Source organism: Gracilinanus agilis, chromosome 1, assembly GCF_016433145.1.
Source record: "Gracilinanus agilis isolate LMUSP501 chromosome 1, AgileGrace, whole genome shotgun sequence".
In the NCBI taxonomy this organism is placed as follows: domain Eukaryota; kingdom Metazoa; phylum Chordata; class Mammalia; order Didelphimorphia; family Didelphidae; genus Gracilinanus; species Gracilinanus agilis.
Genome location: NC_058130.1, coordinates 788,439,958 through 788,512,046, shown reverse-complemented (window position 1 = coordinate 788,512,046; position 72,089 = coordinate 788,439,958). Strand labels below are relative to the sequence as shown.

Sequence of the window (72,089 nt, the reverse complement as noted above, 5' to 3'; positions counted from 1 at the left end):
ATACTCTCCTCATTTCTCTTATCTTATGTTTCCTCTGCTCCCTACTCTTCATAGGCCATCCTACCACTATCACCTGTTTCCTGCAACAAACAGTATTTGGAATTGTATTCACAGTTGTTGTTTCCTCTATTTTGGCCAAAACCATCATAGTGGTTGTGGCTTTCAGAGGTATAAAACCAGGGAGTAAGATCCGTATGTTCATACATCCTAACGTGTCCATCTATGTTGTCCTCATCTGCTCAGGAATTCAGATAATTTTCTGTGGAATCTGGCTGAGCACCTCTCCCCCATTTCCAGAGGCAGATGCACACTCTGAATATGGTCACATAATCATTAGATGTAATGAGGGCTCTACCTTTGCCTTTTACTGTGTCTTGGGCTACATGGGTTTTCTGGCTGGGGGAAGCTTTACTGTAGCTTTTCTGGCCAGAAATCTGCCTGATACCTTCAATGAAGCCAAGTTCATCACTTTCAGCATGCTGGTGTTTTGCAGTGTCTGGGCCACATTTCTGCCCACATACCAGAGCTCCAAAGGGAAGGCCATGGTGACTGTGGAGATCTTCTCCATCTTAGCCTCTAGTGCTGGATTACTAGGCTGCATTTTTATTCCCAAATGTTATGTGATCCTCCTAAAGCCAGACAGAAATACCCAGGAACGAATGAAAAAATAATTCAGGGGGCAGGTGGGTAGCTCAGTGGATTGAGAGCCAGACCTAGAGATGGGAGGTCCTAGGTTCAAATCTGGCCTCAGATACTTCCCAGCTGTGTGACCCTGGGCAAGTCACTTGACCCCCATTGCCTATCCTTACCACTCTTCTGCCTTGGAGCCAATACACAGTATTGACTTCAAGATGGAAGGTAAGAGTTTAAAAAAATAAAAATAAAAATAAAATTTCAGATTCTAGAGGCAAAACTTTTTCTGGAGCACACACACTCTTACACTACCAGTTCTGGGAATAATAAACTTAAGAATAACCTACATTAACCTGGCAGTCATGTTTTTAAGTTCTCAGTGAAATGTGAACCCTAATTAGTGTATGTTTGGCAGTCTTCCTGGCTAGCTTTGTCAAATTCCACACATATAGATGAGTTGGATTCCCAAGGTACAAACGACTACTGCTCTTTTAATGAAGTTACTATTAACTTTGATGGATATTTCTATAGATGTAGTGAGTAAAACCTATGAACTCTGTATTTTCAGAATGTTTGAAGTCTTCATTCCCTCCAAATGGACTTTGGGGAGTGGAAAACCAAGAGTTATGTGGAAATCTCTCATGTTCCATACTCAGTGTCAATTCTCCTTAAAGATTCCTTCACTACTTGATTGAGCTGCTTAATAAACTTAAATGGTTTAAGTCCTAGAACTTTGATATGTTCTCCATAGCTCCAGAGGTTATGACTTATTCTGTTCAACCAATCTTAAATTACCTTCTTTATATATCATTTTCCTTTAATTCAATGAAGTAAAAGAACTGTGGGAATTGAGTCAACCAACTGACTGTACCTTGTGGCTCAGTTCTGGATCAAGCTAAGTTCCATGTCTATTAAATTATGGATCTGATCTCATTTCTATATAAGTCCTTAGTTAAGAATCCCTCAGCAAAAGGGAGAGGTGAACCAGCCTCCCAATCAAGAAGGTCTGGTCCACTTTTTCCTGTTCAGAGACTCTTAACTAAGGATTTATATCATGCTGAACAGAAATCCAAAAACATCCAAAGACTGATGTGAGGAATTTTCTCACAATTATATATCTGAAGTCATCCATATTCTCATCTGAAAACTGGCTTTATACTGGTCAATCAGTTAATGTTTCCATATTCCTTTGATTGAATGCAGACACTTGGGGTTAATAGAAAACCTCTTTTACTGATTTGAAGGAATTGCATATATTAGGTCTCTTGGATACTTGGATATACTCCAACTTGCATGGACTCTAATCTTTCCTCTAATTAGAAATCAGATTATCTAATACTGCATAATTGTTTCCATCCTTTTGTGTTCTTTTAATGCAGAAAAATCTACCTCTCCCTTATATCTGGGGTCCAGAATCAAACTGAAGAGACCTGGTTCTGATTTGTTTTGAATTGACATGTATTACTTAATAAATCAATATGCTCAAAAACTCAAGCTTTTATTTCCTCAATTATTTCTGTTTTAATTCTTGACAATTTTTGGTGTACAAAGCGGAGTCAGAACTTTCACCACCCATGATAACAGTTTCACAGAATAAAAATCCCTTGAGAGCTGTGAACTTTTCTTTATGGGATTTTTTCATAGAAAACTAACCATCTTAATAAGGAAAAAGAGTTGTACAAAAATATTTATAGCCGCGCTCTTTGTGGTAGCAAAAAATAGGAAAATTAAGAGCTTCCCTTTGATTGGGGAATGACTAGACAAATTGTTGTATCTGTTACTGATGAAATACTATTGTACTGAAAGGATTAATGAAATGGAAGAATTCCATGTACACTGGCATGACCTCTGGGAATCGATGCAGAGTGAAAGGAACAGATCCAGGAGAACCTTAAACACAGATACGGATACCCTGTGGTAAAGTTGAATGTAATGGACTTCTTAACTAGTAGCAATGCAATGATCCAGGAAAATATGAGAAAGCACACTATTCACATCAAGAGGAGAACTGTGGAAGTGGAAACACAGAAGAAAAAACAACTGCTTCATCACATGGGTCGATGGGGATACAATTGGGAATGTTGACTCTAAATGATCATTCTAGTGCAAATATGAATAATATGGAAATAGGTCTTCATCAATGACACGTGTAAAACCCAGTGGAATTTCTCACTGGCTACAGGAGAGTGGTGGGAGGAGGGAAGGGGAAGAACATGAATCATGTACCATGGATAAATATTCTACATTAGTTAATTAAATAAAAATTTTCAAATCACAAAAAAGGAACTCCACCTCAAAAAAAAAAAATAACTATTAATGAGTTTGAACTCCTCCTCTCTCCATTTCAAATTCTGCCAAACTCAGGTAAAGTTTATTTCCCTCACATGTTTGTGGGAGTTTATCCTCACACTGAGTTGCTATGTACTTGTAATGGAATACTGTTGGGTTGCGGGAAATGACGTGAAGGATGATTTCAGAAAACCTGGAAATCCTTACATGGACTGATGCAGCTTGAAGTGAGCAGAATTCAAAGAACATCATATACAGTAATAACAATATTTACAATGAACTACTGTGAGTGATATGGCTATTCTCAGCAATACAATTTTCTAAGGCAATCCCAAAGTAAAACTAGCCATCTCCAATTTGGACTCTGCAACTCCATTTCAAATTCTGCCAAACCAAGGGAAAGTTTATTTCCCCCACACTTTTGTGGAAGTTTACCCTCACACTGTGGTGGTATGTGCTTGTAATGGAATAGTGTTGGATTGTGGGAAATGATGTGAAGGATGAATTCAGAAAACCTGAAAAGACTTATATGGTCTCATATAAAGTAAGAAGAACAGGGAGAACATTGTATACAGTAATAGCAATATTTTTTATGAAAAACTGAGAATGACTTGACTTTTCAGAAATGCCATAATACAAGACCATTCCAAAGTACTCATGAGGAAAAATGTCATTTGCCTCTGGAGAAATAACTAATGGACTTAAAAAAATTCTCTTATCTTCCATTTTCAGATCAATCTATATATTGTTTCTAGGCAGTAAAGCACTAAAGGGAAAGGAAGTGGTGCTTAAGGGACTTGCCCAGGGAAGCACAGCTAGGAAATGTTTGAGGTAAGATTAGGATATCCTATCTCTAAATCTTTCTATAAACCATATTTTACTTTCTTCATTTTTTTAATATTAGGGTTTTGTTTGAGTTTTCAACAAAAGAACTATTACTGAAAAATATTTTACGTGATTGCACAAGTAAAATCTATACTAGATTACTTATCACCTCAGGGAGCAGGGAAGGGGGCAGAAGATTTAGGAAACAAGATTTTAAAAAAAATGTTAGGATTTTTTCTTTATTTAATTGGGAAAAAATTAATGAATGCATTTTTAAAATGTAAAAATATCTGAAACTTCATTACCTCAGTTTTTAACCATATCTTGACCATCAAAAGAAAAAAACTTGCTAAAATCAAGAAGCAACTTAGAGTGGGTAAAATTTAGTTAAGGAATGGAAAAGATTGAGATGCCCATCTCAGGTACAGAGTTTAAGCGAAGAAAGAAATCACAAGAAATTTATAAAACTGAAATTCTCTCAAGTTTTAGGTTTGGATAACCAAATACAGGAAATTTAACAAATTATATCGTCTAGTTAGTGGGAGGATATAGCAAAATTTTCTTGGAATCTCTACAAGTGATTTGAAACCCAGAGAAGCTGAGCTCCCTTCAGAACTACCCTGAGAAGAAAGACTATTAAAGAATGTTCAATAAAATACATTTCCAGTGACCAGGGGACTACATGGAATGGATGGGACTCAATAGAAGATGTGTTGATTAAATGGATTTTAGGAGTTGAATACTAGAATAGAGGAAGATTTCGTGTCATTTCGAAAAAGATTATCATTGTAATTGCTTTTCCCTTTTATTGTATTATGTTCGGGTTTGCTGAATTTTCTTGATTACCATGGTAACATAAATTTTCCCTGTCAAAATTAGTCTACTGTGAGCACTCTACTCAGTTTGATTTGTTGCCCTGACTTATTTAATTTTCATCATGGATATATGAAATACCTTATGAATTTTACTTATAATTAAGTAATCCATTGGGTAGTTGATTGTCCCCATTCTCCATAAATCAAAAGGGCAAATTGAGTAAACTATATGAATTGAGTGAAACATGCTGACTCCATCTTGTGACCCAATTCTGGCTTCAGCTCAGTTCATTTCTATTCAATTTTTTGTCTAGTCCAATTTATGTCTTGTCATAAAATTGTATTTTATTAGATTGTTTGAACCTAGTCCTGCATGGCTGAGAGTCTAGTCCTCTTCAACCTGCAGGACAGAGACTTTTAACTAAGGACATTTTCATACTGGCCAAAATCCAGTTAGATATGAAGACTGAGACAATAATTTTTCTCATACTTTTAGAACTCAAATAATCCATATGCCTTATCTGAAAACTAAACCTTGATTAATAAGTCACTAATTGTTTCCATGTTTCTATGATATTTATTGTGGGAGAGAAATATCTCTTTTTTATTCCAGGTAATTGCACTTGTTTGCTCTCACTCTCCTTACTTAGAAAATCTCTAATCATTCTTACAATTAGAAATTAATTGCTGAATCTTAGGCAATGGTTTATATCCCGCTAATTGATTTATGTTAATGTATTAAAATTATTTTCTCCAGTATATGAGGTCCAGTTCCAAGCTCAGGAGTCCTGGTTCTAATTTGTTATTCAATCAGCTTGCATTACTAAATAATATATATGCTCAGAAGCACAAACCTCTGTTTCCTCAGTTATTTTTTATTTTATCCATCACAGAATCAAAGAAGCCACTGATGCTTTAAAATCATTTAAGGAATTATTGATACCAATTTATATTTCAATGATTAAATTGTTCAGTCAAAATGTTAGCTTTATGTAATCAATTGGAGTGTTGGTATAGGCCCCTCATTCTGTCATGGTTATGTGAATTTCAATTATTTCCCCCCTAACTTCTGAAATATAGTTACATATACTCCATCTTCTTAAATGGTCCTCACCTAATATCCTTGACCTTGTTCATTTTATTCTTATCATTTGTTCTTTATTATTGTACCCATTGGAACCACAATTGAAATTTTGCATTCTCAATATTCTAAATGTAAAAATAAACCTTTTTGTCATATAAATGAACAAATGAAAAATCATTAATTATATACTATTTTATAGACACTGTGCTGAGTGTTGGGGGTACACAAGTAGATTAACAAGCTTTAAGCTTCTTCTTGGTCTAAGGGTTTTACATATATATATATACACTCAAGAATATGAAGACTCCTCAGAGCAAAATAGGTGGATGAGAACAATTTGTTCCAAAGTCCATGAAGGAATCTGAAAGAAGCTTTGTGGGATTCTTACCTATTGGTAAGACATCAAAGACATTAAGGGGATCCATTGTATCCTGAGCCACTACCAGTTATCTTTATTTTTCTCATGTCAGTGGACTTTGATGGTTCTGAAAGAGAGAGACTGACAATTTTGCATATTTCTACCTCACTTAAGTCCAATTCATGTACAAGTCAAAATATTACTATTCATGAAGTCTTTGGTCTTCTTTGAAAATGAAGGATGAAAAAAAAAAACAATATGTTCCCTGTCCTTTAAGGACTCACATTTTAATCAATTTACTATAATAAATATATGAGAGGTTAGAAGCTTAGTGAGGGTATTTTCAATTGGGGAGACCCTAGGACAGTGAGCAATAACATTGAACTAATGATGGTCCCCTCCTGTGGAATGGGAATATTAATATTGGTATTGATTATATAGAGCTAGGATGCAGAGGGTCAGTTTGGGGAACCAGGATAATTATTACTAAGGTTTCAGAATGATACCTCTCTAAGCTAATTACAGACAATTCTCAATAATTAGGAGCTAGGCACTCTAGAATGGAAGATAGAAGGATGGCTTCAAAGAAGAGGATGGAGCAAGAAGACAGAACATCCATTTACCACAATCAGTGAGTTGATGCTATATCTGGACTAGATGCCATTCTTTAGTCAATACCTTCATTAAGAACTCATCATGGTGGGGATATGATTGGGCATATAGACTCTAAATCATCACCCTAGTGCAAATATCAATAATATGGAATTAGGTTTGATCAATGACACATGTAAAATGTAGTGAAATTGCATCTTGGCCATGGGAGGGTGGTGGGAGGATGGGATGGAAAGAACATGAGTCATGTTATCATGGGAAAATTTTCTTAATTAATCAATTAAAAAAAGAACTCATCATGGGTGCCCTAAATGGCTTAGTGAATTGAGAGTCAGACCTAGAGATGGGAGGCTCTAGGTTCAAATCTGGCCTCAGACACTTCCTAAATGGGTGACCCGGGGGCAAGTCACTAACCCCCATTGCTTAGGCCTTACTGCTCTTCTGCTTTAGAACCAATACACATATATTGATTCATGATGAGTTTTTTTAAACCCTAAGGGTTTTTTAAAAAGAACTCATCATGTTTGAATTAAATTATGGAAATGCCTCTCTCCTTGACCAACTGGTTCACCTGCAATATATCTTATTAACTCATTTCCTTTCCAAAACATTCTTATCTCTTTCCTCTCCTACTAAGAAATTCAAATGACTTCATATTCCTCTTTCACCTGGATCTCAAATTTTCAATGTTGTTTCTCTATTTGATAACACCTACATTGCATGCTTTAGCTGGCTAGATGTATTCCAGATAAAAATGGATAAAATAGAATTGTAGAAGCTAAACAAAGGAAAATATGTTTCAGAAATAAAAGCCTATGTGGGGAGATAAATTAGAAAAGTCATGTCTGTGCATCATTGATACTTTTCCAAAAGTGAGATTCAGAAGGCAATGAATGTGATAAATACTTAAAAGTACAAATATAAATGAAATGGATGATTATTTGACAAAGAAGCTAAGATTGGTTACTTTTCTGCAGGCAATTTAACTATTTCACCAGATTTACAAATTAAAGAAGTATAAAAAGAAAAATACATAATGGAGATAACTCAATTTTCATTTTGTGTTTTCTTTTGTCTTGTGAGGAGAATAATGCTAGTCTTAAAATAAAGAAAAACTCTAATCATTCTTACGATTAGAAATTAATTGCTGAAACTTGGGGCATGGTTTATATCCTACTAATTGGTTTATTTTAGTGCTCAAGAGTCCTGTTTCTAATTTATTATTCAATAATCTTGCATAGTTAAATAAATATATATGCTCAGAAGGGTAAGCCTTTGCTTCCTAAGATATTTCATATTTTATCCATCACAGACTCAAAGAAGAAGTGATTTTTAAAAATCATTTAAGGAGAGTTGGTAGAGGCCACCCATTCTGTCATGTTTATATGAACTTCATTTAATTATTTCCCCCCTAACTTCTGAAATATGGTTACATATACTCCATTTTCTTAAATGGTCCTCACCTAATATCCTTGAACTTGTTCATTTTTTTCTTATCTTTGCTTCTTTATTATTGTACCCACTGAAACCACAATTGAAATTTTGCATTCTCTTAATATTCTGTCTGTAGGAATAAACCTTTTTGACATATAAATTAATAAATAAATAAAAAATCATTAAATATATATGATTTTCTAGACACCATGCTGAGTGTTGGGGATATACAAGAAGATTGGCAAGCTTTATATTTCTTCTTGATCTAGGGTTCATATATACTTAAGAATATGAAGACTTCTCAGAGCAAGATAGGTGGATGAGAACAATTTGTTCCAAAGTCCATGAAGGAATCTGAAAGAAGCTTTGTGGCATGCTTACAGATCGGCAAGACATCAGAGACAAGGGGATCCACTGTGTCCTGAGACTTGTTATAAACAAAAAGGGTCCAAAGGAGACGTATAGATGCACAATAATGTTGATGTATCTATCTGTACTCTCCTCAGCTGCAGATGATGGAGGAACACCAACTCTGATCACCCTTGACTGCTGCTGTACTTTATCCCTTGCTCTCTAACAGTTGCCCAAGAGGGACCCTCGAGAGGTTAAGTAGATGGGTAACCTTTCCAGGTTCAACCTGGGGTTAGATAGATTAGTATTGGGCTATTGATTTGCCTTGGATGACATTTAGGATCTGACTGCATTTGACTCCCTTCCCAGGGCCCGTGATATAAATACCACTTAGGAAGGTACTTGTTGAACTCTCTTTATCTATTCTCAGGAAAAGGATAACAAGGACAAGGATTGGGGATTGGAGACCCTATTGATCTATTATCTATAAACTAGTTGACAATCAGGAATGGAGGCTATTGATCATGTGGAAGCTGGATATTTGCTCACTCCACTACCTCTGGCCAGACCTGGTCACAGCCAAGCCAGAGAACAGGGAAGCTATTGATGCAGCCGTATTGATGATCTTATTCTCTCAGCTTTATCACTACCAGTGTTGGTGATGCACTAGCTCTCACAGTCTATCAGGAAATAGCTTCAGAGTTATTCTTGCCCTCTTCTTCATAGACCTCCCTATCACCCTTCAACCACCCACTCTGAGATTTCCCAGTCCAGAGACTCCTGACCAGAGACCTCCAGAGAGACTTCCCTCAAAGTGGCTGTCAGGAGTATTTATACCATGGGGCCAACCGATGTTTGCCCCTGGCTCATGGCACCTGGGAACATTTTGAGTCTTCCAACTGCCATCCCTGTCAGTCAAGGTGGCATCTACCACTTCCCAGATTATGACTATAACAGCCTTTACCAGTCATCTTGATTTTTCTCATGTCATTGAACTTTGATGGTTCTGAAAAAGAGAGGCTGATAATTTTGCATATTTTTGTCTCACTTAAGTCCACTTTATGTACAAGTCAAAGTATCACTGTCCATTAATCTGGGAATGACAGAGCAAAATATGGTATATGATGGTGATGGATTACTATTGTGCTATAAGAAATGATGAGCAGGATGATTTCATAAAGAGTTGGAAAGGCCTACATGCACAGATGTAGAGTGAAATAAATAGAACCAGGAGAACATTGTACACAGTAACTGTAGTATTGTGAAATGGTCGACTGCAAAAGATTTAGCAACTCTCAGCAACATAATGATCCAGAACAATTCTGAGCATCTTGGGACAAAGAATGCTCTCTACCTCCAGAGAGAGAACTGTTCGAGTCAGAATGCAGATCAAAGCTACAGTGACAAAACACAATGCCCCATCGATGACACATAAGAAGTTTAGAAACTCAGAAATGCATACTTAAACAAAAATTAAAAATATGATAATGTAAGTATCACATGAAAATTAAAGAAAAATTTCTGACTTCTCTTGTGTTAAGGGAGGACCAAAAATTTCATGTGGATTTTCCAGATCATAGGGGCACTGTGCTTCTAATCCCCACAATGCAGAAGAGTGTATTAGCTTTGAATTTGAAAGATCAAAATTCATCTGCTCCATATTGTGTAAATACAGTCATTTTACTTTCCTGACCATCACTTTCCTCATATGTAAAATGAAGAAATTAAATCAGAATACATCAAGGGTCTTTGGTAGCTCTAAATTGTTTACTCTCATTATCAAAAAAGTACAACCTCACCGAAGTAGGGAATATGAGTCTATACATGTATATAATTCTATCCATTGGAAAGAACATTCAATCATAAATCTAATGGACTAAGCCACTATTGAGGCCCTTTTTAGCTCTCACACTGTGATGCTATATGATCCTGTCCAAGGAGTGAGGGAAAAAGTAGGGGTGGTTCTTTATGAATAGTGTTCACAATATAATGAATCTTCAGAATAGATTCCACTGAGTCCTGAATATGAGACCTGATTTATAAAATCCTCCTTTCAGGGAAGTATAGAGATAACAAGACCATCAGTTTTATAGACTGTCAGCGAAATTGCCATTTCTTAGTGCTATTTTTTTTTAAATTTTGTCACATATCAGGGAATTTTTTGAGGTTTAGTAATCACAAGCCATTTTCTGAAGCTACGATGCATAAAGTTCTTTTCTAGAAAGACACTTTTGTGGGAGGCAGATGGGTAGCTCACTGGATTGAGAACCAGGCATAGATACAGGAGGTTCTAGGTTCAAATCTGGCCTCATACACTTCCCAGCCATGTGACCCTGGGCAAGTCACTTAACCCCCATTGCCTAGTTCTTTCCGCTCTTCTGCCTTGGAACCATCACACACTATTGACCCAAAGATGGAAGGTAGGGGTTTAAAAAAATATTCTGTACTATAGACTCTGCAGGGAACAAGGGCATTAGCATCCAAAATATAATTTTCCTCATGTGTTTTTCCTTTGGATGTAGAGACTCAGCTGCAGATGCCCTAGGCAATCTGGTCTCCAGAGTTCCTAATAGACCCAGCCTTCCCTGTGGAGGAGGGAGACTGGTCCTCATCAATACCTAACAATAAGGGTGCTGTGAGACAGAATTCATTCTAAAAGCTGATGAAACAATAAAATGTCCATTGGTACTACATCAAGTTCCTTGTCTTGGATTTGGGCCCAGTTAATATACCATTGTGTTTCGTCAGGTGTGGCACGCAGAAAAGAACCTGGACATCTATGAAAGGACAAGACATTTCTGATGCTGGACACTTCCTCCTTAGTCCATGACTAAGATAGCTAACTTTAGCCTGAGGGGTTCCTTAGTTTCCTCAGATATGAAACTCAGGATAATATTCAAGGAGATGTTGTCCAATATTTATAAAAGCATTTCTCAACTGCTTTCTGCCTTTCTCATCTCTCTGCTCCTGCAGGCTCTGGGCTCAGGTCTGAGGACAGAGAAGCATCCTTGTTTCCACCAGATTAATCCCATTGTTTCCCAAGATGGACACCTACTGATTGGCATCTTTTTATCCTTATTCTCAGTTGAAGTAAACAGAGCAACAGGAGAAGAACTGTTTGAAAATTCTCCTAACAAAGCTTGTAAGCCTTATCAGTAAGTGCCTCTATCTGTCTGAGGTTATTTTTGCCATGATGATTAAAAAGTCTTCCTTATATATTGATTACAAGGGCAGGCACATGCAACATGGGACAAGGGAGTTCTCATCTTTTCCTGTCTCTAATTTCTTTTACATTCTTGTCAGTTTCCCCTTTGTCAGATTGACTTTCCCCTCTATTTCCTTTTGTAAAAGGCCCATTCTTAGGAAGCTTAGTCCTGATTCAGCTCAGTCTTTTAGAACCCTGCCTTCCCTGTCCTGACTTCATGTTTATTCACAAGCATTGGAACTAATGAAAGACCTTATAAAACAGATCCTTTGGAATTAGATTAATACCCCAAAGCAGCAAAAAGTTCTTAAAGAGTGTAACTCTTTTTCATTCTTGGGCAGAATTATTTCTGCTGCATATACTGATACTGTTCAAGTTGAATATCTGGCACATCCAAAGGAATGAGAGCTCAAATCTTTCCTCTCTACACTTACACATCTGATAACAAGTGAGTGCAACAATTTGTAGAGTCATAGTATCTCTTCCTTTGGTGAAGATAGTATATTCCTCCCAACTCTCACACAGGAGGAAAATAGACCATAAAACATGTTTCTTCTTGTGAATGAGTGAATTTATCATGTTCCTCTATTTTTATTGGTGCTAGTCACATTTTAATGATAGGCAGAGCAGTCCAGGCTAGGGAGTCCCAACAAAGTTGACTAGAACTGCCTGGTACAGATCCTGAAACTTAAACTGAGGGCTCAGTAAATGTCAGTTTATTGGGAAAGAGAAGTATTCCCAGGACATAGTGGTAACAAGTATTGAGTGAGTTGTAGAAATATATTGATGAGATGTCTGTTATTTCTCATTATGTATGAAATAGTCTGACTCTCTACAGGTGATATGTGAGGGTTTATTTTTATTTTTCTAGAACAATTTTATTGGATTGTAGGCATCTAGGAAAAGTGGAATTGTATTCCTTTGGTTGCACTTTGAGAAGGTGTGTTGACATTTGTGCTTGTGTCCAGGTTTTAGTTCTGTGCTTTCGTCTGTATCAATTTCCTTTGAAGAAAACCTGGTTTACATAACAGGAACTCTGGGTGTCACAATGCAAATTCACAGAGTAGCTTCTTTAAGTCTCCAGGTCTGAAATGAGATTCAGACTAAAATATCCCAATTTCTTGGACAATTTCACTTTGTGATAGCTGAGAAGAAGCAGGTGAGCAGTTGAATCTGCCTTCAGGTTGAGGGAGATAGGTTTTGAGATATATTGGATCCTTATTTGACAGATTTGTGTTCTGATCTCTTCTTTAATTTCTTTGTGGCCTAATTCTTCTATATAGCCATTTTACTTTCTGTCTCTCCAGATTCCTTTATTTCCCTTTATATCTTTCTTTCAATTAGAAATAAAAAAGACAAAAACCATTATTTACTTTTTAATGATTTAATATCCATCTTATTCTCATTTTCTTTATTATTCACTAATTAGGCAAAATTTGTAGTTTAGCTTAGAAGCAAGGGAAGTTACCATCTTTCAGTGAAACATTAAATAAAAATCCTGTTCTAAAGTCAAATATCCCTTTAAACCCTATACAATTTTAGAAATTTGTCATTAGAGTTGCACTTTTGGTTGAGGACAGGGATTTACCTCATCTTTTCTCTTATTCTATTTCAATGGAAATTCAACGAAAAGTAAAAGAAGGGACAAAGAAGAGCATATCCTCAGACAACAAAAAGTGACTTCATAAGACAAAGTTGAAGATTCTGTCCATGCAATTATATTAAGTGAGGTAGTCAGGATGTGGTATTGTCTCATGCTCACCTGGCTCTGTTAAAACAAACATTGATTGTCTAAGAGGTGGAGATTGATATAGAAATTTTACTAAGCTGTATATATTTTTAAAAACATTGTCCCAAACAAAAGAAGTATTTGTCCTCAGATATTGATATTCTGGTTAAAAATCTGGCACGAAATCACAATCTTTAAAATGCTTTTTTTTGGGGGAGGGAAGTGAGGAGGCAGGGGAAATTGATTCAGGACTTTGCCTTTCATCAAAGGTATTAATCACTGGAGGCAGGAATGCTATCTTATCCCTACACCTTTTTTTAAACCCTTACCTTCTGTCTTGGAGCCAATACTTTGTATTGGCTCCAAGGCAGAAGAGTGGCAAGGGTAGGCAATGGGGTTCAAGTGACTTGCCCAGGGTCACACAGTTGGGAAGTGTCTGATGCCAGATTTGAATCCCTACACCTTTTGAACTTGTTTGTATCATGTCCTCCCTTCAGAATGACCTCTTCCTCAAATAACCATATATCAAAATCATCCTCACTCTTCAAGGGTCTTGATCCTCTCCAGGAAGCTTTTCCTTATTTCTGCAAGGTGGTGGGTCCTCCACCTGCTCAGCTCTCTGAGATCGCAGTGCCATTCACCTTTAACATATCCTCTGTAACAGTGTTGCAGTCATTGAGGTTTCTTTTCTCTCTCTCACTCTAGCATAGAACTTCTAGGGTCAGGGCACATCCAGACCCACTGGAGGATCTAGTACAAACTGGATGCTCTTTCTCTCTTTGCAGAATGAGTGAGTGGCCCAAGCAAGCATAATCACATAAGAATAGCTTTCCCCTTTCAGGCATCATAGGAAAGAAGGAATATATGAACAAGGAACGTGGGGAATGCAGTTTTAGTGCAAATGAACTGAACTGAACAACTGTCAGAGTGCTTAGTTTTGACTCAGATGACTGGAGAATTCTTTCTTTTGAAAAGTATTCATTTTAAGGATTTCTAAATCCTGTTCTATGGCACTCACCCCCACAGGTGGCTACACAAAAATTACCAACAGGCATTGGCTATAGTGTTTGCTATAGAGGAGATTAACAGGGATCCCCATCTGTTGCCCAACATTTCCCTTGGTTTCCACCTCTACAACACTTACCACAGTGATGAGAGAACCTTGGAGAGCTCCCTGAAGTGGCTGTCTGGGGAGGGTCAGCTCATCCCTAACTACAGCTGCTGGGAGCAGGACAGGTCTGTGGCAGTTATCGGAGGGGTCACATCAATTCTCTCTGTCCAGATGGGGACCCTGCTCGACCTCTACAAGTTTCCACAGGTGAGTGATATTGAACCTGACATATTGGACAGATTTATCAACCATAATAGTAGCAACAAAACAGCAGCAACAGCAATAACTAGAACTTCTGGAGTTTTGAAAGTGCATTAAAGTTTTAAAAATGCTTTATATCTGTATTTCTTTGATCCACACAACAAACACATAAAGCAGACATTATTATTGCTTCCATTTTTCTAGAGGAAAATACCAACACTGATAAAAGTCAAGTTTGTTGTCCACAATTATGCAATTAATAAATTCCTGAGGCAAGATTTTACCTCAGGGCTTTTTGACACAGTTCAACTCTGTGCCACTGTGCCATGCAGCCTTCTCTGTCATTAGGGAAGGTGATTCTCTCCTAGACTATAATTCAAATTGTAGGGAAAGAATAGAATTGGAGTCATTTAGATTCCAATTCATGCAAGGATCTGGCAGGGAATCTCAATATACTTGCCTATTATACAGATGAGGTTCCTAAAAATTAGAAGAGTTTAAATGCTTGCTCCACATTGCTAGATTAGGGGTTGTAACAGACTAAAGAAAAGGCCAAGCAAGACTGCATTTTTTTTATTTTTTTACCCTTATTTTCTGTCTGGTTATTGGTTCTAAGACAAAAGAGCAGTAAGAGCTAAGAAATGGGGGTAAGTGACTTACCCAGAATCATACAGCTAGGAAGTTTCTGAGGCCAAATTTTAACTCAGGACTTCCTATCTCTGGGCCTGACTCTCAATCCTCTAAGCCACCCAGATGTCCCCCAAGACTGCATTTTGATGGAATTCTGAGAACCCAGGAGAGGTGACAGTTGAGCTGAGGCTGAGAATTCTGGGAAGGAAAAACCAACACTTACTGTTATCTGGACTTTTAGGGAGGACAGGGAGGTGGGAGGTAGTGTTTTTGTGGGACCCTGAATATCTCAAAAACCCTAAATCTGAGATTTTACCAGACCTACTGTTACTATGGCCAGCCTCATTGATTCTGCATCTTCAATGAACATCTTGGAAGACAAATATTTCAGTTACCCTTATTGGCCAAAGAGCCAGAGACTCTGGTGGGAGGGAGTTGGCCCTTGGAGGCTAACTAAGCCTAAGCTGAGTTTAGATATGACATTCCCTCTTTAGCCATTTGTAACCTTGTAGGATAGGAGTTTTATTGTGATCCTGAGACAGTTAACGAAGATTGAAAGTTACAGAAGAAATCAAAGTTACTGCTCAGCCCTAGGAAAGACTAAGATTGGACCATATTAATTGCACCTTCACCCTCTTCTCTGAAATCTTTCCACTTTATCCCTGAATACCTTGTTACTGAACAAACCTCTGTTGAATTATTTAAGACAGAGTATTGAATTTGGAGGGAGATGACCTCTTCATGGGTTATGGGGTGAAAGGTGGATTATTCACCATTTTAAACTGCTTATCAGCAAGGGGCAATGGGGAGGCTTGACCTGATTAAACCTGGCTCTGAGCAATTGCAGGGGTGGGTGGGGGTTTGGGGTTCAGCCAATAGAAAATATCTCTCCAAATACCTCATCCCTAATTTATTCATATTGGGGAAACCCCTCTTGTGTAACAACCCCAAGTGTCTCCCTAGCAAGGAGGCGTGGTGTGAATAGCTTTAGCCCACTTCCACTCCAACAAAAGGGGTTACCAGAGCATACCCCATCTATCAGTTACACCCCCTTCTTTCAGAGTGGTGAATCTAACCCAAATTACAGAACCTGAAACATACAGAAAAGGTAATTTAATAGAAAAAAGTTGAGTAGCAGTCAGATGGTAGCCCTCTTGAATTAGCTCCACCCCTGACTACAGAGGTTCCATAGGGACAAAAGACAGAACAAGAACTATACTTACAGACAGAGACACAGTGCAGAAGACATTTGCAAGCATGGAATGGGCAATAGGACGAATACTATTTATTTTGATCAGCAGTTCACTTGATATACTCTTTCTGGTCCATGATATACGGGTTGTGGGTGGAGACAATTCCATTTTACTTGTTGCAGGTGTTGCACTTTATAGACACTTATAGATGGATGGAAATAGAATTGGAGAGAGTGTCTGGTTATATCCCAAGTGATGGCAGCTTTAGCATCCTTCCTACAATTTTACTGGATACTGCAAAAACAATTCAGGCAAATTGTAGGATACAAAACTGAAGACAAATGGACATTAAACACACTGAAACAAGAACTTGACAAAATGATGGATGCAAAGATGGAAAAATATCTGGGTGTGGGAAAAGCATAAGGGGGGAATGTAAGATACAACAAAGGTACAATGACAATACTATAAGGCAGAGCAATGAAAACAATAGCAATACCACAGTTGAAGGAGCATAAGCTTCAATTCCCATACTCCCCTTACAGGATAAGTCCATCCTAAAAGCTGATCAGGGGATAGTATATACAAAGACCCACAGACCATTCACAAGTAGTGGCCTGGAAAGTTTAAACGACAGAATACCCAATTGGAATGAAAATCCACAAAGATGTTTAAAGGAATGTAAAAGGGCCTTAAGACTTTATGATCCATCTTAGAGGGGCATAGAAAATCTGTTAGAGGAATTATTTACATGATCACAAGCACAACAATTCATAAAAGAGACAGGAAACAACAATAGACATATCAAGGCCATAAGATTACAATGATGTGGAATTATCTAATCCTCACAACCATGCATATTTAAAAAGATGTAGGGAGGATTTGACAGAAGCAATGTCCAAGTTTGCAAAAAGGCCAAATAACTGGGGTCAGTTTGAGGCATTAAGGCAAAAGATAGGAGGACATCCCAGTAACTTTCTAGATATGGTACTCGAGGCAGGAGAATAAATTTGGGGGTCCAGGGACCCAGCCAAGGCCAATCTGCAGCACATCTGCAGACAATTTGAAAAGGCAGCAGTTTACACATAAAATTATATTTCCAAATGCACTGTTCTGGGTGGGAGGAGCTACCCTTAGAAGAATTGAGAAAAACCCCTACAAATGTTCATTCTGGGTCACAGGGGATAATAGACAAAGACAAATAAACTGAAAAGACCAGGGATGAAACAATTTTTGAACCCAAAAGGCAATTAAGGGAAGCAAAGTCAACAATCAAACAGAAAGAAATAGAAGAAATTAAAGACTTAGCATCACTGAAGGCTAGGAATAGCATTACTAGGACCCAGTATCAGCCAAGATAAAATACTGATGGAAGGAAATATTTTCTTTATGGAAAACCAGGTCATCTTGTAGGAAATTGTTACTATAAGCAACAAATTAACTTCAAAAACTTTAAAAGGGGTTAACAGAGCACACCCCATCTATCAGTTACCCCCTTCTTACAGGGCAGAATTTACATGCCTGGACTTGGAGTTGAAGGAATAATTAGTCTATAACATCTCGTTCTATGTATTTCAATGTTAATCTTGAGTTTCATGAGAAGAGAGTTATTTACAAAAGGAAGTTTGAGTATGACCACTGCTTTAAAAATTGCAGGTTTGGGGGAGCAATGACAAGAGTACCTGTGATGCTATGTTAAGAGCACCCTATGTACCTTTAACAGTGTGCAGGTGGTGGAGCAAATTTCTGTCACTGACCATAAATAGACCAAGAGCCTTATTAAGGTCATAGAAGACACCTAGACACTTGTGATATGAGCAAATTCCTTTCAGAAAACAACTTATCTGTTAATGATGGGAAAGAGACCTCTCTGAATACTGGTCTTGCAGGGGGGCCTAATCTGCATTTTAACATTAATGCTTACTAACTTTATCATTGCTGGATACTAATATATCTGACTGCTCTGTTAGTGCAGAACTAAGAGCAGGAATAGAGACAACTTTATGGGACAGAGATAAAGGAAAATGCCAGTACTGGAGGCCAGTATTTATTATGGAATTACTCACCTAAAAAGGAAAGACAGATTGACTCTCTCCATTTTTATCTACAATCCTTATATTATGTCAGTCATAGCTTCACTCTTCCCAGTAGCTCCACAGATATAGATTAGAATTGGGAGAGAGTGCTTAGAAGAGAAGGCAAGGGGAGGTTTATTCAGGTCATTAGGACCAGTATTGTAAGGAGTTCTCTTCTTACTCGTAGAGAACAGAGGATAAAGTACCCTAATCTCAAAGAATTGGGAATTAGCTCTGGGTGTGGATTTAGAAACCAAAGTGAGATCTCTAAGTCATGGGATCCATGTATCAGATTTCATCTTATATCTTTCTTTTCGCTAGATGATACATAGCAAATGGTCCTGGACAGGGAAGAAGCAGATTGGTATATCCATTCTGGTGTTCTCTTTCCATGATCCTTAGAAAATACAGCATGGAAGGAGAGGACGAAGGTGTCTGCTTCCCCAAATTAGTGTTATACTTCATAGTGTGATGGGTGGGCACATGTGTGATCATTTAATAATGAAAGGCAGGAGTTGTGATTAGCAAGAGCTGACATCAGTATTACTATGCTGTCAATGAAAGTTTTTATAGATTTGATTAATATTCCATTTCAAAGTTGGGGCAAAGAGCATCAGGGAGCTGGGCAAAACTTCTGTTGTCTCTTTCTGAACAGGTAGCTTAATCAAGTTGTCCTTGACTATAGTTATTGAGGTCTCATCTGTTTAGTGGGCTTATTTTAGATTTAGAATTTATGCAAGTCTAATGTTGTTAAGCCAAGCTTTCAATTTTCATTGTACTACATTCTTCTAAGAGTAGAAAAGGCACTTCAGACTCTTATGTACAGTTTTTAACTATTGTAGGTGCCTTCAAATTTTTTGAAAATTATATTTTTGAATCATTTCCTTAAATATTTCCCATTAAATTTAAATTTTTTATAAGATACATCTTTTCAAATTTTGATCTTTAAAGTCTTTCCCACATTCTCACCCCTCCCCTACTTATTGAGAAAGGAAGCATTATGATATCAATTATACATGTGAAGTCATGCAAAACATATTTCCATATTAGTTGTCACAGAACCCCCACAAAATGCAAGAAAAATAAACTGAAAAGAGTATGCTTCATTCTGTAAATCAGTTTATCTTTTCTTACTCTGGAGGTAGATAGCATATTTCATCATGCATCATTTAATGACAAGGACCCATGCCCTTAGTTTATCTTTGGATCATTGTCTTGACCATTGTCTTGATCATGGTAACTAAGTCTTTCACATTTGATTATCATTACATGTTGTTACTATGTACAATTCTCCCAATACTGCTCACTCCATTTTTCCTCAGTTCATGTCAGTTTTTCCTGTTCTTTCTGAAACCACCCTGCTCATCATTTTTCATAGCACAATAGTATTCCATCACATTCATGTGCCACTAGCTATTTATTCATGATCAAAATTGGTGAGAATTCCCCCAATTTTCCATTTCTTTGCCACCATAAAAAAAGCTCATATGAAATTTTAGCGTATATTGTCCTTTGATATCTTTGGGCTACAGATCTAGGAGAGGTTTTTATTGCTCATAGGACAAGCACATTTATGTAATCCTTTGGTCATATTTGCAAATAGTTCTTCAGAATGCTTGAACCAATTCACAACTCTATCACAACTATATTAGTGTCACCATCTTTCAATATCCTGTCAAGTATTAGTCATTTCCATTTTTTATCATGTTGCCCAATCCAGTAGATGTGAGGTGGTACTTCAAAATTGGCTTCATTTGCATTTTTCTAATCAATCTCAATTTAGGACATTTTCACAAGATAATATACATATACATTTGCATTATTCTTCTGAAAACTCCCAGTTCATATACACTGAAAGACTTATTTTAATAAATTCGTCTCAGTTCCCAAAATATTATAGAAATGAGGCCTTTATCAGTGAAACTTGATGTAAAGATATTCCCCCAATTTCACTGTCTTCCTCAGTCCATCTTTTTATTACATCTTTCTATCCTCTTCCCTCCTACTTTCTGGTTGAGCAAGATATATTTCTCTGGATAACTTAGTGTGTGTGTATGTGTGTATGTGTGTGTGTATTCCTCTATCTTTGAACCAATTCACATAAGAGTGTAATTCAAGCATTGTTGCCTCTCTTCATCATTTAATTTTCCAGTGTAGAAATTATGTTTTGTATATCCCTTTTATATGAAAAAATATTCTATATTCTTCCTCTAATTTCTTTTCCTCAGTGCATCCCTTTCTGGTTCCCATCCATGTTTTTTCTTCATGCCAACATAATTAACTCATTCTCACAACCTCTAGTTCTGTATATTCCTTTTAACTGCTCTAATAATGATAAAGTTCTTAGAAGTTACATTTATCTTTCCATATAGAGAAGTAAATAATTTAAACTTGTTGAGTCTCTTATGTTTTCTTTTTCATGTTTACTTTCTTGAATAGTGTATTAGAAAATCACATTTTCTAATCAGTTATGATCTTTCCTTTAAGAATACTTGAAAATCTTCTATTTCATTAAATACAATGTTTTTCTTTTGAAAGATTATCCTTGTTTTGCCTTATAGTTGATTCTTGTTGTAATCCTAATTCTTTAGAGTTCTGGAATTTCATATTCTAAGTCCTCCATTCCTTAAATATGGTAGTTTTTAATTTTCTATGCCAAGAAAAAGGCCCGAATTCTTGAACTATTGGGTATGAGGGTGAGGAAGAAGGGATATCCCAGGACCCTTCCCCACACCACCACGTGCTGTGTTGAGTCTCCAGTGGCTCCTGGAATCTCTGGGCAGGCAAACACTAGTCCAGAGAGAGGGCCTTGCTGGCACAGCTGAGCTGGGCTCCACAGGGAGGCAGCTAGAGGAGAAACACAGAGAGGGCACTCAAGAAGCAGCAAAAATACTCTATCTTGCCCCCTCCTTCTCTCAAGCTTTTAGCCTCAGGGAACATAAAGCTCTATAGATCAAACCTGCCCTGGCTTAATATCATCAATAGGACAGATAAGAACTCTTCAGAGGGCAGAGAAACTCCAACACCTCTCCTCCATAGATTGTAGAGAAAGTAGCTACAAACTTCTGTTGCCAGCTGAGGAAGATCTTACATCAAAGCTCATTAAAACCATCTGTTTAACCTAATCAACCAGCAGAGCAGAGAAAGTGCCCATTCAGGACAAAAATAGCCCAAATCCAAAGTTTCAGCAAATAATCAGATAACCAAGATCACAGTCAATTACAGGAAGGAAAGAAGAAAAAATATGAGTAAACAACAGAAAAAGAAAAAAGAAATTACAATTGACAGATTTTTCCAGGAAGTGAACAAACAGCAAATGAAACAGAAGATCAAGGAAGTCCAGGTAAAAACACAGAAACTCCAGCAAATTGGAAACAGGCTTTGGAAGAACTCAGAATACAATTCAAAAAAAACAATTAAGAGAAACTGAAGACAATTAGGAAAAGAAAATGCATGAACTAAAACAAGAAAATAGTGTTTTGAAAGCCAAAAGTGACCAGCTTGAAAATGAGGGAAAGAAGCAGAAAGATGGCATACAAAGAAAATCAGACCAGAAAGAGAAGGATGACCAAAAAGCCAGGGATGAAATTCAGTCTTTAAAAATCAGAATTCAACAACTAGAAGCAAATGACTTCGCAAGGCAGCAAGAATCTATAAAACAAAATCAAAAGAATGAAAAATTTGAGGAAAATATGAAACACTTCATTGGCAGAACTTCAGATGTGGAAAACAGCTCATGCAGAGAAAATTTAAGAATTGTTAGTCTACTGGAACATCATGACAAAAGCAAAAGCATGGACATCATTCTACAGGAAGGAGTAACAAACTGGAGGAATTCCATGTGAACTGGAATGATCCTTAGGAATTGATGCAGAGTGAAAGGAGTAGAGCCAGGAGAACATTATACAGAGAGACGAATACATTGTGGTAAAAATCAAATGTAATGGCCTTCTCTACTAGCAGCAATGCAATGATCCATGACAATTCTGAGAGACTTATGAAAAAGAACACAATTCACATTCAAAGGAGGAACAATGGGAGTAGAAATACAGAAGAAAAACAACTGATTGAGCACATGGGCTGATGCGAATATGATTTGGAATGTAGACTCTAAACAACCGTCCCAGTGCAACTATCAATAATATGGAAATAGTTCCTGATCAATGATACATGTAAAACACAGTGGAAATATGCATCAGCTACAGGGGGTGGGGGAGTTTGTGGAGGGAGGGTAGAGAAAGAACATGAATAATGTAACCATAGAAAATTTTTCCAGAAAAAAGTTTTAAATAAAAACTTAAATATAAAAATAATAAAAATTAAAAAATAAATTGTTACTCTTGGATCTATTTTTCCAGGTAGTCATTTCATTAATAAAATATTTCATAATTCCTTTTTCCAATAATTTTTTCAGATTACATGTTTATAAATTTTTAATAATTATTTTCTGAAATTTTGTAATCCGTGTTCTTTCTCTTCCTTCAAGCTCTGTCCCCCTCCCGAAGATAGCATGCAGTATGATATAGGTTGTACATGTGCTGTCATATAATATATATTTTCATTTCATCATGTTGCTAAAAAAAGACACCTATCACTTTCCCTAGAAAAAATAAAAGTAGAGGAAATAAAATGAAAAATGACTTGCTTCAGTAAAATTGTTTCTGGATGACTCATGGAAGAATGAGTTTCCATCTGCCTGTGAAGAGTTTGAATTAAGATTGAGTCCCTCGAAGTTCTCTTGAATATTAACATTAATGATGGTAATTCAGTCATTCACAATTGATCATCATACATTAATTTTTTTACCATGTACAATATTTTCCTAGTTCCATTCACTTCTTGTTCAATTACTTCATAGGAGTCTTTCCAGGTATTTTCTGATTATTTTAATAATGATTTCTCATGATACAATAACATTCCATTATAATAATATACTACAATTCCCATTCATTCATCTAACCATTCCCAGATTGATGAACATCTCTTAATTTTCAAGTTCTTTCCCACCACAAAAGAGTTGCTATAAACATTGTTGTATTAGCATTTCTGTTTCCTGTATCTAGGATCTCTTTGGGATTCAGACCTAGTAGTGGTATATTGCTGGGTGAGAGGAGGGAATTCATATTTTTATGACCTTATTTCCTCAGCAAGTTGTTCTCCAGAATGGTTGTATCAATTCACAGCTCCTCTAGCATTATATGGTATCTAATTTTTACACAACTTATAATCTTTTTTATACGTTTGAATTTGTCTAATTGTTTCTCGATGTGTCATGGAATTATTAGTTTCTACTTGCCAAATGCCAATTTTTTAATGAATTTTTTTCAGTGATCTCTTATACCTGGTTTTCTTTTCTTATAATTCTTTTTCCTAAAGTGCTAATTTCTTTGATATTTTTGTGCCTTTTACCAGAGTGTTAATTGTTTTTCTCTAATTTTCTTCATGTGCTCTCATTTCTTTACCTAGTTTTCTATCACTTTTATTTGATTTCCAAAATATTTTTAGTTCTTGTATGAATTTTTTCGACTTCTGTCTATTTCACTCATTCTTTTTTTTTCTTTGAGGATTTGCTTGTAGTTGTTTTGATTTCATGAGTTTCTGAGTTTCTGCCTTAATCTTCCTTGTCACCAGAGTAGATTTTTATGATCAAGTTCTAACTTTATTCATTCATTTTTTCAGACTCTTTCTTGCCTTTGAACCTTATACTAAAGTTCAACTCAGTTTCTGACATTGGAATTGGGGTGTTATGGCAGTATCCAAAACTTTAGTCTTTTTGCCTTTGCTATTATAAGAGGGAGTTATATATAGTTTTGAAGTTTTTGATACTTTCAAGATGGCATGATCTTGGGAGAGATGTGGCCACTGGACTTCTGATCCATTTTGTAGAAAGTCAAGGCCCATTGTCCTCCTGGATCACTACAATACTGCTCTTCCAAATGACTGTTCCATCATAAAGAAAAGCATTCTTCTTTACACTTGAACTATGACCCATAAATGAATAGAGAATGAAATTGCTAGACAGTGTTTGGTCCTGTGGCCAGTGCTAGTATATAAATCCCCTGTGTTTTCCTTCAGACCATTTCCCTCATCCACTTACTTTTTCTGATTTGAAATTCTCATTACTACTGCTGCTTTTGTCATCACCACATCCTACCACTGGTTGCTCTAGAAAGGCTCCTGTATGATAGACCTCTCTTTCTCTCCAATTAGGCTTTCTTTTGCTGGAAGAATGAATTGCTCTGACTTTTTGTTGTCCCTATCATTCCAACATTTCATGTGAGGTATTATTTTAAAGTTGTTTGTAGGGAATCAGATATCTTCAATTCTCAAAGCATCCAGTTTGTCATTCTCCTTCCCTTACAGATTCAAGGTGTTATGGACAATGAGAATTCTCTTAAAAGATACAGTCTTGAAATTCTCTCTTAACTTTATTTCATAAAATCTGCATTTGTCAAGCCAAGAGACAGAGGGCCTATAATCTTAGATAAATTCCTTTCAGGTATTTGTAGTAATTATAACAGTATCTGCTATTTAAAATGGAAGTCTTCAATTAATTTCAAACATTAGCAACTGATAACAAATCCAAATTTAAAAGAATAATTTGATCTTCTAAAAGGCAGTGGAGATGTTTATAAATGTTCACATTGTATGAAATGAAATGCTTATTTTTGGCTTTTAAATTTGATATAACATCTCAAATGGAATTGTGGGCAAATTTCAAAGCAACTAGTATTCTTCACCTCTATAACTGGCTTATCACATTGGAAAAAATATTATGTTTGATGGCTCACTTTGCTATTGTGTGACTCCTTACCATAAACTATCATTTTCTTATGGTCCTGCTGGATTTTCATTTCTCTTATATGTATCTCCACATGTCCCAAACAGGAGCAGGAATAGGGAAAGGAAGAGAATAAGTATTTACTAAGAATGTAATAAATAACAGACACTGTGCTAGGCACTTCGCAAATAATAACTCCTTTAAGCAGTGAGAGGTATGTATAGCTGGCAGCTCATTTTATGTTGGATACCATTAGGACACCTGATTGTACAGGTGCTTTTATTCTCAGCATATGTCTCCTTGTCCCATTATTCATGCTATGACTCATTTCCATCACCAGTGTTTCCTTATTATTTTTCCCCTTGTTTCTTTTTTCCAACATTTTATTTCATGCTTTTAATTCTAAATTTTGCAAAACCAAATAAAGCAACAATTTCTATGTACAAAGAAAAAGAAGATTGAACATAAATGAAGTGATAAATCTCTGAAATATTTAGTTTACTTTTCCTCATATCTACATAATAAATCCCACAAAAAACTTCCAAAGCTTTCCTGCTTGTCTGTTTCCTTGTGCGTATCCTATTCTTTTTTTCTTTTTTTATTTATGAAATTAATCCACAAGGATTCCAACCACCCTCCATCACGCTCCTCACATCAGAGAAAGTATTGCCCAGAAAACCAACATGCCCACATAAATTGTCTTTCATGGTTTTTTACTTTCAGTTTACTCTCTAAAGGTAACATTCACAATTTATTCTTTAAATATTATTTCTGTTGTTGTCTATAACATTCCCTCATTCTACTCATTTCATTGTTCATTATTCCAAGTAATTTTTCCAATTTTTTTAAATTAGCCACTATAATGGGCATGAGATGATATCTCAGAATTGTTTTGGTGGGCACTTCTCTAATCAGCACTGATTAAGGGTATTTTTTCATGAATTATATATGGCTTTGATTTCATCACCTAAAATTGTCTGTTCATATATTTTGCCCATTTTATCATTTGGGTAATGGCTCTTCTCTTATTCTTATGCATTTGACAAAATTCTCTATATGTTTTCAATATAAGACTTCTATCTGAAAGTCTACGTATAAATTCCCCTCTCCCCAGTTTTCTGCTTTCCTTCCAATATTGGCATTTGTTTCATTGGCACAAAGTCTTTTAAATTTGACATACTCAAAATTACATATTTGATATTTCACAATGCTCTCCATCTCTTGTTGACTTATAAATTTCTCTCCCCTCCATTCATTTAAAGGGTAATATGTTCCTGTTCTTATTTGCTTTTAATATATTCTTTTATGTCTAGAACATGTATTCATTTTGATCTTATCTTAGTAAATGGTATTAGATTGGACTATACCCAGTTTCTTCAAACTTCTTTCCAGTTGTCCCCAAAATTTTTACGAAATAGTTATTGACTGAATAGTCATTCAAAACCCAGATTTACATTTTTATTGACAAGGTTATTATAATATTGTACTTTTTATTGTTGTATGTCTCTCTTGATCTCTATCTTTCTATTTCTTAGACAGTACCAGATAGTTTTGAAAATTACTGCTTTATAGTATAATTTAATACGTGGTTCTGATAGGTCTCTTTCTTTTATTTTTTCCACTCAGTTATTTTGCTATTCTTGATCTTTTGTTTTTCCAAATAAATTTTGCTATTTTTTTCAAGCTAAACTATTTTTGGTAATGTATTTGGGATGAATTGAATATATATAGATTAATTAGATTGGATTTGTCATTTTAAATATATTATCTCTGCCTACAGATGAATAATTAATATTTCTCCATTTATTTAGATCTTACCTTATTTGTGTAAAAAATGTTTAATAATTATGTTCATGTTGTACCAAGGGTTGTTTTATCAGGCATCCTCACATGTATTTTATTCTATTTGTGATTATTTTAAATGGATCATCTCTATCCTTTCTTGCTGGATTTTATTGGTAATATATAGAAATCTGTTTGTATGTTGATTTTATATCCTGTCATTTTGCTAAAATTATTGATAGTTTCAACTAATGTCATACCTGAATCTCAAGAATTGTCCATATATACTACTGTGTCATCTGCACACAGATAGCTTTATTATCTCTTTGCCAATATGATTCCTTCTATTTCTTGTTCTTCTCTTATTGTTATTGCTTGCATTTCTAATATTATGTAATAATATTGCTAATAATGAGCATTCTTGTTTCCCTCCTGATCTCATTGAGAAGGCTCTAGCTCATCCCCTTTCCAAATTGTACTTGTTAATAGTTTTAGGTAGATGCTTCTTATAATTTTAAGAAAAAAACTCATTTATGCCAATGCTTTCCAGTGCTTTTGATAGAAATGAGTTATATTTTGTCAAAGGCTTTTTTCATATCTATTGAGATAGTTGCATTTTATTACTTTTGTTATTGATATAAATTATGTTGATAGTTTTTCTTATATTAAAACATTCCTGCATTCTTGGTATAAATCCTGTTCAGGTACAATATATTATCTTTATGACATATTGTAGTGTACTAGCTAGTATTTTATTTAGATTTTTTGTATCTATATTCTTTAATAGATTCATCTATATTATTCTTTTTCTTTCTCTGTTTTTTTCTCTCCCTGGTTTAGGTATCAGCACAATATTTGTCATAAAAAGGAGTTTGACAAAACTCTTTATGCTCTCACTCACTATGGTTTCCCTAGTAGACAAGGTTCTCTAAACATGTGTCAATACTTCCTCATTTTGTAGACCTAGAGTAGGGATCCCCCTTCATTTGACTTCAAACTCATTAACATTAGGGGCTGCTTTTTCCCATTTTTTTCTTTCTCAGTTTTTATCACAGGTCTTAACAAATAGGGGATACATTAATATTTATTTCCTAATTATCTGAATATCAGTTTGGAAGGAGTCAATTTTAGACCAGAAACAAAGAATGATGGGAGTAGGAAAATGGACAAAAAGGAGTTTTGCAAAAGTGGAAGGGACAGTATAGTATTCATTGAACCATTAAAGAGCAAATACCCCAAAAGTAATTAATAACACTGGCAGCAATATTAGTAGAACCCTTTGAAATGCTTCACCTATATGTCCTGAAAAACACACATTACTTGGTGATATAGAAATGTTACAAATGAATGTCAGGTTTAGTACTTGTACAGTCAGCTCTAGTCTTCTCAGTGGCTGTCTTAATATTTAATGCTCACATGTATGTCTCCTCTAAATAAAAATCTATGGATGGGAATTGGAAACATCACAATTATAGAATTTGGATCTATTCCATGTCTTTTAAATAGCTATAATTTGCTATTTCTAAATATTCCTAAAAGATATTTCTTTCTAAATGAAGATGGGAAATGGAAGGCTTACCACAAGATTATGGTTGAGGTTTTTCATTTCCTTCATTCATGTCTGATTACTTGTGGTCCCATTTGCAGTTTCTTGGTGGTTTTGTTGGCAATGACACATGAGTAAATTGTCATTTCCTTTTGCAATTCCTGTTACAGATGAGATGATTTAGGCAAATAGGGTTAAATAACTTCTGCAGGATCACACAACTAAAGAATGTCTCAGGCCACATTTGAACTCAGGTCTCCCTGACTCCAGGCCCAGAATTCTATCTACTATGCCACCTAGCTGTACCACAGATTAAAAAAGAGTAAATATCCTGATTTTCAAAAAGAGAAGATTGTGGAATTCTAAATATCTGCTAGTGATGTTCACTTTAGCTCTTCAATTAGTTCTAGAATGAAATATTGAAAAATTCTGAATGTCTACAAAGCAATCAGTCTTTGCAAAGCACCAACATTACTTAATAAGGAATAATTCCACTAAAAAGAGACATTTTATTTTTTGAACCTAGTTACTACACTTATAGATGAAGGAAACCTGGTAGAATACATGGGAGTAATATATATAACATAGTACATATTCATTTCGTGGTCAGTTAATATATCCTTTTGTTTTCAAGTTAAGAAGGACAAAGCCTAGTATATATGATTTCAGAAAAGAATAAAGTACCAGTGAAGAAAGCCATTGCCCCACTTTCAATAATATATAATAGGTTTAATGTGGAAATTTAATCTGGCGAACAATAAAACAAAGAATAGATCCAGGTTCCTTACAAAAGCAAAGGGAAGATACAACAGCTGGAATAGAGGTAGCCACAGAATCTCAAGGATCTGTCTTCATTTAATCATTGTCTTCTTAAGAGAGCAGAAAAGGGGATTACTATAAAGGTTTTCAGAAATTAAAATAGGAGCGTTAACTGACTTGTGAGATTTACATTTGTTTTTCTATCAACAAAAATTCTCATTTAAGAACTTGCATTTTGCTTCAGTTCTCTCCCTGTGAGCATGGGTTAAACTGATCCATATTTCTTTCTCATCCAGATCAGCTATGGTCCATTTGATTCCATTCTTAGTGACAAGGTCCAGTTTCCTTTTCTCTATCAGATGGCTCCCAAAGATTCTTCTCTTCATCAAGGTGTTGTCAACTTAATGGTATATTTTAAGTGGAACTGGGTAGGTCTGATTGCCTCAGATGATATGAGAGGTGAGGAATTCCTCTGGAAAATTAGAGGTGAAATGGTAAAGAAAGCAGTTTGTGTGTCCTTCACAGAGAAGATTCCTGTCAGTGAGAGAAGACATATGGAATCACAGGAGACCTTCATGCCCAGAATCCTATCATCATCAACTAAAGTAATAGTCATCCATGGTGACACAGATTCCTTAATGATTTTGAGGTATTCACAAGTTCCTTACCTCCCAACATGGAAGGTGTGGATTGCCACATCTCACTGGGACATCACCATGAGACACCTCCACAGTGAAGGCTCTGCTTTTCATGGGGCTCTTACATTTTCATATCTGACAAGTGAAATTCCTGGATTTAAGACTTTTCTTAAGGCAATTAGACCTTCAAAATACCCAGATGACATTTTACTTAGTAAATTCTGGCTCTCAGCTTTTAGGTGCTCAGATCAAATGGAAAATCCAGAGCTGGAGATATGTTCACCAAATGCTTCCCTGGAGACTTTGCCTCTGTATTCTTTTGATATGACCATATCTGGCTGGAGTTACACCATTTACAATACTGTGTATGCTGTGGCTTGGGCACTCCATGCAATTTTTGCAAGAAAATCAGAGAGAATTGAAGAATGTTTATATCCTCATTCTTGGGAGGTAATATTACTTTTTAGATATGGAATAATGAGGATGTATCTTGAGTAAGCTTGTTCCATTTCTCCAAATCTGTCATTTCATGTTCCTTACTGAATGTATTGTGACTGGCCAATACTTGTGAATATGCATGTGAAGTTCATAATTCATGTTTCTTTCATAGCTTTGAAGTTGACAAGCATCTCAGGTAACACCTGTTTGTAACATGTGTATCTGTATCATTTTGCAATGAATTTTCTGTTATAATTCTAGTTGTGGGATAACTTATCTCCTACAAAGGCATCTTATTCCATTTTGTAGCTGATGTGATTATTGAAAATTTATCCATCATCAACCTGGATGGGGCTGTATAGACTATAAAATATCCTACACTGGATGGCAACCAACCAATGACCAGTCTTTGTAAACTCTCTACCTGCTAGTGAGTAATTTATTCATTAATTCTCATTCTGGAATCTAGCGCAGTCAAGAGTATGTTAGATTTCCACATAAATTATTACTGATGTAGTTTCTCATTAGTCTAGTGATGAACTCTGAACTGTCATTCTAGTTTATAAATGAACTAAAGACCCCTCTTTCTTAGAAAAACTTTTAATGAGCTCTTTTCATCAGTTCCTAGAATCATTGGATTAAATGAAACAAGTTTTATAAACCATACAATTTACAAAAGGTGTAAGTTTTTTTTAATGAGTTTTTTAATCCCTGAAGCATAAGTGCATAAACTCATGACACATATTTTCCTAAAGCTCTGCCCCACCACATGCATGAGATCTGTCAGAGTATGCTATTAAGTGGGCAAAGCAAGGCTAAGCAAAGGGTGAATTTTCCCAATAGGAAAGGGCTCTGTTATTGGATTTTTCCCCTGGTAGTAAAACACTATGAAGATGTGTGTCCATGGGTGGGTTGGAGCCACCAGTATTATAGTTACCAATCAAATTAAACTAGCTTATTATGCCACAAAGGTGTTTGGCATAAGCAGGAAAGACTAGCACCTCTAGTGTGAGGGCCAATTTTCAGGGTAGCTTTCTTCCTTTGGTGTCCACTTGCCACTCAATTCTCACCTATATCTCCAAGAATCTGTAGCATCCACAGCATCTATAGTCCAGTAAATTATCTGTGGAGACAAGGTAAATCAGGTTGAGGGTACCTAAAAGCCTTTAGTCTCCTCTTTGAATTAGGAGGGTATCTATTCCAGGCATGTGAAGATTGTCATATCAGAATCATTTGTTCATTAGCCAGAAAGGCAGCTGTAGCAAGTGCCTGGAAGCACTTAAATCTTAATTAGACATCATAAAAGCCAAGATCATCCCCTGCATTCTCACCCATCACCAGTCATCTTGACTTTGAACTTCAATCATTCTGGAAGAGAGAGTGGGGCTGATGTCTTTGTACTTTCCTGCCTCACTAAAATCTTTTTTTTCATTTTAAACCCTTAACTTCTGTGTATTGACTTATAGGTGGAAGATTGGTAAGGGTAGGCAATGAGGGTCAAGTGACTTGCCCAGGGTCACACAGCTGGGAAGTGTCTGAGGTCGGATTTGAACCTAGGACCTCCTGTCTCTAGGCCTGGCTCTCAATCCACTGAGCTACCCAGCTGCCCCCCTCACTTAAATCTTATTTATGAATGAATCAAAAGGCTTCCCCAGTGATTTCATCCTTGTCCTCTTTGAGGACAAAGGACAACAACCTAGAAATTATACAAATAAATATTTCACTACCGTATCTGAGATGATAATCTGGATAAGATCACTTGTAGCTATTAAAGGTAGCTGTTCATTTGTTCACAATTTAAAAAACAAACTTCTCCACTAATCAACCATCTCCTGATATTCTCTCTCAAAAAATTTAAACTCTCTCAGAAACTGATGGAAACTCGGTTCTCTCAAAAAAATGCTTTAAATATTACATAGGTTTGTTTTTAAATCCTGGAGTTGAAAGAGAGACGTGAGAGTTTAATCAGTATGGGAGTGACATGGTCAGACCTGCCCTTTAGAAAAATTATTTTGGCGTTTAAATGGAGGGTTGACTGGAATGAGAAGAAACATGTGGCAGATAAATCCATCAGTAGGCTACAAATATTGTAAAAGTCCAATATATTTCAGAGATGATGCAAAAGCAAAATCAAAAGACCTTACCAATAGATTATTTCTTGCAGGAAGCCATCAAAGCTGTGACGTTTAGCACAGCTCATCACCAGCTTTGACAAACCAGCAAAGCAGGTTGTCAGGAGGATGGAAATTTCTCACTCAGTTTCCCCTATGTGACTCTTTTTACAGTGACATTCACTTGCATTGAAACTATTGCAATCAGTATCTTTATTCAGTCCCAGGGAGACACAGAAAAATAATACAGGTTCATGCAAGAACAACCACAGTCACACACTACCCACTATCCCAAAAATAAACCCCCATAATATAGAAACTTCCCCTAGAATCAGCCCAGCAAAAAACCAGCAGTTAGAGAGTTAATGCAAGTTTCTAAATTCCCCAGCAAGAATGTACCTGGCCTGGGTTTGTTCCCAAACTCCCACAGACCAAGGAAACAGTGAAACACAAGGAAAACAGGGGAATGATGAATTAGCACAAAATCACCCTTCCAGAACTGCATTCTTATTGACCATAGAGCAGAAAGAACAGCAAACATACTTTTTAAAAATATTGAAAAATGAAAAAATATAATGGGAGCAAAATTTGGACCAGACTGATATTATTGTATCTTATTTGATGTAATCAACTACCATAACTATCTTCTTGATTAATGATAGGTCTGAATAGTATAAAGTAACAATATGCATGATTTAATTAGTTAAAATATAATCAACTATTATGCTTAGCTAGGAAATGATGTTCTTGTACCTTACAGATGGCTGAAAATAATAAGTTCCAACTAAGCCATTCTGTAATGAATAATTTTTGACAAGCTTGCTTCTTTGTTTAACCACAGTAAGATAATTAGTAAATCCCAATCATATGATATTTCAAAAGTTAATATGTGATTTTGAATGTATGGGAAAATCAAAACCTGTATGAGATCATAAAGAAAAAAAGGGTATAAAAATAAAAATCAGCAGATGGCAATAGAGAACAGTCTCTGCAATTCTACTTGCATTCTGGCTTGTTTTCATTTCATTTTTGCCATGCCATCCCATCTCCAGAGACCCACCCACCCCAAGTGAAGAGCGGACTCTTCGAAATTTCTTTTATAAAACTCTTACCTTCCATCTTAGGTCAATCCTGTATACTGGTTCCAATGCAGAAGAGAGGTAAAGGCTAGGCCAAAAGAGTTAAGTGACTTTTCCAGGGTCACACAGCTAGGAAGTTTCTGAAGCCATATTTGAACACAGGACCTCCCATTTCTAGATCAAACTCTCAATCCACTAAGTCATCTAGATGCCCCTGGAAATAGATAATTTAAGGAGGAAAAGAAATAGTAAGAAGTCAAGTTTGAAACACTTTGTCAAATGAGAATATATAAGCAATACCGTGGGTTCTAGAGGTTCAATTCTATGTGTCCCAGGAGAAAGTAGGGTTTTATATCTCCTAAAAATATTACAAAATTCAATAAGGCTACAAAACAATCCTAGTATTGTAATAGGTATAGGCTTTAAAAGTGTAAAAGCAGATTTTTGCAAGTATATTAGGGAAAGCCTTGGCAGGAAGTCATGGACATTCTGAATAGAATACAGGGGGTAGGAAGGAGAGAGTTAAGCAATAGACATTGCTGTTTTTCTGAGGGGTTTGGAGCAGAAGTGCAATCAGCATTCCCTATTTGTCCTGGGATCTTGGAGAATGGTGAAGGTTATAAAGGCTGAAGACATCAACCTGCAAGTCAACTCTGAGTAGGGAAGAGGCCTGTGTTCTGGTGGACAGTCTGCAGACATCTCTCCCTATCTGGTTACTTTGGATCATTGGTTGTGGAGGAGTTGGTTCCTGGTATCCTGAAGACATCTCTGGATCAGTTGTGGGAACCCAAATGCAAGCCCTCTTCCTCAGGTCCTTAGCCAAGCTGTCAAACCTGGCAGAAGCCAGGTTGGCTAAGGAACTTACCCTTTTGACTTCAGTCCTGGGCAGTTAGACATAGTTTCACCTCACCACCCTCTCCTATCCTCTCAAAAAACAAGTAAACTGTTTCCCTGTGTGTTTTCTTCATACCCTGAAGTTTCTATAGTGTATTTTTATTATACTCTGAGTTTATCCCTAGGCCTAACTGTCACTTCTTTCAACAGTAATTTTTCTTAGTAGTTAAACCCAGGTTCCCTAACTTGTTAAGTCTCCTACTCACCCTTCTGAACCCACATATAATATTTATGTTAACTCCCCTGGTTATCCCCATAAAAGTGTCTATCACATAACTCATAGGTTGTATTTCAAGAGGAACTCATCATTCAGGCACCATCCAGTAATGAAGACTCTCTTTCCTTTCAGCTGCACTCCTTCCTGAGAGATACACAGTTTAACAACAGTGCTGGTGATCAGGTGTTTGTGGATGAGAAAAGAAGCTCTGAAGCTCAATATGCCATTATGAACTATATGTTTTTTCCTAATGAGTCTGAAGCTCTGGTAAAAGTGGGCCACTTTGTCCCCAACGCTCCACATGGTCAAGTTTTCACAATTTATAAAGATGTCTTAGTGTGGGGCTCGTGGGATAAAAAGGTCAGACACATTTTCAATGGTAACTTTACCCTTCTAATCACAGCAGCAATTCTTGCCCTATTTGGTTTACCCTGTGTTGCATATATTTAGGAATAGAAGAATCTAAAGGTTACTTTTAAAATATGATGATAGGTTTAGAAAACGAAGAATCGTAAGAGACCATCTAGTGCACTGTCTTCCATTTTTATATGAGGAAACCTATAGCTAGGAATATTGAGTGATTATTTCAGGACGCAAAGGGAATAGAAATCCTTGTGGTATTTGTTGTTGCTGTTTAAATATTGTCATGTCATCTTCTTCATGACAACTTTACAAAGTTCATGGGGTTTTCTCAGCAAAGATACTGGAGTAGTTTGCCATTTCCTCTTCCATTTTGTCCCCATTTTACAGATAAGAGAGGAAATAGAGTTCTAGTGACTTGTCCAATATTCCACAGCTAGTTAGTGCCTGAGAATAGATTTAAATTTACATCTACCTTATTTCAGGTTCTATCTACTGTGCCATCTAGTTGCCCCATAGGTCATATGTGTATGTATGAATTGAAATGAAAAATTAGGTTTATTGTTTGCTTGGTGGTATAAGTTTCTGATAAGTTATTAAGTCCAGTTATCAGAAGTACACAAGTTTAGAAAGACCACCAAGAGAAACTGACAGGATACCCAAACTGACGTAAACCAGGATTTATTAAAGTAGGGACAAGAATGGAAGGGGATTGGGATTTTCTGACTAATTAATTTACCTAAACCTCTCACCAAATCTCAGTAATTGTCTTCATCAGGTTGTATCTACATTAACTGTACAGTCTTTCTACCTAAAGATCCCAGCACCTACAATAATACTTCACTAACCAAATTTCCCCCTTTAGATCAGTGATTCCCAAACTGGGTGCTACCACCCCCTGGTGGGTGCTGCAGCAATCCAGGAAAGCTGTGATGGCCAGAGGTGCATTTATCTTTCCTATTAATTGCTATTAAAATTTTAAAAAATTCATTTCCAGGGCGCTAAGTAATATTTTTTCTGGAAAGGGGGCAGTAGGCCAAAAAAGTTTGGGAACCACTGCTTTAGATGGTAACTAGAGTAGGGAACAGGGCTGGTAGGTAAGCAGGTTCAAGGGCTCAAAAGGGAGAGGTTCTCACTGACAGTTGACTTCAGCAGTTTGGTAAGAGTCTCAGCATATCAGGAGAATCAGGAAACACAAACATGAACCAGATGAACAGCCACAAGGAAAGGGAGATCTTGTCTAACCCACTAAGTCCACCTGAGGAGTTCAGACTCACACTCAACCACTTCCAAGGAGATAAACCGCTCACAGGAGAAGCTGCACACTGACTCCCTCCAGGGAGATCAACTGCTCACAGCAAAAACTCAGTCTCCATATTTCTGGAATCTTCCTTATCTCTGCTTTGCATTATTTCCTGCTTGTCCCTATAACAGTATGAATATATATGTATGGTTGTAAACATATAATTTCCTTGAATCAGCAAAAGCTCAACTTCTCTCCATTCCTCTCCAAACCTTCCTACTTCCCAAATGGAATGAAAGAATGTGTACTGAAGCCAAATAAATTTTCACATTGATCGTGTGTAAAAAATATTACGTCTCATTTTGCATTCTGAGTTTTTCACTTCTCTATCAGAAAGAAGATACCAGGTTTTATCCTTAATCCTGTTGATTTGTGGTTTGTTATTAACCTGATTAGAGTTCCTAATTCTTTCTATGTTGTTAGTTTTAGCATATCATTGTGTTTTTTTTTTTTGGTACAATTAGTTCACTTGGTTCTGTTGACTTGCTATTACTTATTTAAAAAACAAACCCTTGGGGTCTTAGTAATAACTCTAAGACAAAATATCAAGGGCTAGGGAGGTGGGGTGAAGTGAATTGCTGAGGGTCATATAGGTAGGAAGTATCTATGATCAAATTTGAACCCATATTCTCCAAACTCAATACCTGGTAATTTATCCACTGTGCCATCTAGCTGCCTCCTATTCATCACTTCATAAAAGTTTCCAATTTTTCTCTGAAATAATTCTTTTTATTTCATAATATATACATACCTACGTATGTATACACATGAACATTAATGTGTATATGTACATATAATTGTATATAATATATGTATGTATATATATAATAACTTGTTCAATCATCCTTCTGTTTAGGTGCACCATTTCAGAATCCCATTCTTTGCCACTTCGAAAAAAGTAAAATTATTTTCTATATTCTTAGTTACAGGTTTTTTTAGCTTAGAAATTATCCTTCCTTTAGCCTACCTTCTCTTGAATTTCTTGTTCACCTTCTTATTATAGTCTTCTCTTTTCTGAGTAGTTCAGCCTTTTCCCATTCCTATTCCTTGTTTGTACAGATTTCTTCTTGTATACCCTAATTATGTGAGGTCATTTCCCCTATCCTTCCATTCCTTTCTTCACTCAGTGTATTTCTCTTCCTATTTTCCCATTCTTCTCTTAATATCATTAAGATACAAGAGGACCACTCCCAGGTATTGTTTAATTTTGTTATCTCTATGACCCCTAATAAGGTTCAGTGTGACCCATGAATTATCTCTCCGCATTAGAATGTAAGCCTCTAATGTTCCATTGGTCTTTTATCATTGCTCATTTAGATTTACAATTGTAGGATGGATGCGGTGTTCAAAGAGTTGTATCACCTCTAGTGTGAGGATCTACTGAGCTCTTTTAAGGCCTGCTCATCACCTTTGGACTGCCTGTCACCCAAATCTCACCTGCGGCTTCAAAAAGCTGTAGCATGCGCCAGCTACAACCTAGAAAAACTATCTCAGCAGATGGGCTAAACCAGGTTGAGAGTAACCAATGGGTCTCAAATCCATACATGTATTAAGGGAATGTCCTCCCCTAATATGTGATGACTTACCCTGGTAAAATGAGGATATGAGAATAATTTGTCCCTCTGACCATGGAGACAAACTGAAGCAGTTGCTGTGGAGCACTTAGAACAGTGATGAGCAAACTTTTCAGCTTGGTGTGTCAAAATTTGCCCCAAAAAATGAGCATAAATGGGGTGGTGTGTCACTTTGAAAAAAACCCAATAATTTCATGATATTTATTGTTTAAATAAAAAAGTATAATTGTAATATATAACTATATTTAATAAACCAAAGTAGGTAAATTAATATAGGTAAAATTGTCATCTATAGTGCACAGAGTGTCTATACTAAACTATAGCAAATGTTTCATCCTCGGCATGCGTCCCCAAACTTCCCTGTATGTGGCTGAATGTGGCTGCATGTCATCAAAATGGCTACAAATGTCAGTGCTGACATGTATGTCATAGGTTTGCCATCACCAACTTAGAACTTGATCACATCCACAACCAGTCATCCACGTCATCCTGGGCCATAACCCGTTTGTCTTGACTTTTGCCCTGCCACTGGACTGTGTTGTTTCTGGAAGAGATACAGAAGCATGGGTCAACAGATCAAGCCAGGTTGCCATTGGTCCTCTTTGAAAGCAAAGGTAAAGAATAATAACATTTTATGATTTTTTTACTCGTTTGAAAGTCAGCATTTTTGTTGACTTTCTTGTCAATTCTTGTCATAAGTGATACTTTATAGTTCTCTTATTTATTAAAGGTCTATCTTGGTTTTTTTTTCCTTTCAAATTTATACTTAACCTTGTTAGGTTAGTTATTCTGGGTTTTAAACCAGTATCCTTTGTCATCTGGAATATGGTATTCCAAGGAACCTGATCCATTTGATTGGTAGCTCCTAAAGTGTGCGTGATTTTAACTGTGATTACTCAGAGCTTAAATTCTTTCTGATTATTTGGTGTATTTTCTGTTAGGCCTGGGATATCTGGCATTTGGCTAGAATTTTACTTAGCTTTAAATTTGGAGACCCCTTCAGGAGGCAAGCAATGGATGGTTTTTTATTTCCACATTGCCCTCTGGTTCTAAGAGATACATACAGGCAGATTTCTTTTAAGCTATCTTAAAATTTCTCTTATTCTGGTGATGGCATTTAGGTAGTTCAAGAACTCTTAATATGCTTCTCCCCAATATGTTTTCTAGGTCATTTATTTTTTATCTGAGATACTTGTGTTTTATTTCTCAGGCTTTTGACTTTAATTTATTATTCCTCTTTACCTCATGAAATCAATGGCGTCTATTTGATCCGTTTTTATTTTCAGAGTTCATGGCTTGAGCAATATTGTGTACCTCTTTTTCCCAAACTGTATAATCCTTTTCCAATTCTTCCTTTACATTCTCTCTTTTCCTCCAGTTATTCTTCTCATGATCAAATTTCATTGATAAAAAGAATTTTAACCCTCAAAATTCTCATTTCAACCCTTCTAAAAACTGAGCTTGTGCCCGATCCATGTTTTTCTTTGAGACCTTTCCTGTGCATATTTGGTGATTCTCTTCTTGTGGGCTTGTGTTTCAAAAATCCCTATTATCCTAATAATGTTTTTTTCAAATTCTGGACTTCTTTTATTTGTTTGCTCATTCCTACTTCCAGCCTAGTCCCTTATTTTGGACTTTACTGAAGGTTCCATTAGCCTCTGGACACATCTGGAGGGAAGATCTGGAGTAGTTCTCTTATTATTTGGAAGGGGACTTTGTGTTATGCCAAGATGTCAGGGAAAATTCAAGGTGGGGATGTGAAGATTTCTGCTCTTTCCAAATGGTCTAATTCACAATAAAATCTGCTCACTCTCTCTTCCTCCTCACCCCTCCACCACCAAACTCTGAACTCTCCAAATTTTTGACCTGGGTTTGGACTTAAGCAGTAATAGAATGATTTGACCATTGTTAACCATTGGGAAGCTCTATTGCTTTAAAATGATAGAACTGAAGAGTTCTTTTGAGTTAGGGGCTCTTGCCCTGGTTATTTCTCTGTAGGTATCAGTTTGGGAGAGAAATTGGAAGTGAAACTCTGCTCTTCACTTGGGATCTGAGCCACAATGTTGTCATTTGATACTGAACTTACTCCTCTATTAGGAAGCTATATAGAGCCTGAGACTAATCCTTATCCTAGAATGTTACCCATGGGTACATATGCCCTTTTTCTTTCCTTCCTGGATCCGTGACCCAAACCTGGAGAGTGAAGGCCCATAGTAACAAAAGGTACCTGTTTCCATCAAAGCATCTTAATATGAGTCTAGAACCTCCTCTTTAATTTGTTCACATTCATAAGTCATTACCCTGGCCATCTCCTTTCCTTAGTGTCTGTAGACCACTCCAGCTATCTCTCCAAGCTAATCTCACCTACAAAAATGACTGGGAAGTTTTTCTTGGAGAATCTCTAGATCAATTTGATGAGTTGGGATGTAATTGTGTGCTGTAACTTTTTCTTCTATTCTGTAGTTTTCATTCTGACTTATGATATACCCTCTTAATATATTCAGTGCTACTCTCCAAGGTGTATTTATGTGCTATTTCTTATATCTACTTTGTCATCTTGGCTCTACTTCTCCAAAGACCCATTATGCTTAGTCTCTTTTCAGGTATTCCAGTTAAGAGTGTCTACAAAATAAAAGTAAAATTACCCCTCTCAACAGGAATCCCTTCTCTTTGAAAGGTAGAAAAAAGGAAAGGAAAAGACAAGAGGCATTTATTAGGTACCTAATGTGGGCCAGTTGGTTAATAAATAGTATTTATTTTATCCTCCCAACAACCCTGTGAAGTAATTACTGTTACTAATATCATTAGAACGTTTTTTAAACTGAGGCAAAAGTTAAATTACTTTCCCGGTGCCATACAGATAAAGTACTTGATGTGAATTCAGGTTTTCCTGACTCCAAGCTCAGCATTCTATCTACACTACCACACAGCTATCTGTAGGAATGACTCTCAAGCAAGGGTTACATAGAAAATAACCTTCCTTTTTCTGTCCTAAACCTCAGTAATTCTCACTTACCGGCGTATATTCCATTGAACTGTTCTTTCCTTAGGTTCCCTGTGGAAAATGCAGTGATAGTTGTAGCCCTGGATTCAGGAAGACCCCTTTAGAGGGAAAAGCTGCCTGCTGTTTTGGTTGTTTCCCATGCCCAGAAGGGGAGATCTCCAGTGAGATGGGTGAGTTTCTGCAGAGAACTCCTTTCTCATGGCCACTGTTATAGAAAAACCTCAATAGTTTATTCGTCTACAGTCATCTCCAACCCCTGGGAACATGATTGTCGATGTAAAACATCACATGAGACAAAGGAATACTAGAGGTATATCCTGAGATAATTATCCAAAGCATGGAGCCTCTGATCAAATTGCACAATGGGAAGTGTAATATGGAAAAAAACAAAGTATTTCCTGTCTTTATTTTGATGAACTGAAATTCTTTAATATTCTCTTGAATACAATGGTTGTATGTAGAGTCTGTGCACATATAAATACACTTGCACATGTGTGTACATATACATATGTGTTGTGTGTGCATATAGGTTTTATACATGTATGCATGCCCACATATATATGTTCATTTGCAGGAAAAGGAATAACCTGGCAGGTTCAGTGGATTACAGCTACCCCCATCAGGGTGTTCTTTCTTTCCTCCTCACTCTCTGTATCTCTTTCTCTTCCTCTGTTTCTCTCTTTGAATCCATCTCTTTGTCCCTCTATGTTTTTCTGCTTCTGTTTACTTCTTTATTTATATTTCTGGCCCTCATTATTTCACTCCCCCCTTTTTATGTCTTCTTTCTGTCTCTGTCTCTGTCTTTCTGTCTCTGTGTCTCTCTCTTTCTTTCTCCCCTTTGGCCCTTGCTCTCTCCTGGCCTTTCTTCCTCTCCCTGTTTCTTTCTGACTCCATCTCTGTTTCTCTCAACCTCTCTCTCCCTCCAGATGTGCTACCTTAGCTACTGCCATTTATTCAGAAGTTGAACTCTGACTGTACTCTTTATATTGCTTTAAGTATACTTTTTCCAACTGGATTTTTTCATCCACAATAAGCAGATTTCTATATCGGGGCAAGGAGAAATTAGGATTTTCTCTCCAGGGTGACAGTTCCAATAATTGATTTAATTAGGTTTCAGAACTTCTGTTGGCAGAGAAATCAGTATGAATAGACAGTTACATCTGGAAACAAGCTTTGGTAAGGGACCTTTGCAAATGAAGAAATATCCAATGATATTGCATTTGAGCCTTGCTTTAGATTGTTTTTTAAAGCCAAGATAGTAGCTATAAAAAGGAAAGTAGAGAAAAGAAAGAATCTATGAGAAGTTCAAAGTTTATACAACATCCAAATCTATTCTACTGCTTTAGCATGGAAACAAATGGGTCTCTCCCCTGAAATGAGAGTAGTTTATTGATTTAGTGATTTAGTGACATTGATTTGGTGATCATCATCACTTATGATGATCAAAATTATAATAGTAACTAGCATTTCTATAATGCATAATATACGCTATCTCATTTGAACCTCCTGACAATCCATGAGGTAGGTGATATTATAACCCTCATTTTGCTGACGTGGTAACTAAGACAGACAAAGATGAAATGATTTGCCTAGGGCCATATAGCATGTAAGTATCAGAAGGATTTGAACTCAGACATTCATAACTCCAAGATCAACAGTCTTACCATGCAGCCACGTACTTATGTATACAATATGGTAAAACTACAGAGTTTTTATATAGGTTTGTGACATTACAAGCAGAAAAATCTGTTTAGATTTTCACCTCTGATGTTATAGAAGCAACTCAGGAGTTTATAGGGGATCTGAAAGTCAAAGGTAGAAGAACCAAGAAGAAAGAAAGTGGACTTCTAGGGGAAAGACAGATTGCTAACCTCAAGAATTTCCAGGGCAAAATTCTATAACCCCCCCCCCGAATCTCAATAAGATGGTTAAAATATGGTCAACCCATTATTCAAAAAATGAGTGAAAAACAATTTAGTCAACAATCCAAAGAGATTTTGGCTTTAAACTATATGATTAAAATGATTTTTAAAGGGTCTTTATTTGTCTCCTGCAGATGCAGAGCATTGCAGGAAGTGCCCAGAGGATGAATATCCAAATAAGCAGAGAGATGGCTGCCTCCCCAAGATTGTGACCTTCCTGAGTTTGAGAGATCCTTTGGGGATGACTTTGGCCTTTATTACTATCTTCTTCTCTTTACTGACAGCTCTGGTTCTGTGGGTCTTTGTGAAATTCCAAAACACTCCCATAGTGAAAGCCAATAATAGAACTCTCAGCTATACTCTTCTAACTTCCCTTATCTTCTGTTTCCTCTGCTCCTTTCTCTTCATAGGCCATCCTACAATGATTACCTGTTTCCTGCAACAAACAATATTTGCAGTTGTGTTCACAGTGGCTGTTTCCTCCATTTTGGCCAAAACCATCATAGTGGTTGTGGCTTTCAAGGGTATCAGGCCAGGGAGCAGGATCCGCATGTTCATACATCCTAGAGCGTCTGTCTATGTTGTCCTTATCTGCTCTGGAATTCAAATGATTTTCTGTGGCATCTGGCTGAGTACCTCTCCCCCTTTTCCAGAGGCAGACTCACACTCTGAGAATGACCACATAATCATTAGATGTAATGAGGGCTCTACTTTGGCCTTTTACTGTGTCTTGGGCTACATGGGCTTTCTGGCTGGGGGAAGCTTTAGTGTAGCTTTTCTGGCCAGGAACCTGCCTGATACCTTCAATGAAGCCAAGTTCATCACTTTCAGTTTGCTGGTGTTCTGCAGTGTCTGGGCCTCTTTTCTGCCCACATACCAGAGCTCCAAAGGGAAGGCCATGGTGATTGTGGAGATCTTCTCCATCTTGGCCTCCAGTGCTGGATTACTAGGTTGCATTTTTATTCCCAAATGTTATGTGATCCTCCTAAAGTCAGACAGAAATACTCAGAAACAAATTAAAAAATAATTCAGATTCTAGAGGCAAAACATTTTCTGGAGCACATAGCCTTACACTTCCAGTTCTGTGTTAAGTGTTAAAAATTAAATATTGGACTAAATATATAAAAATTTGGTCACCAAAATTATTACTCAAGTCAGAATGACTTTTTATGGTAGTTTTATTTACAAAACGAGAAAGTGAAAGAAAGGAAATCAGAGAAAGAGTAGATAATCATTCTAGCCTGGTCCAAAACAGGCAGGACTTCGGAGGCCCCAGAAATAGGGACCCAGAGGTAAATTAAACAATGGTTTTATCTATGAGACCTCCTCCAAGACAAGGGGCCTCTCTAGAGGCTAGTACCTCCAGAAAATTGAGGAAAGGGAATCAACCTTTTCACTCACTGATGTGGTAGTTCTAAGGGAAAATCCAAGAGCAGTCTGAGGTCCCCAGTGGGAGCTCCTCCAGAGCCAAGTTTTCAGGTGAAAATGCTGGTCACAGGAAGTGCTTGCAACTTTTTTTAATTTTATTTTTTTAGAAAAACATTTTATCCATGGTTACATGATTCATATTCTTACTTTCTCCCTCCCAACACCCCCCCCCGTAGCTGATGTGCATTTCCACTGGTTTCTTCATGTGTCATCGATCAATACCTATTTCCATATTATTGATAATTGTACTAGGGAGGTCGTTTAGAGTTTACTTCCCAAATCATGTCAGCATCAACCTATCTATTCAAACAGTTGTTTTTCTTCTGTGTTTTCTCTCCTGTAGTTCTTCCTCTGAATGTGGGTAGCATTCTTTTCCATAAATCCCTCAGAGTTGTCCTGGATCATTGCATTGCTGCTGGTACAGAAGTCCATTACATTCTATTTTACCACAGTGTATCAGTCTCTGTGTACAATGTTCTTCTGGCTCTGCTCCTTTCACTCTGCATCAATTCCTGGAGGTCTTTCCAGTTCATATGGAATTCCTCCAGTTTACTATTCCTTTGAGCACAGTAGTATTCCATCACTAGCATATACAACAATTTGTTCAGCCACTCCCCAAATGATGGGCATACCCTCGTTTTCCAGTTTTTTGCCACCACAAAAAGAGCAGCTATAAATATTTTTGTACATGTCTTTTTCCCTATGATCTCTTTGGGGTATAAACCCAGCAATGGTATGGCTAGATCAAAGGGCAGACAGTCTTTTAGTGCTCTTTGGGCATAGTTCAAAATTGCCATTCAGAATGGTTGGATCAATTCACAACTCCACCAGCAATGCATTAGTGTCCAGACTTTGTTACATCCCCTCCAACATTCATTACTCTCCCCTACTGTCATTTTAACTAGTCTGCTAGGTGTGAGTTGTTTTGATTTGCATTTCTCTAATTATTAGAGATTTAGAACACATTCTCATGTGCTTATTGATAGTTTTGATTTCTTTAAGTGAAAATTGCTTATTCATGTGCCTTGCCCATTTATCAATTGGGGAATGGCTTGATTTTTTATATAATTGATTTCGCTCCTTGTATATTTGAGTAATTAGAACTTTGTCAGAGTTTTCGTTATAAAGATTTTTCCCAGTTTGTTGTTTCCCTTGTGATTTTGGTTGCATTGTTTTTGTTTGTATAAAACATTTTTAATTTAATGTAATCAAAATTATTTATTTTACATTTTGTAATTTTTTTCTAATGCTTGCTTGGTTTTAAAATCGTTCCTTTCCCAGAGATCTGACAAGTATACTATTCTGTATTCACCTAATTTTCTTATACTTTCCTTCTTTATATTCAAGTCATTCACCCATTATGAATTTATCTTGGTGTAGGGTGTGAGATGTTGATCTAAACCTAATTTCTCCCCTATTATTTTCCAAATTTCCCAACAGTTTTTGTCAAATAGTGGATTTTTGTCCCAAAAATTGGGCTCTTTGGGTTTATCATATACTGTCTTGCTGACGTTACTTACCCCAAGTCTATTCCACTGATCCTCCCTTCTGTCTCTTAGCCAGTACCATACCATTTTGATGACTGTTGCTTTATAGTATAGTTTAATATCTGGTACTGCTAGGCCAACTTCCTTCACGTTTTTTTTTCATTATTTCCCTTGATATTCTTGATATTTTGTTCTTCCAAATGAACTTTGTTATAGTTTTTTCTAATTCAGTAAAAAAGTTTTTTGGTAGTTTGATAGGTATGGCACTAAATAGGTAAATTAATTTGGGTAGAATGGTCATTTTTATTATGTTAGCTTGTCCTGCCCATGAGCAATCAATGTTTTTCCAATTGTTTAGATATAGTTTTAATTGTTTGGAAAGTATTTTGTAGTTGTATTCATATAAATCCTGTATTTGTTTTGGTAGATAGATTCCTAAGTATTTTATATTGTCTAGGGTGATTTTAAATGGCATTTCTCTTTCTAACTCTTGCTGCTGAGATGTGTTGGAAATATATAGAAATGCTGATTATTTATGTTCATTTATTTTATTTCCTGCAACTTTGCTAAAGTTGTTGATTATTTCCACTAGCTTTTTAGTTGATTCTCTAGGATTCTTTAAGTAGACCATCATATCATCTGCAAATAGTCTTAGTCTCCTCATTGCCTATTTTAATACCTTCAATTTCTTTTTCTTCTCTAATTGCTACTGCTAGTGTTTCTAGTATAATGTTAAATAATAGAGGTGATAGTGGGCATCCTTGTTTCACTCCTGGTCTTACTGGAAAGGTTTATAATTTATCCCCATTGCAGATGATGCTTGTTGATGGTTTTAGATATATAGTGTTTATTATTTTTAGGAAAGGTCCTTCTATTCCTATACTTTATAGTGTTTTCAATAGGAATGGGTGTTGTATTTTGTCAAAGGCTTTTTCAGAATCTAGAGATAATCATGTGAATTCTATCAAACATTCAAAGAACAACTAATCCCAATACTATACAAATTATTTGACGTAATAAGCAAAGAAGGAATCCTACCAAATTCCTTTTATGACACTAATATGGTACTGATTCCAAAGCCAGGCAGACCAAAAACAGAGAAAAAAAACTACAAACCAATCTCCCTAATGAACATAGATGCAAAAATGTTAAATAGAATACTAGCAAAAAGACTCCAGCAAGTGATTATGAGGGTTATCCATCATGATCAGGTGGGATTTATACCAGGAATGAAAGGATGGTTCAACATTAGGAAAACCATCCACATAATTGACCATATCTTGCCACTTTTAAAGACCCTTCTTTATTATCACTTCCTACTACTTTACATGGACCAATTGCAGCTTTAGATTTGTTTAGGACTACCCAGGGGGCAGTCAGTGGGTTTCTGATTTGTCACCCACAATGTGGGTCCCAGACCTCCCCATACTTAAGAATAAGTGGGGTGTATATGCTTCTGGTGATTAAACCTAAAAATGGACAGGGGAGAATTAATCCCATCTTAACACTGGAAATAATAGATTTGAAGAATAACCTGACAGAGTTGTGTTTTTAAGTTCTGGGCAATGTCTGAATGTTTTAAAGTCTTCCTGACTACTTTGTCAAATTCCACACATATAGGTGGGTTGGAATCCCAAGGTACAACTGACTACTGCTATTTTAATGAAGTTACTAAACTATTCATTTTGATGGATGTTTCTACAGATGTAGTGGGTTAAAAACTAGGAATTCTATGTTTTCAGAATATTTGAAGTTCTCATTGCCACCAAATGGACTTTGGGGAGTGGGAAACTAAGAGTTATAAGGAAGTCTCTCATGTTCCATACTCAATGTCAATTCCCCTTAAGGATTCCTTTAATACTTGATTCAGCTACTTCATAAATTTAAATGGTTTAAGTCCTGGAACTTTGATATGTTCTCCATAGCTCCAGAGGTTATGACTCATTCTGTTCAACCAATCTTAAAGTATCTTCTTTATATGTCATTTGCTTTAATTCAATGAAGTAAAGAAACTGTGGGAATTGAGTGAACCAAGTGACTGCACATTGTGGCTCATTTGTGGATAAAGCTTAGTTCCATATCAATTCAATTATGGGTCTGATCTCATTTCTATATAGGTCTAGTAAAGAATCTTTGAGCAAGCTTCCCAACCAAAAAGGCCTGGTCCATGTCTTCCTGTACAGAGACTCTTAACTAAGGATTTATATCATGCTGACCATAAATCTAATAACATCCAAAGATTGATGAGAGGAATTTTCTCACAATTATATCATCCATATTCTTACCTGAAAATTGGCTTTATACTGGTCAATCAGTTACTGTTTTCATATTGCTTTGATTGAATGCAGAAATTTGGGGTGAATAGAAAACCTCTTTCACTGATTTGAAGGAATTTTATGTATTAGCTCTCTCTACTCAAATTTGGATAGACTCTAATCTTTCCTCTAATTAGAAATCAGTTTACCTAACACTACATAATTGTTTCCATTCTATTGTGTTCTTTTAATGCATAAAAATCTACCTCCCTCTTATATCTGGGTTCCAGGCTCAAGCTGAAGAAACCTAGTCCTGATTTGTTTTCAATTGACTTGCACTACTTAATAAATCAATATGCTCAGAAGCTCAAGCTTTTGTTTCCTCAATTATTTCTGTTTTAATTCTTGACAATTTTTGGTGCACAAAATGGAATCAGAACTTTCACTATCCATGATAACATTTTCTCAGGAAAAAAATCCCTTGAAAGCTATGAACTTTTCTTTATGGGATTTTTTTTCATAGAAAACTAATCATCTTGAAGTTTGAAGTCCTCTCCCTCCATTTCAAATTCTGCCAAACAAAGGTAAAGTTTATTTCCCTTACACTTTTGTGGAAGTTTACCCTCACATTGTGCTGGCATGTGCTTGTAATGTAATACTGATGGGTTGCAGGGAATGATGTGATATATGATTTCAGAAAACCTGGAAAGACTTACATGGACTGATGCAGCTTGAAGTGAGCAGAATTCAGAGAACATTGTATACAGTAATAACAATATTTTACAATGAACAACTGTGAGTGACTTGGCTATTCTCAGCAATACAATTATCCAAGACAATCCCAAAGGATTTGTGGTGGAAAATGTTACCTATCTCCAGAAAAAGAAATGATAGAGTCTGAATTCAAGCCAAAGGATACTGTATTTCACTTTCTTTTTTCATTTTCTTTTTTGTTTTTCCTTAAGTTTTCTTACACAACAGGGCAAATGAGGGGAAAATGTTTTACGTGATTGAACATGTTAAATTTATTTCAGATTGCTAACCATATCCGGGTGGGTGCAGGGAGGGGGGGAGAGAAATAATTTAGGACTCAAAATTTATTTTTAAAGAATGTTAAAATTTGTTTTAACATGTAATTGGGGCAAAATGAGGATATATATTAACACTGGCAGAAAGGAGGGGAGGTGACCAGGTAATAGGATTGTCTTTTGGTAAGGCTGATGTAGAATTATCAAAGCTTTATATAACATAATTAATTGTTTAGGTAAATTAGAAACAAGGTCATTGAAGAAAATTAGAAAGAGAGCGTGATATATTGATTGCGAAATGTCTTACACAATGACTCACATGCAACATCACTTTTCTGATTTTCTAAGTAATCCCTTCAGCTTTCTTATCATTTCCTAGTTTCTGCAGTGAACTTGGGTACCTTCAAATTCAAAGGACCAAAACGTGAAAGCAAATTCTTGCAAATTTCCTGATTTTAGGGAGGTAATTTTTGACAATTATTAAAGGATTATAGAAGAAACCATTTTTCCAAATGGTTCAAATTTTTTTATTGCTAAAGTTGCAAAATAAGTTGAATTTTGATTTAATTTTATAGTGCATACTTTGGCATTTTTATAAATAATTGTACTTGTCCAGGAAAACATTTTGAAAACATTTTCTGAAAAGTTAGAGAAATTTTTTTCTTTGTCCAAAAAAGGAATAGGTGTTTTTTTTTTGCTAAAAATGTATAGATTGCATAAAGTGCATGGACAGATTTGTTCACTTTAACTAGGTTCAAAGGAATCACTCCATTGGTTCCACAGAAAGACTGAAAAAACCTCAGGATCTCAATCTCCAGACACAGAGGCACCAGAATGATGCCAATTAATTTCTCTGGTTTTCTAAGGCTGACTTTCCTCTGTCCCATGTTTTTCTCACTTCTACAGTGACATTTGGCGTAGTTATTTCTAAAGGACCAAAGGTTGAAAGGAATTCCCTAGACAATTGGAAATAATTTTTTGACATTTATTCAAAGAACAAAGAAGTTAAGGACTGTCCAAATGGTCCAAATTTCTTGAGTGTCAGAGGCAAAATAATTTGGATTTTGATTTAATACTCTAGCAGTAAACTTTATAATTCCTGAAGTGCCTGAAATGGATGAAAGCCAAGAAGGAGTCCATTCTCAGCTGTGAAATCTTAGGACATAGAGCTGGGGAGAAGTGTTTATCATGGATACCTCTTTGAATCAAACTCTTTACAATCTGCAAAGGTGAGATCTCCCAAGTCCTATCCCAGAGACTCAGACCCTACAGGAACCCTTCAGAAGTCTTAATATTCCCCTTGAAGGGCCAGAATGCCCTTGAGGAATATAGATCTCTAATGTCCTCTTTCCTCTCCTTGTGGGTTCTGTGCCTCCTGTATGTTGATTCAGCAACCTAATAAAGCAGTAAGCAGTTAAGGTACAAATTTAAACATCAGTTTTGTAAAATATTATATGTATTATAGTTCTATTTTACAGAACTATAAGTTTTCATTTTAAAGAAGGCACAATGGGTTAATCAGGGAGATACAATTTACATGCCAAAAAGATAACCAAAAAACTATTAGCGAAATTCATAGTGTCTGTGAAGCCTCCAAAGTCAGAGGCATAGATGGAGAGCAAAGAAGCCTGGATGTCCACAAAGAAGTCCTGGGAGGAACTCAACAATGGGAGTAGAGGAATGGAATAGTGGATGGATGTTCATGGTGAGAAGTCCCCAGTGATGAGGGAAGGTCAAGGAGAAGAGCAGCTGAGTTACAGAGATAGCTTATTTTGGTCTAAACAGCCATAGTTGAACACATTGTGTCTTGATCCCAGCATCATGATATGATTTTGATCCTCTTCCTGCCACAAACTCTCCAATCTTGTGACACTGACCTCCTCCCAATTTAACAACCAGGACATTTTATCTCTACCTCTCCTGGCATTTTTTATGATGGTCCTCCATGAATAGAATACTCTCCCTTCTCTACTTTGAGTTACCAGCTTCCTGGTTTCCTTTAATTCTCAGCTAAAATTGCACCTTTTATAGGAAACCTACCCTGACCTCTGTATTTACAGTGCTTTCCCTCATTTAATTATTTTCTATTTATACTATATATAGCTTGCTTTTTATATATTTGTTTGCATCTTGTCTACTGTCTTTTAATTCTTTTTGTCAACTTAAGTGCTTAAAGCACAGTGCCTGGCACATAGTAGACACTAAATGATTTTTAATTGAATTGGATTGATTCTAGACTCCAGAGCCTAATAATCTGCTATACTGACCATTGGCAGGGAACTGAGTCAAGAAAAGGTCAGTCAATGGCTGATACCATGTATAAGGGAATGGGCCCAAGAATAATGAAGAGTAACTTATTCATAGGCTACATAACCCACTGGTATTGATGAAATGACAAGAGAATTGAGGAAAGCACCAAGCAAGTGAAATATCTGACTTATTTATCTACTTCTTCTCTGTGTTCTTTGAAGGATCATAATCTATGTCCTTCACTCTTTAACTAAGTAGACTCACATTATTGTACTGGGTTATTCCCTATTTTCTCCTTATATGCTTCTTGTTGAACTCATCAACTCTCATTGGTTCAACTCTCATTTTGATGTAAGTGACCACAGAGATACTTGTCCTGTCATCTTCTTACTTCTGGCCTCCAACCTGAGTCTCTAAATGTCTCTTGGAAATCTTTACCTATAAGCAAAGAAGAGGTAAAGGAATAATTGGGAAAGTAAATGAGAACAATGCAAAAAAATTATTAAAAAAGGCTCAACAGCTTGGTAAAACTGCCACAAAAATGCTGAGGAAAATTACACCTTAAGAAACAGAATAGAACAAATGGTTAAAGAAGTATAAAAATGCTCTGAAGAGAAGTATTCAATAAAAAGTAGAACAGGCCAAATACATAGATATAAAAGCTCACTGAAAAAAAAATAATTTCTTAAAAATTAGAAATGGGCAAGTAAAAGCTAATAACAATGTGAGAATCAAAAAATAAAATAAAACAAAGTCAAAAGAATGAAAAAATAGATAAAAATGTGGCCTTTCCAAGACTAAAAAGAGGGAGAGGGTTCACTTTCTCCATTATCAACATCAAGCATTCCTGAGTCATTCAGGGTGAATAGAAATATCCCATCCAATGACAAAGAAGCCCGGGTGGCTCAGCTGTTCCTTTCCATTAACCAAGTTTGCAACTATTTTCAAAATAAAAGTAATAAAAGTAAAAAAATAACATGTGGATTACTCACTTGCTGGATAGAGAAGATGGAACTAACCCATAGAGAATTAATTCATGCTGTCAGAAAAGCTAGTCTCAGAGAATTGGTGTAGATATCATAACATGACTTCTAGAGAAGTAGGTAGAGAAGAATTTCATTTAGGGAGCCTGAGGATACTGTCTTGAAATCTTGTATGTCATTTGCCTGACTACAGTGACATGGAGCCAGGTATCTTGTGAAAACTTAAAGAAAAAAGGCCCCAATATTAAAAACATAAGTCCATTGGTTGCACAGAAAGATTTAAAAAGCCAAGGATACCCATGGTCCTGTGTATTAAGGATCTTGATCTCCAGGTGGAGAGGCCCTGGAATTATTCCAACTAACTCATCTGATTTTCTGAGGCCCACATTGCTCTGTATTATGGTTTCCTATTTTCTCAACCCAGGTCCATTGGCAGAGTTCAGTGATGGTGAAGTTTTTGAAGATGGAGTGCTGGTTGCCACCCCCCCCCACCTCTAAGAATGAGTGCAATGCCCCTCTTCCCCACATGCTGGGTATGCCCCACCCCCACAACCAACCCCACACAGGAGAAGGAGAAATGCTTTCACTTGGCTGCTGGGCAGAGAGGCAGGTGAAGGGAGGAATGTCCTCTGTGAGTATAGAGAGGGGGAGGGGAGTGGCCCAAGTGTTCTGCTCCCCACCACCTCTGCAGCCTGTGAGGCACCCACCTTATCGCCTGTGTACTTCCATTGGGCTGCTGTGCAGGCACAGTTAGAGAGGAGCAGGTCTACCTGAGTCCCTCTGCCTTTCTAGTAACAAATTCTGGGTGGGGGGATGATGGCTACATGGCCACAGAGAGCACTCTGTGTGCCATCTTTGGCACCCATGCATAGGTTTGCCATCACTGCTATAGTTCAAACCAAGGCTCCAAAGGTAGAAGTAAAATCTTGGTAATTTCCTGGTACCCAAAAGGAAGTATTTGGAGTTTTCTTCCAAGAACATAGAAATAAGGAATTTCCAAATAGTCCAAATTTTTTATTGCCTAAGATACAAAATAATATGGTTTCTGATTTGATTTTGTGGTGCCTTTTCTTGGAATTTTTTCAGATAATCAATATTGCATTGAGGGTCCTGGAAGGAACCATTTTTTAAAAGTTGTCCAAAAATTAGAGAAATCTATTTCTTAATCCAAGTAAAGAAATTGTTTTGAACACAGGAAAAAATTATGAAATTTATTGATTGAAAAAATTGATAAATTTGTTGAATTAAACCCAGAATAAAATGTATCAGTTCATTGGTTCAACCATAAGATTGAGAAAAGGCAAGGATCCCTTGGGTCACCAGAGTTGAGCAACTTGATCTCCAGATACACAGGCACCAGAAGGATTCCAAGCAGTTACTCTAACCCCTTCCTTTTGAATCAATAATTTTATCCCTATGATTAGCTTTAATCAATGTTATCAAGTTTAATGTGATTCTATTGGGATAGTGTTTAGTTTTTTTATTTTATTTTTTATTAATATGTAATAATCAGAAATAATTGGCATAGAGTTAAGTTCTTTCCTTTAATAAGAGTCTTTCCTCATGTTAAACTTTATGGTAAACCTTAACTTGTCACAAGCTCCACTGGAAAGACCCAAGAAACATTAAGATGTTCTACCTGTAACAAATAAAATTGATAGAGAAGGATATATATAAAGATATTAGGGTTTTATTAACAGCCATATTGATAATTTAAAAAACCATGTGCCTGCTAAGATCTAATTCAAATGCTTTCCCCCTGGCTGCTTCATAGGAAAGAGGAAGTACCAATCCCAATCTCCCTATTTAAGCTTCTGTTTACGTTGTCTTACTTCATCACCTAAGGACAGGAAACCCGTGTAGTTCGTAAGAGATCTAAATGTCCAAAGGAAGTTAAGATCAGGGATCTCAACACTAAGCTCAAGGACCCCAAATTTCCAATATCACATTCCAACTTAGAATTAAGTGGGGAGAGGGAGGTCTGTTACCCACACATGATAGTAACAAATCAAAAACAACCGACTGCCCTTTGGGTAGTCTGAAACAGTGTTGAGGCTGCCATTTGTCCATGGGAAACTGGAGGTGGAGGCAGGAAGTGACAAAAGATGCCATCTTTTAAATATGATGGTAACTTCCTGTGAAGGGCAGTTGGCATTTTGAACTTGGTGTGGAAGGATCTCTGATGAGACCTCAGACTGCTTCCCTTTGAATTGTCACATGGGTAAGTTAGGCTGACTCTCTTTCTCTTCCCTTGGCATTTCTGGAGACTCTACCCTCAAGGAGGCCTCTTTTCTTAGAGGAGGCCTTGTGGCTAGAAGCCTTGTTTAATTAGCCTCTGTGCCCCTCTGCTGGGGACTCTAAATTCCTACCTGGTTCAAGCCTCTGGTCCGGGCCAGAGTTTCTGTCTCTCAATTTCCTTACCTTCAACCTTCCTAAGTGTAAATAAACCACCATAAAAGTCATCCTGACTTGGGTCTATTTTATTTTGAAATCGAGTTAATCGATTTCTGGAGACCAAACCTTAAATATCTAGTTTCCTCTCTTACATACCCTGTATCAATTCCTCCTTATGACCTATCCCAAGCAGGCCTGGACAAGCTGTTAGATTTAATACCCAACAATAACAGTTCAAAGTCCCTTATTACAGTTCCCAGGGCTCATTGCTAAGAGCGGGTATCTTGAGAATGGGATGTAGATGGGTTGGTTGCTATCTGCTTACTTCATTGTTTGGTAGCAACATGACTGGGAATGTACCAAGAATTTGGAGTCCATCAATGAGATAACACACTGTTGCCTAGACTGACCAGACATGTAAGGACGGGGCTAGGCACTGAATCTGGAGAAGGTAGGGGCTTCAGACCAGGAGGGTAGGTCTGGTGTCTGATCTGTTGGAGGGAGCCAAGTCCCTTTAATAAATAGTTATTGACTTGGGGCTTTGCCTCAATTGTTTAATTGCAGATTGGACAAGTGTCTTGTTTTACATCAAATCCAAAGGACCAAAAGTTGAAAAATAGTTGATTGCCTACAGTACAAAATAATTTGGTTTAATTTGATCTAACCTGTGTTGCCTACTTTTGAAATTTTTGTAGATACTTATGATGGTGCTCAGGATCCTGGGAAGCCCCATTTTGAAAAAGATGTACCAAAAAATTTTGAAAATTCCATTCCTTTGCCCAGATAAAAATATAGAAAGAAGGAGAATGCATCAATTTACTCATATCAATTAATAAATTTATTTATTTATTTAAATTCAGAATTAAAGTCATCAGTCCATTATTTTCATGGAAAGATTTAAAAAGCTAATGATGCTGGGATCTTGAATGATGAGCATCCTGATCTCCAGAAACAGAGGCACCAGAATGCTATGAAGCAATTGTTCTCAATACTTGCTTTGGACCATGTTTTTCTAGCTTCTGTAATGACATCTGGAACAGTTTAACCCAAAGGACAAAAAGTTAAAGGGAAACCTTGGAAACTTATGTATGTATACATATGTATGTATGTGTACATGTGTACCAAATATTTAAATACAGGGAAATTGGAGAGTGATACTTGGGAAACTAGGAAAGACTTCATGCAGAAAGGAGTGCCTAAAGTGCATATTTGTCAGGGTTTTATTGATGTGCTTTCTTTCTTACACTACATATATTTACAGATTACTCCCATTTCCTGAAAGTTTTATTGTCAGGAAGTAAAATGGTTAAGTAAAATTAATAATAGTCATTTCATCTAAAAGTGCATGCAATATTTCACACCCATAGCACCTCCCACTTTCCCCTATTAATATATATATATATATATATATGTGTGTGTGTGTGTGTGTGTGTGTGTGTGTGTGTGTGTATAAATCTCTCTTCTAAACCTCCCACTCCAATGGGGAAAAAAGTTCTTGTAACAAATAAGCATAGCAAAACAAGTTTGAAACTTCTCTATTTTCCCTCTATTATTTTAATACCTCATTTTTAACCCTTCCTTTAAATCTTGTTTGTTGGCTTTCTATTTCGTAAATGCACATTCAGTTCATTAATACTCTTTTTCTGTTTCGTTAAAGTATGTTTGTGACGATATGTTTTCCCCTCGAGGATGGCTTCAGTTGAATCCCAGAAATTTCGGTATGTCTCATCTTCGGGAGAAGCCGCAGTGCCTTTTAGAGAATTGGTTTTAAGTGATCTTTAAGAGAAAATACAAAGTCCTAGCTTTTCTGTGCAAATCTCGCTTGTGTTTCTAGACTGGTTGCACGGTTCTGGGCTACTGCCAAAAGGTTGGCTTGATGTTCCCTGTGTGCACGCCTTCCCATCTCTCACCTCTATGTCTTTGTACAGTAGCGTCCTCAACCATTCACCTCATTCTTCTCAACCCTGCGTCTCTTAAGGGCTCATTTCAAGTGCCGCCTGCTTTGAAGAAGCTTTTCCTGGTCCTCTGCAATTTTTACTACCTCCCAAGTGACTAGGAACGGAGGGAGGAATGGAGGGAGGAAGAGAGGAAAGGAATGTTAGTCCTAGCTCCAACGTCTCCAAGCTCCCTCTTCTCTCACCCAACACAAGCCAGCCCAAGTGGACACAAACGCAACCTCAATGGTTACCATGGAGAGAGGGATAAAAAGTAACCGCACCTGAAGCAAGGTACCCACCAGGAATACTGTGTACCTCTGTAGAGCTAAAACCTCAATTCTTGACATAGACATTCACATTGGACAGCGGGTTGAGCTCCGGAATGGCCTTTGATTGGCCGCCTCTCCACGAATGACAGCTCCTGCTATTCCTCCTCTCCAGCTGCCGGTCTGCCAGCGGGCGGGGTGGTTGCAGCCACAGGAACAAATACCTTCCTCCAGCCCTCGGGCAAAAGTCGGTCTCGGAGGTCTAACAGAAAACGAGAACGCGCGAGCGCAATCGGCCATGATGAGGTGTTGGTTGCTTAATGTAACCGTGGTCCGCGCCCCCAGGTAGGCCTGGAGACCGAGGCAGAGATAGGGAAAGAGAGCCAGAGAGCTGGAGGGGCCGGGCGCAGGAAGGACCAGACATGAGTGCCTGGGAAGATGCCTCTGATGGAGAAGGGGCCCATCCAGAGTGTCTACCAGTACACGGCCACCCTAGCGCCCTTTTTCCCAAGAATCCTTCCCTGATTCACCTCCTCCTCATTTCACTATGCCTTGCCTGACTTTCATCCTGTTGACTCAAGGGCGACAGGCAGTTGGGGTTTCGCTTCTGTGTTCTCCTCACATAAGTGATTACCACTGCTGACAGTTCCCTGGCCTTCCCTTTGAGTCCTCCCCGGAACTGCAGTATCAGAAAACAGCCAACCCATCCATCAATATTTATTAAGGGCCTGCTACACGCCAGACACTGAGCTAATCCCTGGGGACACAAAAAAAGAGGCAAAAGAGTCTTTGCCCTTGAGGAGTTTACAATCTAATGGGAGAGACCACAGAAAAACAAACATATACAAAACAAGTTCTAGAAAAGATGAGTGGGAAATAAGAAAGCAAAGGCACTAGAATGAAAACAACTGGGGGAAGGCTTCCTGGAGAAGGTGAAATTTTAGTTGATATTTAAAGCCAGAGACTTCTAGGTGACCCACATGGCAACAAGGTCTCCAACTCAAGTGTGTGTGTCCTGAGGATCCCTGACCACAACTGTGTCTCTCTCTGGGCATCTTTTGGTAATGCAGCCCAGGACTGGGCTATCTATTGTGTCTGTCTGTCCTGCTGTTTGTTCCCAAATGCTTCTGACCTCCCCTTCTGAAGGCAATCTGGGGGTTATTTGAGATGTAGGTGGAGAAGGATGGGGATCTCTGGCCCAGTGTGTCTGGGAATCTCTACTCTTCTCCCCCTTCCTCTTCCTCTTCTTCCTCTTTCCTCCTTCCTCCTCCTTTTTCTTTCCTAGCTTTGGAAAGGATAACTCAATGACCCAAAGAGCCATGTCCCCACTAAGAGTCTCTTCCTTGGTGAAATGCCCTTTAAATCATTCTAATCCTGTTTCTCTGAACACAGGCTGTTCTGAGGGATGCTGCTACTGCTCAAATACCCTCTCCTCCTTGACTGACCCTACCCATCCTTCAATGAGGAATTGGGATACTTCTATATCAAGCCATCCTGACCCACTAAAGTGTCTGGGCTGGTCAGAGTGTTAAGGGGGGATCATAAAGAAGTTGTCTGTTCTTTCTTCCTACAACTTCAAAGTCTTGTTGCAGAGACAAGATTAAGAACAATTATTGTAGTAGTGAAGGATGTTTTGTGTTTCTTTTTTATGCCCCCTAATTAAATGACAAGTAACCTGTTGTCTGCTCCTTAGAATATGAACTCCTTGAGGACAGATGGGGACTATTTTTTTTCTTCCTTTGTATCTCTAGCAATTAGCTTCATGCCTGGCACATAGTGATGCTTAATAAATGTTCATGGCTTTGTGCCTTCTAAATTCAGAGAAATTATGTATCAAAGTGAACCAGAAGGTATAGCCTGAATTTTCAGGAATAGGTGAGATCTGTTGCTGCTGCTGCTGCTAATCATCATCATCATCATCATCATCATCATCATCATCATCATCATCATCATCATCATGATTACTATTGTTACTAAAGAGTTATTCAGTGCTTTTAGGCTTAGAAAGCACTTTATATCTGTGGTTTCTATTGATCTTCACAGCCACAATGAAAGCTTGCAGTGTTGGCTTTCCCTTCTGAACTTCTCTGTCCAGAAAAAAATAGACCACTCAGAGGATATTGAGAGCAAGAGCCTGGCTGGTGATCAGAAGGGCCCTTTCCACTGACGGCATCTGGCAGAGCATGCCAAAACTGAAAAGGTGAGACCTGGCCTGTTTTCTGGCAACAGAAGCCTGCTTGGTGGCGGTGGGAAAGTCAGAGTCCCTCAAATGAAGGGTTGGGGAGGAGGTCATTCACCATCTAATCCTTTCTCTACTCCCAAATGTTCCCACTAGATCATTCTTTCTGGCTTCTTTTCCCTTCTCTCCAATGAGAAGATCTTTTTGACCCTGGATCAGCCCTTGAGAAAGAAGGCCAATGCCCCTTTGACCTACCAGGTTATTTTCTCTCTCTAAACCTGACTCACCTCTCAGCCATTGGGAGGTGGGGATAAAAGGCCTCATTTCTGGGCCACTATTGGCTAGTAGGATGTTTTGTGACAGTCTTCTGGCATGAGAGAGTCCTTCCTAGGAGGACATAGGATTCCCCTATTGAACTTTATTGACTAAGACTAGGCTTATTAAAATGCCCAAATTCCACCATATAGGTGTGACAGTCAAAAGATAAATTCCTTCTCCAGGACCAAATTTATACCTAAGTAAAGGTTCTTGGGCAGAAATATCAGGGAAAACAAACTCCTCAATGATTTTGGATGCCCTGTCAGAACAATAGAGGCCAATTCAGTTTTCAAATTCTGTTAGTGATGGGAAAGAATGGAAGAGGGGGAAGAGAAGAAGGAGAGAAGGAGACCTTATATACAAGTCAGACATATGCATAGTACTATAAAATAAAACTCATGTAAAGGTTGTACTGCTTTGGGGAATACAAGGACAAAGGTCTGTGTAAGTGGTCCATTCAGGTGGAAAAGATGATCTTATGGGAGTGGCATGCTCCTGGAGAGAGGAATTCTACTCCAAAGTCCCCTTCTGAGAGTGAATTACTTAAACCTTGATCATACATGTTAGGATCCAGGGGGGTTTTTGAGGTACAAAGGTGCAGGGAGGAAAGGCAAGTTGGTAGTTGGCAAGATATTATTTTTGGACTCATAGTTGTATTAACTTTCAAAATATTACTGTCAATATTTTTTCCTGCCTAGATTCTATTATGTATGTATAGATTGCCTTATCTTATAATGCAGGGCTGAGCCCAGCACACCCAACAGTGTTTGGGGGGATGACTATGAAGAACCATAGAAAGATTACTTTCTCTTTACCATGAAATACCAGAAATAGCATGGAATAGTAAAAAATCACAAGACTTGAGTCTGGTCAGAGGACCTACATAGGAGTCCTAATTCTGACATTTACTAGTTGAGCCCATATGCAAATCATTTTACCACAGTTTCCTTGTCTATAAAATGATCCACTCAAATGACCTCTAAAGTTCTAATTCCAATATTCTGGGAAGTATGTGATAGATTTTTTTTTCTCTCTTGAGAATTCTTCCATCCTTTGAGTATGGCAGACCCCAGTGGCTTCCTGTTACCTCCAAGATCAACATTTAAAGTCAATCACACCCTAGTCCCTTTCTATTTTTGCAGCCAATTTATATATGAATTGTACATACACAATAGTCCAGTCAACAGGTCTCATCTCTATTCCTCACATAGCAATGTAGCCTGAATTTGAACAGACCATCCATAATGCCTAGAATCTACTTCCTTTTTAATTTTGTCAAAGCTCTATTCTACCATTGCTTTCAACATGTCCTTTCCTGATCACTATTTCATCTACTAGTTTCATCACCCTACATTCACTCTAGATCTCTGTCAAATAGGACAGGTGTATGATTTCAGTGGTATAGGACATCCTCAATTGAAGAAATGCCTTCCATGATTGCAGACCAGTGCTTTCTCTTCATTCTATAGTATAAGGAGCCTTGAAAGATTAACTGACTTACCCAGGATTGGCCAGCTAGATTTTAAACATTTGTAAAGCATGTACAATGTGTTAGGCCTTGTGCTAAATACTAAAGAGGAAAAAAAGGCAAAGTCTCTGTTGTTGCCCTTCAAAGAGTCACAGTCTAATAATAAGTCTAATAATATAGATAACCAGGTACATTTAAGCTATCTAGATTAAGGGGAAGGTAATCTCAGAGGGAAGGCATCAGGGAGGCAAAGAATAGGTATGTGAAAGGCCTCCCTTCTCCAGAAGGTAGAATTAGAGATGATTCTTGGAGGAAACCAGAGAAACTAGGAAACAGGGTAAGGAAAGCATTTTTGCATGAGGGAAAGCCAGTGAAAGGGCATGAAAGGGCCAGTTTGAGGAACAACCAGTAGGCCAGCACAGATTGTATATCACAGAACATCTGGTGGGAAAGGAAGATTGTAGGAACATTGGAAAGGTAAGAAAGGGCCAGCAAGTGAAGGGCTTTAAATGCCTAACACTGGATTTTCTATTTGATTAGAGGTATTAGGAAGCAAATTGAACTCATTGAATAGTGAAGTGATATAATCAAATCACTGACAGTTGAATGAAGAACCATTTGAGTCCCATCATTTGCTGTATCCAAGGTACATTTGTAAATATGAAAAATGAGAGTTAGAGGATGTAAGTTCGTTAACCATGGTCACACAGGTAGGAGGGGTGGGGAGTTGCATTCAAGTGCACAAAATCCTATCTGCTAGGCCACCCATGGGGTTCCTCTAATCACCATTTGAACAGATGGAGGGGAAAGGATTTATAGTACCATGATTTGGGGAGTTATAAGCAGGCCCTGTGTTCCTTTCTCTTATTGTTCTATTTTCTTCCCCAGCTCTACATCCCTACATAACTCATTTCCCCCAAGAAAGGGGAAGAATTGAGGAAAAGATAATGGTCCCTATGATCTTTCCAGCCAGGGCCCCCCAAGTATGTGAGTTTCCTCTTTTCTAATATAATGTGTGTCATTTTTTTATATTCTATAACCCAATACATTTCTATTGAATCATAATGTTAGTGCTAAGAAAGAGCTTGGAGATCATCTAATCTAGCTATCACTTAATCAAAAGCTTGAGGAGGGAAATGACTTGCCAGAGGCCACAAGAGGGGTGAGTAGCACATCCAAGATTAAACTCGCATCCCCTGAGTCTACATAGAATGCACTTTCTGAAATGCCATGCTGTCTTCTTGGGTGATGCACTCCTTAGGGATTGCTTCCTATTTACTCAGTGCCTTTTACTTCTTACCCCAGTATAATCATTTATACTTCCTCTCACTTCTTCAACTTCTTTCCTGCCACTGTATGGAGTGTCTGAACATTAGTGGGTGAGTGAGAGAAGAACAGCAGGCAGAATTGATAAGACGTGTCCTCAAGGTAAAAGTGCCATGGATGAGGCCAATGGCATTAGAGATGAAAGGATATGGTACAATATACCTCTTGACCAGAGTAAACTAAAATGAAGGATCAGGCAAGAACAGTGATCAAAGAGAGGCACAAGATTTCCTTAGAGGAAAGTGTTTCTCTCTATCTTTGGTCTGCCCTTGCTAACATCCCTTTCAGGAGAATTAGCCAGAAGTGTTGAGAAACAGTCAGAAATACCCACCAGGGATATCTGCCACTAAACCCAAGAGCAACAGCCTCCATAGTTCTATTTGGCACCATATCCCAAGTCCATGCTCTGGACTGTGAAAGGTTCTCAACTTCCTCATTTTTCATCTAAGTACTAACCCTACTTGAAGTGAAACAGAAAATGACTGTCCACATTTGCATTGTCTAATCTTTTATCTGCGCACAGAAGATGTAGTAACTAAAGTGGCTGATGCTTTCCCTAGACTAATGGGTTCAGAGCCGACTGGAGTATCTGTGGGCTTTCTGTTCTGGGACAGGCTATACAGTCATCCCTCACTATGTCATGGTCCAATTATCACAGCTTCACTATATAATTCTGTATCATAGAGTTTTCACTATCTCTCAGGACCACCACAGAACTATATTCTGTATCCTGGGTGCTGATTCGGTCAGTGTTTATAAATTTGTAGGAAAGGTTAATCAGAGTGTGGAAAATGTTTAGAGAAGAGTGGGAAGGGTTATAAAGCCTTAAAATATATAAATAATAAAGTAAATATAACATCACTACTTCATAGATTTTCACCTATCACAGGGGGTCCGTGGAACATAACTCCTGCGATAGTTGAAAGAATACTGAGCATGTCAGATATTCTATTAGTGATTGCTTTATTGCCCTTATTGTTTCTATGCCAAAAGATGATATATGTTATCCAAGATAGTTAGACATTCCTAGGAGAAGTCAGTTCCCTTCTGACAGGTCAGGATGACCAACCAGAAGGCAGTATATATGAGAAGAAGAAGGCTGACTGCTCTGTGAGAAACATTGGCACTTCCCCAATGCATCTTTTCCATGGAATGAAACAGTGCTAGGTGAGAATGGCTCACCAGTTCATGATCCTGCCCACTTAATAATATCAGGAAAGTGGCCAGCAAGGCTGCCTTGTGCATTGCCAAAGCATTCTGTTAGTTAAGTCTTTATAACACAAATGCCCAGTTTCATTTGGAAAACTATCCATGTTATCAGCTAACACTAGATGATTGCCTAGACAATTACTTACAATATGAGATTTCATATTTGCAATGACCTCAGTGAAGGTGATGATGAAATCATGCATCTTTGAATTATTCAAGTATACCTTCATTCAAATGTCACATTTACAAAGCCTAAAATTCTAATCTGAAGCAATGCCATAAAACAAATGAGAAGCACCTTTATAAGAGTTAAAATTGAGTCTCAATATAGTCATACTAACTGTATGATGCTGGGTGAGTCACTCAACTTCTATCTGTCTTGGTTTCCTAAATATAAAATGGAGATCATAATAGCACCTATCTCTCAGGACTGTTGTGAGAATCAAATGAGATAACAATAAAGTGCTTAGTACAGTGCCTGGCACATAGAAAGGGGTTTACCTTGAGCCCTTCCCCTGGTATATTATGTACCTATTGTGCTCCATCAATTCACCACTCTCTTTTAGTAACTCCTAAATTGTTTTGCCAATCACTGTTTTGTAATAGTTTGTAACAGGAATCTGAAAATCCCTTTGCATTGCAAGGACCACAGTTATCTTACCTGTACTTTTGCCAAAACCTCTTATTTCTACAAAAAGAAAAAAATGCATTTGATATTTCAGGAATTGGTGGCATTTCATGATATATCTGTGGAATTCACTCAGGAGGAGTGGAGGTGCCTGGACTCTTCTCAAAAAGAGTTGCACCATGATGTGATGTTGAAGAACTATAAGAATTTGGTGTGACTGGGTAAGAAGAGCTTCCTCTTGGGACTCAGAATTTGCCCAATGAAGTGTTTTTGGCTCTGTCTTAGTAAACTCTGTGTAGAGTAGTGGTGGCTAGTCTTTTTTTACAGTAAAAAGGCAGGACACTTGGGCCATGAATTTCCAGGTGGAGGTCTTTGCTTTTTCCACCTTTATTATGTCATATTTCCCTTGCTTTCTTCACCCTCTGGCACAAGATGATCCTCTAAAGCCCCAGGGGAGATAGCTGAAGACACAGCAGGTTCCCATTCTGTTAGGAAGGCGGTTAAAAGAACTGCTTTGCTTTCTGACCACTCTCTAATAACCATTGGAAGGGTAAGAATTAATATTTATTAAGAGTCTACTATATACCAGGAACTGTTCTAAGTTTTGGAGATATAAAGAAAGATATGAGATAGTCCCTACCCTAAAGGGAGATCACAATCTAATGGGGAGAAGACTGCACAGAAAAAGAAAAGTGAAAAGCAAGGTGTGGGTGTCTGGACGGAGCTTACCCAGGGCAAGACCACAATACAGTCCTGTTTCTAGATAGGAAATAATCTAAGGAGGAATGAATTTTAGAGTTAATTTTATCTTTCAGAATGCCGAATGAGCAGCCTCTTACTCTCCTAAAAACATCCACCAGAGGTTGTTTGAACCACCCCAGTAGACACAGCTTCATTCTACATGACTCTCTCTCCTTCTTTCAACTTCTTTTCTGATGAACAGGGCTATATTTAACAAACCAAATGTAATCTCCTAGTTGGAGAAAAAGGAGGCACCTTGGATGGCAGAGAGACAAGTCCACCGAAATAGCTGTACAGGTGAGTGAATGAGAACCAGACAGGTGAGTCACTTCCTACAGCTCCTGACTGGCCATTCAAGGGGAAAACATCAAAAATGCCAGAGCAAGAGCTTTTCTGAAACTTTGCCAACATCTGGGGATGAGCTGAGGCTGTCTATCATGAGTTGATTCAGTGTCTCATCTCCAGTGTGGTACACATCCATTGGCTGACCTCCTTTTGCACTCTGTGTCCCCAGATTCAGAGAAAGAAGCACTTCTATAAAGGATCGAGCTTATTCTTTCAATTTTCTTCTGGGTTTCCTCATAATCAGATACTTCTTCTACCTTATCTCCCAAGATCATTCATAATTTCTCCTTTTCTAAAATGTATTTGAAAGTAAAACCAACACAAATTCTGTAGCTTTATTTTTACATAGTTTTGTGTATAGTGTGCATATTCTGATTCTGTTTTCTTCAATTCATAGGACACTTCCTCTGATGATACCCTTACATATCTGTGTTCATAAGAAATGTTAGATCAAATGAGATAATAAAGGCTTTGGGTTGGACCTCAAATGTAGTGTTTATTTTCCCAACCTTAAAGTGTTAGTTAAATCATCATCATCATCATCATCATCATCACCATCAGTTATGATAGTGAAATAATGCATTCATGTTCCAAAATTTATTTAGGCACAACTGAATCACCTTCCAAAACCACCCACTACATCCTGGGACAACTCTTATAAAGGTTTTCCTGATATGAAGCCTGAATTTGCCTCTTTGACCCTTCTGCCTCTTCTGCCTCTTTCTAATTCTGCTCTCTGATGCCACAGAGAATAAGTCTAATCCTAGGTAGTCATATACTGATACCTGAAGATACTAGCCTTGAGCCTCCTGAGTCTTCTCTTGTCCAGAGTAAAAGTTCACAGAATTAGTCTTCAATTGATCTTCATATGACATAGAACAAAGGTTCTTCATCACCCTCTGCCTTCCTCTGAACATTCTGCAGCTCATCAATGTCCTTGTGTGTGTGTGTTTGGTACCCCAAACTGCAATCCAGATTGGTTCTGACCATAGTAAAGGACAGTAGTATCATCATCTCCCTCATCCTAGGATCCCAATTCCAAATTATTTTTTAAAATAAAAGTACCATTTCCTAGTTCCACCAACAGCCTTGCCAATATTGCCTATTGCTATTTTTTTCAATTTGACAGGATGCCAGATGAAATTTCATTGTTGTTTTCATTTACATTTCCCTTATTATTAGTGATCTGGAACATTTCTTTTATATGGCTGCTAATAGTTTGCAATTCTTGTTTTGAGAATTCTCTATTCAAATCTTTTGGTGATTTACTTATTAGAGAATGACCTGATTGTATGTATGTATTTATGTATGTGTGGAATTGTGTGTTACACATGAGCTACATATATATTATATGTGTTTATATATTAGAGAGAACATTTTTCCTATTTAATCCTCCACCCTTTGAGAAAAAAAAGGAAATAAAAAAGGAAGGAAGGATGGATGGAGGAAGGAAGGAAGGAAGGAAGAAAAAAAGAAAGGAAGGAAGGGGAAGAAACTCTTGTATTACATGAGCATGGTCAATGAAAACAAATTCCTACATTAGTCATGTACTCCTTGTGCTGCATATTAACCATACTCTCTTTGTCATGAGGGGGACAGCATTTTTCATCATCAGTCCTCTGGAATTGTATTTGAAGCATCAGTCAGAGTCTTAAAGTTTTAAAAAGATCATTTTTATGATGTTCACATTATAGGAAAAATTGTTCTCATTCTGATCTCTTCACTTTTAGAGATTTTTTTAAACATTTACATTATTAACAAACAAAAATCTGGTATTTCTCTATCTCTTGCCAACCTCCCCAATTGAGAAAGAAAACAAAATTCATTACAGAAATGTATATTTAAACAAAACAATTGTCTATATTGAAAATGTATAAAAGAATATATATACATATATATACATATGCATGTATAATCACTAGATCTATGGAATTATTGTTGGTTATTAAAGTCATCAGTGTATCAAAGTCTTTCCATGTTCTTTGTCTCTACAATTTTGTTGTCACTGTACAAATTGTTCTGATTCTGCTCACTGGACTCATCTTCATTTCATCAAGCTTTCTCAGGTTTCTCTGGAACTATTCCTTACACAGTTCTTGCTACATAATAATATTCCATAATATTGATATACAAAAATCCATTCAGCCATTCCTCAACTGATACCCACCTCCTTATATTCTATCTTTTTCCACATCAAAAAGAGGCACAATTATTTTTTACATCCTTATTTTGTTTTGCTTAGTACTTATCCTTCACTAAATCTACCTTCCATGTAGTCTCCCCTTCTCTGCCTTGATAATTCAACTAAGGAATAAATTAAGAAGCAAGTAGAAACAGTAATATTCAGATTCCAGGAGTAGAGTGGGGTCTCTTTTGCCCTTTCCTTCCTATTTCTTTTTTTAGTGAAATATATTTCCATACCCAAATGTGTGAATGTACTCTTCACTCTTTTGACTAGTTCAAATGAGAGTTATGTTTTAGTATTAGCTGGTCCTCTCTCCTTCCTCATTGTTTGTATAGACTTCTACTAGATAACCCTGATTATATAAGACAATTTTCCTTAACCTTCCTTTATTCCACACCAATATTTTCTGCTACCCCTCTTATTTCCATTCTTAAGATTATCCAGACGTAATCAAACCACTTCCAGGCCTTCTAACTTAATTCCTTCTATTACCCCTGATATTAATAGGTTTTAGAGAGTACATACATATGATCTTCCCTTATTATAGTGTATGTTTATCCTTGTTTCTTTTTGTTTACATTTTTATGTTTCTCTTCACTCCAGTGTTTGAACTTCAAAGTTCTTACATAGCTCTGACCTTTTCATTAGGAACTCTTGGAATGCCACTATTTCATTGAAGATTCATTTTCCCTCTGTAGCATAATACTCAATTTTTCTAGATAAGTTATTTTTAACTATATGCCCATATCCTCTGCTTATGGAACAGCATATCCCAAGCTTTCCACCTCTTTATTGTGGTTGCTAGTAAATTCTAAGTGATTCTGACTGTGGTTTCTTATTACTTGAATTCTTTCTGTCTACTTGTGGTGTTTTTATTTTACCTAAAAGCTCTGAATTTTGGTTATAATATCCATGGAAATTTTTTATTTAGGGTTTCCTTCCATAGAGGAATGAAAAATTGTTTCAATTTATAATTTGTACTCTTGTTCTGAAAGATTCAGACAGATTTATATATTGACATTTCTTTAAAATTGTATAAAAATTTTAATCTTCCCTTTCATTTGAGATTCCTCCTCAGGTTGTCCTTCTGCAGGATTTAAATTAATCTAAAAACTGGAATGGAGACCCTGCTCTGCCCCTGGGGTCCAAGTCATACTGTTTCTACTTGCTGCTTAATTTGTTCCTAGGAACCTCTCCCTTGTGGAGTGCTGTCCCTGGATAGATCCCTTCCTAGGTCTGCCCTGAATCTGGGAATTGGTACTGCACTGTGGGAGACAAAACTTTTAGTTGGAATTTATTTCCATACCCTAAAGTGCCCTGGTATGAGTGTGGGACCTCATCTTGCTGTGGTGCACAGCTTCTTCCTTGAGCTAGAGTGCTATAGGTGGGTCATATACCTAATCACTTCATCCACAGTAAATGCAGACATCTCTATATATCTGGATTGAAATCAGATAAATTAGTTGGGAAAATTACTCAATGACTTCTTCATGGGTTTTCCCACGAGGATTTCATTTGGTGCATTTTATAGATCTAATTGGAGAAAATCTTTTAAGGGAAGCTCTACACACTATGTTCTGCCTTGACCATCTTCTGCATATCATTGTTAATTGTTGGTCATCCAACTATAACTTAAATATTTATGATTGAGAACAACTTTATTCCTATAATAACACAGTGGAATTTTTTTAAAGTTCATTGGTGTAGGAGGCTAGAGAAGTATTATTATGTAATGGAAATAACCTTGGCTTAGGAGTCAGTAGGAATTGTTTTGAGTTCCAGATTTGAAATTTATTAACAGTGTGATTTTGGATAAGTTGCTAAATTATTGTGACTCCATCTTCAATTATAAAGTGACTAAACTAGCTTCTTTATAAAGTTGTGAGATTCAATGTGGAGTATTTTATAAGCTATAATGACTGTAATAATAATTTATATTTATGTAACATTTTAAACTTTACATAGCACTTTCCTCACAATAACACTACAAATGTAAGATTGTGTTATTTATCTAATTAATATCTGAAATTTGAGAATTATTTTTTTCTTTATGAACATGAAAGAAGAGAGTAGGGTTAAAAAGTTGTTCTTATTTTTTTTTGCCTTAAGATTAGGAATTAAGCTTGAAACCAAATTTATTACAGGATATGAATATTTCTTCTTTCTTTCAGATTGGGAGATCATGTCCATTCATTTCAAAACCATCCACAAATGAGCATTCCTGTGGAAGAATCATCTCAGGAAAACTCAAAAGTGATATTCCTAATGTCTCTAATTTCGGAGAATCTTGGGAAAATGAAGTCAAATTAGAGGGGGAGAAGAGGGATGAGGAAAAAACTTCAGCAAGTAAAGATCATTCAAAGGAAACCACCCAGTAAATTGAGAAGCTATGAATATAATAATTATGGCAGAATCTTTAGTGTAAGATCAATTATTTTTCTACCAAAGAGAGTCCTGTTAGGAAAGAATGTTTCCAAATGTGATACATATAGAAAGAGATTTAGATTCTATTCAGCTTTAAGAAAATATAATAAAATTTACTCAAATATGACATTTTCAAAGTATAATATACATGGGAATTATTTCAGTTACCATTCAGATCTTATTTGAATATCATAAAATACATACTAGAAAGAAACATCAAGAATGTGGAAAAGCCACATTGTAGAGAAAACAACTTACTCAAGAACAGAGAGTCCATACTATACAAAAACCTTACACATATGTTAAATATGGAAAAACCTATAAGAGGATACAACTTACTCAACATTTCAAAATTCATACTGGAGATAAATTTTATGGATGCAGTAAATGTGGGAAAATTTTTCAACAGAGTATACAGCTTACTTACCATCAGAAAAATCATACTAGAGTGAAGCCTCATGCATGTAATCAATATGGAAAGGCCTTCAGCCACCACTCTTTCCTTTCTTCTAAGAAGAGAATTCCTACTGAGGGAAAACCTTATGAATATAATGAATGTGGGAAGGCCTTTCACCAGAGGACCAAACTTTCTAGACATCAAAAGATTCATACTATAAAGAAAAATGAATCCAACAAATATGAGAAGACTTTGAACCAGAATTCTTCTGTTACTCAACAGCTGAGGATTCATAATGGAGAAAAATTTTATGAATATAATGAATGTGATAAGACCTTTGATTACAGTTCATCCCTTGCTTCTCATCTTAGAACTCACACTGGAGAAAAACCTTATGGGTGTATTGAATGTGGAAAAGCCTCTGCTAAAAGAACACAGTTGATTCAACATTGGAGAATTCACACCGGTGAGAAACCTTTTGAATGTGATGAATGTGGGAGAGCCTTCTGCCAGTGATCACAGCTTACTTACCATCAGAGAATTCATACTGGAGAAAAACATTATGAATGTAATGAATGTGGCAAGGCTTTTTTGTTCAGCTATTTCTTTTTATTGTTGAGCAGATATTTTCTTCCCAGATTTTTGTTATACATGATATCATTATCAACATTCTTTGAGCATGTGAGTCTTTTTTGTTGTTGTCAACCTATTTTAGGTATAATCCCAGGAGTTGAATCTCAGCATCTAAGGGTTTGAGCAATTTAGCAAATTTTTTCATAATTTAATTTTCTATTTGTTACAGTTTAAATTTAGGTCTTATACTAAATGTGATAGTTATAAAGTAATATTATGGTTGTCAGACTTAAAATATTATAGCTTAAGTCAAAATGACTTTTAGCAGCTTTATTTACAAAGAGATGGAAAGAGTAAAAAAGGAAAAATGTAGCTAAAGAGACAGATTTTAACAAGCCTATCAGTCTTCCTCTAGTGAAGTCCACATCTGTTGTCTCGACACAGATTTCCTGGTAATCCTCACCAAGAAGTCCTGGTGGTGTCTTCAGCCAGAGTTCCACTCACCCAGCAAGCTAATGCAGGATCCGGGGAAAAGGTCTCCTCCAAGCCAAGACAAGTATCTCCAGAACCAATCTCTCCAAATACCAGGAAGGGAATCAATGCTAGACCTTCTTGGTCTCTTTTTATATTCCTTTTTTCCACTTCGCTTCCTGTCACTCCTCCTCCTTCACAGAAACCAATGGCAGTCTTTCAATTTGCCTAGCACTGTATGGGAGTGGGGGAGCAGTGGCCTTTGGAGTTGTCACTCTAGTTAGTGACTCATAAACTCTCATACTTAATGGTAAGTAGAGGTACTCTTAAGTTCTTATTTGATTAGCTAAAAATAGGCAAGGGGAGATTTAATTCTATCTTCACATATTCCTGATTGATTGAATGATTTTACAGCCTGATTAGAAATTAAATATTTTGCCTACCTTCCCAAATCCTTTCCCACAATAACTTTTAGGCAGGAGGTGATTCTTCAGGGTTATTTTAATTTGAATTTTTCTTATTAGTAGTGTTGTTGAACACATTTTGGGTGTTTTTTTTTGATAAACTATTTCTTTTGAAAACTTCCTATATTTTAATCACTTATTTCAGAATATATTTTAATTTCAGACAATTATATTTTTGTGTTTGGATATAATGCTTTTATCAGAGAAGGGAATATTTTTCTTGATATATATCTTCTGATTCAAGGTGCATTGATTTTATTTGTGCAAAAGTGGGGTGGGTTGTTTTATTTAATTGAAAACATCTTTGTCTATTCTATTCTCTAACTGGCTACAAAAAATTATTTCCCCTTAATTTTAGTTATGGAAGAGAACAGAATGTT

General features: G+C 36.9%; 2 protein-coding genes across 2 annotated transcripts in view; both read left to right on the top strand.

Annotated features, from left to right (window-relative positions):
- The window catches only part of LOC123230482 (vomeronasal type-2 receptor 26-like), a 47,107-nt gene extending 46,436 nt beyond the window's left edge, over nucleotides 1-671 (top strand). The window contains exon 6 of the mRNA XM_044656628.1: nucleotides 1-671. This exon is cut by the window's left edge and continues 222 nt beyond it. Coding sequence (XP_044512563.1) covers nucleotides 1-671 — 671 coding nt within the window.
- Nucleotides 672-13,833: 13,162 nt separating this feature from the next.
- On the top strand, nucleotides 13,834-43,980 carry LOC123230481 (vomeronasal type-2 receptor 26-like). The gene is made up of 6 exons (XM_044656627.1): nucleotides 13,834-14,015; nucleotides 14,362-14,653; nucleotides 29,710-30,501; nucleotides 34,923-35,150; nucleotides 41,078-41,201; nucleotides 43,088-43,980. The coding sequence occupies exons 1-6, from the start codon at nucleotides 13,834-13,836 to the stop codon at nucleotides 43,978-43,980; spliced, it is 2,511 nt and encodes an 836-aa protein (XP_044512562.1).
- The last annotated feature ends 28,109 nt before the right edge of the window (nucleotides 43,981-72,089 follow it).

Bases quoted from the DNA above. Each gene is read 5' to 3' on its own strand.
- LOC123230481 (XM_044656627.1), top strand. From the start codon at position 13,834: ATGACCTCTTCCTCAAATAACCATATATCAAAATCATCCTCACTCTTC. The intron at 35,151-41,077 runs GTCAGACACATT...TTCTTTCCTTAG, and splicing joins GGGGCTCGTGGGATAAAAAG to GTTCCCTGTGGAAAATGCAG. The intron at 41,202-43,087 runs GTGAGTTTCTGC...TGTCTCCTGCAG, and splicing joins GGAGATCTCCAGTGAGATGG to ATGCAGAGCATTGCAGGAAG.